This window comes from Larus michahellis, chromosome 4 (genome assembly GCF_964199755.1).
Source record: "Larus michahellis chromosome 4, bLarMic1.1, whole genome shotgun sequence".
In the NCBI taxonomy this organism is placed as follows: Eukaryota; Metazoa; Chordata; class Aves; order Charadriiformes; family Laridae; genus Larus; species Larus michahellis.
The window spans coordinates 46,239,933-46,309,802 of record NC_133899.1 but is presented as its reverse complement, the minus strand read 5'-3'; the positions used below and the strand labels follow the sequence as shown (position 1 = coordinate 46,309,802).

Sequence of the window (69,870 nt, the reverse complement as noted above, 5' to 3'; positions counted from 1 at the left end):
AGTGTTTCTTGCACCAACCCTCACTGTACTTGTAACTAACTCCACCACAAAAAAAAAACCAAAAAAAAAAAACCAAAAAAGCCATCCAAACAAAAAAAGTGGTCTGTTAGGCTTTGCATACACACTTTTCATTCATCACTGTACACTATGCTCTTCAGTCACTTCCTTGACAAATTCTGGATAATCCTAAACCTGACACAGCATGCCAGGCTGTTCCCTTCAGCATGTCTCACAGCAGCAGTGTTATCTGGTCAGGTTTAGGCTCAATGACACCGCCCAACCAGATTATCAAGATATTCTTCTTCTATCACCAGTTAGTCTATTATAAACAGGTGAGCTTCACAGTTTTAACAAGCTTTTATTTGTCCTTGTGTGGATCCTAACCATAATCTTTTTTTTTCCAGTGAGATAGGTTTTGCTTTACTGGTGGAATCTGACAACAGCAACCATAAGCATGACAAGCCTTCCAGGACCCTGAAACATGCCATACTCTCAAACCATCTTGTCCTGGGCTCTTACCCTTATGTGAAACGTCTCTGCATATTATAAACCGATTACATTCCTCAGCTGTAGTCTTCTCCCTGCAAACAACAGTTAACTAGTTTTAATGCTGAATTCTAGCATGACCACACACGCAGGAGGACAGGCAGGAAGAGATTGCCGCATTAAGGATGGAGTTGGGCTTGCATTTACATGGCGCAGAGCTGCTGGCGGTTCTGCAAAGCCCTTAACAAGGTCCTGATGGCACCAACAGGAGCACATGATAAAACCTCTTTTAGCTGGGGAGAATAAAGGGTTGAGCGGGAAGCAGTCATCCTAGAGATTTCACCATTAAGACAGAAGGTAACAGACTACACCTTCCTACCAAGTTAATTTCAGGGTAGAGACAAAGAGACTGCTTCCTCCTGTACTTCTGCTTTACTCTCCTTTTTGCTGTTGGAGCATCAGAGTCCTCAGCATGGCTTGCAATGAATTCAAGAGGAGACGAGAAGATCTCATTACCATTTTGCTGCCTATTAAAGAGTGAGACAATCTAGCTGTGCTAAAAAAAATAAATAGCTGTATGCAATTATGAGAATCGCCAGCCATCTCATTTTATGTCAGGCAAGACTATTGCCTAATAGGAAGACAATGTAATCCTGCTGTTGCCTTGCTCAGATGAGAGACGGCCTTGAGATGATTGGCCTCCACTATACGCAGGCATGAAATTGCCAACTTTACGATAGCCATTTGATCAGCAATGTGCTCCCTGCATCTTCTCATCACATAAAAGCTGGTGTAACCAGCTTCTTCACTACTCTAACAAAGTGCAAGCTCCTCACTAATGACCACTGGGATACTGAGGGAAATTTAAAAGAAAATAAGAAAGGGTTCCCAAATCCCAGACACACCTCTACTCGGAAGCCTTGGTCCCTCTTAGGACATCTTACCACTTCTGCTCACAGCTAACCAGCGAGTGCAAGGGGATTCTTTGCAACCAAGAGCCTACAACCCACAACATTCTGTATCCAGACTTTCTCACTAAGATTTGGTACTTTACTAGCCAAAGCGGGAGTTGCTGGGGACTTCAGGAAGAGCCAGCAAGCGTGAGAAAGAACATTCAACCCAGGGTGTTACAGGAGGCAGAAGACTGTTTTCAAAACATCTGTGGTGAGATTGTATAAAGCAATAGACAGACTGCCAATACTTGGAAGTACTCAAACAGCAACTCTGGCAACCTAGCAGATTGTTTTATAAACAATTGGTTTCAGACTGATCCTGAAATTAATGGGAAAGGCAGCAGAGTCGCTTAAGGATAAAGGTGCTGTGGTTTCTGTATTCCCTCCTGACTACTTGCACAACAGCAGCCACAACCAGAGCACTACTGCTCAGGCACGGGGCTTGTGTCCTCCCCCTCTCACGCTGCCAGTGAGAACCGACGTGCCAAACCTCGACAGCCAAAAAACAGCCACCTGCTGTCCTGCCTGTCCCATGGTCCCAGCTGCCTGAGAGCAGCTCTTTCAGAGAAACCCACCTTCCATGTCCCCTCCACGCTGGACCGCAGCTTGTCCCGCTGCCCTTCATGGCCAGGCCACAGTTTGGCGTTTCCTCAGCAAACCAACCTACCTGGCCGTGCCGGCTGCCTCTTCAGGGCCATAGCTGACTTGGGGTCCATTCCTGAGGCTCCTCCGGGCACATCTCCCTCACAGGCGAGATCTGCTCCTGCACCCCATTCCCACCACGTCCACGGCACCTTGCAGAACAGGCAAGCAAGGCCTTGGCTCGTCCTTTGCCACCTCGAGGAGGCAAGCGGCTCCCAGATGTACCGACTTGGCCACCAGACAACTGCGTGGTTTACAGCGGGCAACGGTCCTGAGGTGGTGGCCTCGCCATCGCCTCACACACTGCCCTGCGGCGTAAAGCAGATTTCCAGCAAGAATGCAAATTACAGCTAAGCCCCTTTCTAAGTAGTCATTCAGATTCGCAAGGGTTGCGGCTAAAGTCCTGGAAATGGATCCCTAGCACCCTGCTCGTTGCAGGAGGCCTGCCCCTCTGCTCTGGCTCTCTCTTGTCAGGGCAAACACCCTGCTGCCGCCTCCCTCTGTCCCTGACACCTCCCTCGTCTGCAGGCCATGGGCCAAGGGCTCCCCCTCCTCCCCAGGCCATCCCCTCCCGATGCTGGCCCCCAACTTCCTGAGGCTTCCAGAAGTTTCCACACTGCCCAGGCCCGCCTTCCACACTACCCCACTTCCACAGGCTCATACAGACCCGGCACTGGTGCATTTCCACTTAAAAACAAAACAAGACCAAAAAAAAAACCCACCCCAAAACCCAAACCAAACAAAACCCCAAACCCTATAAACCTGTACTGATGAAATACTGACGTATTTGCTGCTAGGATGTTGATTTTCAGAGTCACTGAAGGAGAGCCGCATTGTCAGCTTATAATACGGTCGTATCATTTACTAGTTTTACGCAGTGCTTGGAGAAGTTGTGGATGCCCCGTCCCTGGAAGTGTTCAAGGCCAGGCTGGATGGGGCTCTGAGCAGCCTGGTCTAGTGGGAGGTGTCCCTGCCCATGGCAGGGGGGTTGGAACTAGATGATTTTTAAGGTCCCTTCCAACCTAAAACATTTTATGATTCTATAAGTTACTTCTAGGGGAATTAAAAAAAAAAACAACAAACCAACACCCAAACAAGCAGCAGCAGGGAGCCATGATTTTTGTGCATTTAAATTTCCGCCATGATATGGAAATATCACCTATTTTAGGTTTGATTTCATCATGAAGTTCCCTTTCCTCCCCGCCTCCCCAGCACAGTGAACATCCAATAAACATTTGCAGTGGAAACAATATGCAGCACTCAGATGAGCAGTGACACAGGCTGCAGAGATTACCTCAGGTGGGATTTCATGTCAGGTCAGGATTTCACTTCAGGCTGGGATTTCCCAGCTATTTCCATGGTTTTAAAACCTTATCACTGCTTTCTTACAAACTCTGCACACCAGCTATTCAGCGTACAGTTTTAAAAACGTCTCCAATTAGAAGTTGCATCTGCCTGTTTAGTTAATATCCCTCAATGGGCTTCCCCCCACCCCCGCTATGATATTGTCCAATCCCTCTTTGAACATACACGTTAGTTGTGGCATTTCCCAGTGTCTCCACAGTCTCTCACTGGCCTCACAGCACACAGAGAGGCACATTAGCTTTCTACCAGTCAGCAACATAAAATCGGTGACACACCTGCTGCCACATAGGTGCTGAAGTCGAAGGTCCTGCAAAACTCTACTCTGTTCCCAGGTGACTCCATAGAGTGTATGAGTCTTGAGGAAAAGGCACCCACTGATGGCTCCAGGCAGCTTCTCTCATACACCCTCTGGAGCCCACCTCACTGCTGCTCTGCCCTGCCTAAGCCTGGCTGAGTTCTGCAGCTCTGAAGAACTGCCCACAGGGGTCTAGAGGAGCTGCTCCAGAATATGAAGTGCTCAGGTGTCAGTCTCTTTTCCCAAGTAACAAGCGATGGGACAAGAGGAAACAGCCTCAAGTTACACCAGGGAAGGTTTAGACAGGATATCAGGAAAAATTTCTTCATTGAAAGGGTTGTCAGGCATTGGAACAGGTTGCTGAGGGAAGGGGTTGAGTACCGTGCCTGGAGTATTTAAAAGATGTGTAGACATGGCATTTAAGGACGTGGTTTAGTGGTGGACTTGATGGTGTTAGGTTTATGGTTAGACTCGATCTTAAAGGTCTTTTCCAACCTAAACGATCCTATCATCCTAAGTGGTGCGTCAAAGCGGATATGGTTTGCACATTTGTTAATAACACCTTTCCTTGAAGGGGAAGTAGAAGGCACCCCCCAGTCTAATTCCACCCAGCCTAGGGGCAACAGTAGTATCTTGGATAGTTTATTCTTTTTGGTTGGTTGGGTCCCCCTCCTCTTTTTTTTTTTTTTCCCCCTTCAACCCCAAGATCTTAAGAAATGCAGATTTAAAGGCAAAAAAAAAATAATACTTCTTTCTCTCAGATCAGCCAACACTCAACTATTCACATGGAAAAAAAAAAACCAACAAAAAAATGTACCCATCTCCCCAGTCTATCCCTCAGAAGACCAATACACCCTGCTTTTAGGTGACATATTTAGAACATGGGTTTATAATTCTATTTTGTCCAATTCCAGGTCTTTTACATAGTGTTTACCATGAGGCAACCACTAAGAAAGCAGAAAAAGACCCTCCATCAGAAGTTATCCAACTATTTTCAACCCTCTTTAAGCAGAAGAGAAAAAAAAACCAAACAAAACACACTTTGTTTTATAGGAATCTACACCCTCTAGGGAAAAACTGTTTTGCCAAAAGAATTCCCAACCAGTGCTAACCAGAGTTAATTACAACATGGTATTAAAAGGATAACTTATTTTCAAATACTTAAAAGCATCATGAAACAACCTCTGCCAGAGCTAAAGGTCTGCTCTCTGCTGCGTTATTGTTCCAGGATGTCTGCAGACATCACTGCATGAGTTATACTATTCTGACATCATTTTGCAAGTTTAGTGCCCAAAGCACATGCCTGTACTATAACATGGTCTTGACAGGACCTCACATTTCCACCCTAGTAAATCCTAAATAGTTTCCAGAAGCACTATGTAGAAAATACCCAGGAAGCATGCTGGGTAAGCAGTTCAGATGATCACATGCTCTGGGATTCTTGCTGTCTCTGAAGAACTTCCATATGTCCAGTCTGTAATTCTAAGCAGGGCAAAAGGAAAAAAAGTTCATCTGGCACGCTTTCCTCTGATCTCTAGCACTGCCACAACCGGTGTTTTGGAGTTAGTTACCTTGTGCCAGGGCAGCCAGATTCAGAAAGAACTACAGACCGAGAACTTTGAGGGGAATTGGTTGGACAAGAAGAGAAAACATGGAGAAGGCTTAAGGTTATGAACAGCAGGTAATGCTGGCAAGAGTCACATGATGGACAAGGTCTGCCACTACGGTCACATAGTGAGGATCTGGGGTCCCGGGGGAGGTCTAGATCCCGATCCAGGTCTGGAGCAGCAGCATGATAGTCTCACATAGGTGTAAACCAATAGTTCCTAACTTAGGGAATACTCAGAGAACAAAGAGCAATACCAAGATAACCCCTGAGATGCTGCCATTGCTCAAAGCAACATTGTGAAGGAATGGGAGTTACTAACATCTGGAGCCTAGAGGAGGGAAGGGAAATGCTCTCTAGTTTCCTAGAGATGGAGCCTATTGTGGTTACAGAAGTAGGTTTCCATATTTCCTGCTTAACTCTAGATTGTTGTAAACAGACACGTCACCTCATGAGGCCGTTCGTTAATGAGACGTATAGGAAAGAAGACACCAGAGAGAAATTTTATTCAAGTGTGTGCAAATACCATCCTCAAGGGCTAAAGCAGGATTTTCCCTCTCAGATTCCATGCCTCTTGGAGCATCCACATACTACTGGGAGCCTGATCCTTCTCTTAAACCCCTGTTTTAAATGGGGGTAATATTTTTGCCTGGAGAACCAAGAATACCTTTTCTCCAGATACAGAGCATCCAATATTCCCCTAATCCTTCCCCACAAAAACCAAACAGCACAGACACCCCCCAGCCAATTGTATTATTAGGAGCTTAGAAGGGAGAAACCAGAAAATTCATACCTATGAGAAGTAAGAATGTACGGCTAGGGTTATACAGTCTACTTAGGAGAAGGTTATTTCCCATGTTTGGCAGCAGAGATTCTTGCCACAAGGCAAGAAATTGCACGCTCTCTAACCAGCACACCCCTGCTAGAAACTGTTTATAATGGCCAAAGCACGCTTAGCAGCTTTACTAGCAACATTTTACTAATAGCTGTGGTTCACTAATAGCTTAGTTTTTGCTAGGGACCTTTTGCCAGCTTACAAGTATTTGAAGACTTCCACATTAGTAGATTTTACATTGACAAGTTTTTAGTGTCAACCTGGCTTAAGATGTCAATCAGAAATCTTGGCTGATAACTGAGGTTTATTCTTTGTAATAAAAGGCCACGGCTAGAGCCAAGAATCTCAGAGGCTAATGGGTTAGAGCCAGACCATGAATAATTGAGGGTATGTTCTCCATTTATGGCATTGAGTGGCAGCAACTGGCTGTGAAAATACATTTGTGGGAATCCCAGGGTGCTCAGGCTTTTCAGCAGTGAGCCCCTGTGGCTGCTGTTCCTTACCTTCCCCAACCAAGTCACAGACTGTGACACCACCACTTGCTGTCCGTCCTTCAGCAGCCAGAAATCAGACCTGTTCTGAAGTCCACCAAATTCAGCCTCGATTCCTGAGCAAAGCCTGCAGGGACCAGCCACACCACCACAGGTGGGAGAGTTACAGAGAAAAGAACAGCTGCCACATGTTACATTTAGGTATGTGCCATGCAGAAACCATTACAGAAAAAAAGATGCATTGTGACCTATAGGCTTACTCATACCCACTCTTAACTAATGCAATTCCTCTTCCCTTTCCAGAAGGAAAAAACATCTCATGGGAAGAATTATAACAGCTTCTGAGTTCCTCATGATCACACAGACCGAGGAATGTCACCAGTTCATTACTAGGGGCCTTGCTTAAGGCCATGAGGAGGTCACGACTATACTCTTGCAATATTAATTATTGGCCTGGGACAGCCATATAGCAACTTATTGGTTACACACAAAATGCTTCCATGTGCTGAGCTACTGCAGAGGCTGGCCCCATGGGTTTTGCTAGACAAACATTGCAACTCCCAAGAAGTCCAAGTGCTATTCTGATTTCTAGTTTCAGCAGCAAACCTTTACCTCTGGAGATGAGCTGAGAGCCTGGCCCAAGGAGCAGCAGCAGGTTTCTTGCTCTCTGAAGGTCTGAAGACTTTCTTCCTGAAATCCTTTTTTAGATCAGGTTTACAAGCATCAAATTCCTCTTCCTCCCCCCAAGATCTAACACACAAAGGAACTGAGGATGGAGGAAAACAGGAAAAAGATGGGGACAAGGAAAGAAGCAGCAGGAGAAGCCCCTCATGTATCTTCAACTTCCAGAGCTACTTATGGCAGAAACCCAAGACGCAAGCACAACCCATATACAGCAGTGGAAGACATGCAACAAAATATCCAACTGTGCACTGCTCCAAGAAATGGAAGGGAAAATTATCCCTAAAAATGCCAGGCATGCAGCACAAATCATTTATGAGGAGAATACATTTGTAATTACAAGTTATTTTAGCTACCCTGCTGCCAGAAGTAACTAGGAGCAGAAGGAAGTGATCAGTGTCATCATCTGGTCCCCTAGGGACCAGGGGATGCTGCTGATACCGCAGCACCCGGGCTGAGTTTTCTTGGTGGAACACCTCCCTCCAGTGGCCAAAGGCAAGTGATTACCACAGAGTTCGGACAGTTGGGGACAGGCAGTAGTCCTCATAGTCCCTCCTTTCTCCTTCCAGCTCCACATCAGGCTGCAGGAGAACCGGCAGCAACCTTCCCCACCTAGCAGCCACCTGGTCAGGTTTGGCAGCTTTGCCATGAAGCGTAGCCCTTTAAATCGTGAGGCCCTGGTAAAACATTGCCTCCCAGTTAAAGCAGGGTGCTCTGGGAAACCAACCAGAAAGAGGGGAGATCCCATATGACCAAGAACCAAGCTCTCCTCAAGCCCACAGCACAGGAGAGCCTAAAGGACCAAGTTGTACTCACAGATCAGACAGATCACTGCACCCTACCTTGAGTTCAGGATCCATTTAAGCATCTCTTGCTCCGCACTTGGCTGGTCAGGGTAACTGAAGTTTTGACTTTAGACCAGTTGCCACCACTGTTTGCTGGTAGCACCCCAGCACCTTCTTCTCTGCAAACTTCACACTGTTTCTTCAAACACATATGAGTACTTTGGTCATGCTTATTACTTCCTAAAGCAACAGCTCCAGACTCCGTTAGCGCACTAACATAGGTCCTTCTAAGGACATTTCAAATGGTCAGAAACACCACCATGGAGCAGGATCTGAAGGAATTTTGAGATCCAGCTCATATCCACTGCTTAGCTAAGGGAAGGATGAAGATTCCTACAGTTGCTCTATCTACTTCTGAAGAACTTTTCAAACAGCCAAGCCCAGTGTGTGGTGGCGTAACCTACAAAAACGGCTACCTCCGTTTTCTTCCTTCTCACAGCGTTAGGGCAGGGGCTCAGAAATCCTTTTTTAAAATTGCAGCCTGGAGGCAGGAGCCTACAGAAGGGGAGTAGGAAGAGAAAAAAATGATAAAGCTAAGCTAGCAAAAGCTGCATGCACTGTGGGCATAGCAGCAAGCTTATGACTTCACACAGTGCAGACTGTACAGATTTGAAGCAACCTCTTTGAATACAGAGATCAGTTAGCTTACGAGATAGGAAATAATTCAAAGGAACTACTACTCACTCAGCTCACCGTAAGACAGACATAATTCATAAAACAAGGCAAAGTTTACCCTAGAATATAGCCTAGGAAAATTGTCGCCTCCCTCTGCTGGGCAGTACCTTCGCAGACCACATTGATCTCACACATGGGCCTCAGAACAGCTTTTGACAGGCCCTTTGCTACCTTGAACAAACAAGGTGTCTATGATCTGCATGTAAGCAGAAGGGGGTAGAGAGGAAGCAAGGAGAAACCACTGCAATGCACAAGTCATAGGCAGAGATATATATTTTTTTTTTTAGCAAAGTCTTTATTACAGAAATATTCACCCTCTAGACTTTTATATCTGTACATGCATTTCTTCCAGTAGGAAGATGTTGCTAAAAACAGACAAAAAACAAAAGAGAAACCCAGCATGGGTTCCTTTTTACTTGCTGCTCAGCTTTGGCATCTGTAACCGAACAAGAATCTTACAAATAAGAACACATTAGAGAATAGATTTTGTGCTACAAAAGCTAGCAAGCTTTACTGCTAAGAAGGGTGCCTTCTGCTCTAGCAAAGGTCAGCTTGAAGGATCTGTGCGGGAGGGGGTAGGTGTCTCAAAATAGCCAAGCCTTACCAGACCTCCATAAAAACCAGCTACCCAGTCATATCTACTCTCCCCAGTCACTGCCGTGTCCAGAGATAAGGACAGAACAGGGACCCACTGCTGGGACTCTGATCCCCTGCACGAGCCTTTCTTCCCAGAAGGAAGACTTAAGTAGGTAGTGAAGCCATCCCTTTGAACTGCTACTAGGGTTATTCCTACCAACGCCATCCCTGACAAGAGGCAGTCCTGGGACCACCTCTGTAAGGCAAAGGCTCTCTCACCAAGTACCTTGTACCAGGTCTCAGGCAAGGACCACCCACTTCTCTCCCAAACAGCTTCCTGCTGTCAGGGTGATTGCACACATGTGCAACTGCTGGAAATTTGTTGTGCCTAAGCCACCTCTTAAACTGAGGACTTGCACCCAGCTCCCTTGTCTAAGGAGTTGGGTTAGTTTTTCACATACATTTCCTACTTTCTTCTGCTCTACACCACTCCTTGCTGCTGGCCACGGGCTGAAGAGAGCAAACAGCCCAGTCATTAAGTACAGAAACCAACCAGCCTGCACAACTGCAGAACCAGCTACTTATCCGCTGCAGTGCTGTCACTGGAGACAGAGCTCAGGATGCAGCCATGGCTCCAGAGTGTGGTGGAGTCAGAAGACTGGACAACTGAAATAAAAGCAACATATCTTTGCAACCTAAACCAGGCTGTATATCTCCAATATACAGCATCAGCAATCCTGTCAGATCCCTCCATATTCATAATGAAAAAACACAGCTAACAAATTTTATGTTCATAAAGGGGGCAGGGGAAGAATTGAGTTAATTGTAACCTCTAAAAAAGTTGGCAACCCAAGAACGCAACCAGCAGAGCCAGCCTGGGGCTGAGTCCACACTATGCAGCAGTCTCTGAAGTGCCTCCAAGCTGACAGGACCCAGCGAAGCAGTGCTAGGGGGAGAAGAAAAGGTAAAGAGGCAAGTGGGAGAAACACATAAGTGTCAAATCCAGAACCCAAGGGACCCATTCCAGATGCAGCTGAGCACCACCACCACAATCTGCCAGGCCCCACTACAGGTAGGTTTGACTCCCTCCTGGTGGCTTTTCATCATGCCCAAAGGGAAGAGCTCTGCTGAAGGCAAAACACAGCTGACTCCAGGAGCAGAAGAGAGTATGAGGGTAGTGCTCGATATTTCAGATGACAGCCTAGGCTGGATGATGCATAGTAGGAGATGAATCAGGTTAACTGCAAGGGAGGAGTAGGCCTATATATAAAGCACAACTAGTTACCACCACAAGTCAGTGAAGTAGGCAAAGCTACCAAAGCACTGGAATCTCAACAGCAATCCTGGCTCATGGGACAAAGAGATGGGACTTCTGGGGGTAGGTGGAAAGATGTGTGGAAGAAGAGAACGAGGGAGGAGAGGAGTTATTGTATATTAGGCCCGGTGGGTTGAAGAACATAGATACGAATAATATTGTTTAACATGGAGCAGGCAGCAAAAGCATTGTCCCCGCAGGTTAATCAGTCTCTCATGAGATACAAGACAGTTAAGTTCTGCTTCTTGAAGTAGAAATAATCCAGAGGCAGGGTGCAAGTGGCTCAAGGGCCCTATTGCCAGAAGATCAGGCTGTATTGCAGCTCTAACAGTTCTTAGCAGAGTGGTATCAGAAATGGGATGTCACAGGAACAATGGTCAATGGTTGGACAGTCTGGGTATGAGGCAGGAATGTTCTGTTTGCTTCTTTCTCTGTGGTGCCATAGCTCTGGAGTTAGCCAACTCAAGACTTGGGCACTTTGGTGTAGTCTTCGCTGTGTATGTTCTTGCAGAGCGAAATGGACAGTATCATCCCCAGCAGCTGTAATAAGCAATGAAGAATAGGAACAAAATCAGCAATGAGACAGATAATAAGGTGGCAAGAAAGGGTGGTACAGGGAGCAGAATACAGCAGTCCCCCGTGACACCACACAGATGAACAGAGTTGGTCCCCAATGCAATAATCAGGATGACAAGAACGTTTTGCTGCGAAAAGATGTGCCTTCATCTGCAATCTATGTTATAGGCTTTTTAAGGCAAAAAGTGGGATCTCACTAGCAGGATGTTTCTTGTCTCATTCTTCCTGGTTACGCAGGCAGTGAACTGCAAAGCGTCAGACACAGCACCAGGACCACAAGTAGACAGGGCCTTGTTCAATTTCTAATCCAACCAATGAAAGCAGCAGTTCAAAGCTCCAGGCAGACACAATGAAGAGCTAGAACTGCACTGCCATTAAACCAGTTATCTACTACTTGCAAAAATAGCTTTGCCTTTAAAAGAGTCTGTGTGGTGAGAAAGTATAGGTTCATGTCAAGGGAGTGACTTACCTCTATAACAGCAACACCAGTGCAGACCCCAAGAATGACACCAAGATTGTCCTTCAACCAATTCTCTACACCATCCATGCATCCCTATGGAGAAAATGGGTCACAAGGGAAAGAAGCACATATCTAAGTATCTCAAGAGTGAAAATCTGTAACATTATCTCCTTGTGCATGCAGAGATTATCCCAGTTACATGCGATACCAAGTTTCACAGTAGCTTTAACAGAAAAGGGCAGGATCCCTGTCCCCCCTTGCCCCATTTTCCACAGGTACTTCAAGCTATACTGATGTGAAAAAAAAAAAATGTTCTGAATAATTCCCAGATAAACAAAGACAAGGTGACTTCGGTGGAAGCTTCACGGGGCCTAGACATACCCACTCACCTGCTCATGAACGGGCCAGTCAGCGTATGTTGCAGTGCTGTTGACAGGGTCATCCAGATTACAGAAACCGCTATCTACCTCAAGATCCTTGGAACTATTGGAGCAGGAGCAGGGATATTCGGTCATGCTTTTGTTGATAAGTATCTCATTTTTTTCCCAGTCCTTTGCTCCAGTCCAGCCACAGCAGGCAACCTAATAAGCAAAGAGAGATCATCATGGTCTGCACATGAAAACAAACAGGCAGTGGAGACAGAAGTACATAGGAGTTCTCCACATAACAACAACAGTCAGGCCATACCGTTTGTGTGAATTAGTTACATCAGAATATCACCCTGGTCACCTGATGACAACCTACACATAGGGCCATGCAGAAGACAGGGGCATTATCTCCTACCAAAGAATCAGTCTGCTAGCAAACCAAGAGTTAAAGGGCCACTTCTAGCAGCCTTTGAGTATAGTAGACTACAATATGCACAGGCAATCCATAAAGCTCTCGCACACCAGTCATGCTAGCATATGAATCCTTCACAAGCCTTACTGCCGGAGGACTAGATACTCAGATTTCAGCAGGCTATGCAGCTTGACATCAGTTCTACAGGGTGTAATTTTTATTAGTTTTTGCAGACTAAATACTAGCAAACCTCATCTTATCTCCAGGTGACAATGCTAAACTGAAGTAAAAGTGCAAAACAGATGTTGCTGGTGGGTCAGCTGGAGGAGGGCAGTTGTCTTGTGTGACATATTTGAGAGATACTTTTTTTTCAGTCCCTCCAGTTCATCATCATCAGATTGATTTGGTGAGGGAGATGCAAGGCAGGCAAGAGATTAATGTGCTGACAGGACATCATGGATATTCAAAGACATCTCAAAAGAATTACTACCTAGTCTTCCACTAGTGATGCCATTTCCATAGGTTCAAATGTTAAGACTTTATTTTTCTTTGAGTAGCACACGTTTTTTTGAGTGGACATGAAGCAGGAACTTTTCATCTTCTGGTTCCCAATGGCGAGGTACCACTGATCTTAGCTGTGGCCCCCAGGGGACGCCAGCAGCCACCACACGATGGCGTCAACATGCCACCGAGCCTCTGCGAGTCCCGACGAGTTTGCACTCGCCTGGCTGCAGTTGGGACTGGCTGGAAGAAGGGGTGAGAAAAATTTTCCATCCAAAGAAACATTTACATTCCTCTACGGCCACGTGATAAAACTGCCACTGCTGGAGGGGAAAGCATATCGGCAAGTCCAGCAAAGAGTAAGATCTTAAGCAAGGATCCCAGTGCTTGCACGGTGGTACAGAACAGAAAGGCTATCAAACTTGAAGTGGAAGTTTAGGGAAAATCCCCCTCTGCTCAGAAAGGAAAAGTAATGCTTCAGTCTGATGCAACAGACATGAGAGCAGAGGTACGAACAACTGAACACCCACACCAGGACCAGCAGTTGGTTTCCAAACAAGTGTTGAAGATCCAGCCTCCAGAAGGAAGTACCTCTGCCTCACAGAGGTTTGGACTTCAACTCCAAGGCTGTTCTACAGAACAGCCACCCCCTTTCAAATGCTAACTCTAACATATGAGAGTAATTAAGACTCCTAACACTCAACTTCCCCACCTCTACAAAACCTTCTTCTTTTGTTCCTACATAAAAGAAGGGCTCAAGCAGGATCCTCTATCCACAGCAGACTCAGCCTTCTCTTGAGTTTACTAGCAAGGAAATACAACTACAGTGATAAAACAGAAGTAAATCATTCTCCTTGCAAGGAGGAGAAACAACGCAGGTCAGTGTTTTGCAGACCGAAGAGGAAACAGAAGAAAAATGCTATTACTTGTACTTGCTACACATCAGTCCCATGCTGGGCATGTATTTAACCACAACAGTCAGCCATGTCTCAGGCTTGTGGTTTGGCAGTAAACATGACTCCAGAGTGCCTGAACACTGACCTAGTTGCTCAAGCGCTGACCCTAATGCTAAAACAGAAACCATAGGCGGTTGGATGGCTCCCAAGAACGCTGACACTTGTAGAAGAGCCATCACAATAAGCAAGAAACATGCACTAAGTAGTAAGGCAGGCAGTGATGCTGACTCAGCTAGCAATACGCTAGGGACTTTACTTGCTACAAAATAGTATGCACTGTGGCTTTCACACAGGTCAGTATGCTGGAGGCCCTGAATACAAAAAGAATTATTGTGGTGCCATTTGATAGGCCAGATACATTAGGCTATGCAGCCAGCATTAGCTAGTCCTAACAGCCAGCATTCAGGAATGGTTCAGGGTCTTACCTAGTAATTGCAAGCAAGAGAGCTTTGCAGACACCAAACCTCACAGGCAGCTTTGTAGATCAGCCAGATCAATGTGCTTTAGTATTGCCTCTTCCAATACCTGTTTCCCTGTCCTCAGATTAGTTTTAAGGCTATTTACTGCACTGAAAAACAGCTGCCCCCCCCCATGACACACCTGTCTTTGCACGTAGTCCCAGGTATCTTGTAAGTTCCTCTTATCATCATTCAAAGGATCATAATTTTCAATCAGACTTTCAACTATGCTGGACAACTCTTCTTTCAGCTGGCAAGGAAAAAAAGGCAGGAGTGTTAGTCAATTCCTTGTAGTCTTTTCTTTGGGGCTTAGGGTACATAACACCCCTCCCTATCACCTTCCCCCCCAGTGGAAAAACAACACGGTCTCGTCATCATTATGGGTGTGAAAAGAGTTTGCTTTACTCTAGCTCCAGTGAATGGGGTTAGAGCAAAGACAAACACTGCAGCTAGAGATTACAAGCACTGCAAAAAAAGCAGAATAGGTAGTAGCTTCTAGTTAGCCCCTTTACAAAGGATCTGAAGGAAACAGCAATAGGAGCTCAGGCTATCACGCTCCCACAATACAGGTATTTTTATGTTGCAGCAAAGAGACAGACAGAACGAGTATTAAAATAATTGGAAAATGACTGTTTAATTGGCACATAAAGTAATGTTTAAAGAGAAAAAGCAACCAAGTAGTGACAAATCCCCCAAACTGACCTTGAAATACCTTACTCTGCAGTCTTGCCTATGCTTTTGCAGAGGCAATAAATATGATCAACAGGATGAAATGCAGAATGGGTTTGCCAAGATAAAAATCCCACTATGATGACCAGGTCTCATTTCTTGCTCAGAAAACTTTTTTCCAGACAGAAGTTAACACTACAAATCAAGCCTAGCTTTCAATATTGCATGGCCTGCTGCTATGTAAGAGGGAAGTTAATTCTAGAGAAAAATGAGTTAATTCTAGGTCCTCATTTCCTCCACCAATCAGTTTCTTCTCAAGTTGCTTTAGCAGACAGGAGACTGCTACTCAGGTTCCTCAGAAGGTGAGGCTTAGAATAAATTCCTTTGCTTATTGAGTACAGCATTATGCTTGTTACAGTGTTGATGAGAAGTACACTTGATGCACAAAGAAGTTCAGACATCAGGCCTAAGCCATCATGCATCCCTTTAAGACCACAACAGAAAGCAAACTTCAACTCACAAGAAAGCAAAGTTGTGAAGTCCTGGGCAAATAAGTTTTATAACATATGGAGGACAACTGGAAATGTACCACAGAAAAATGGGATGTTTGGTGGCCACAAAACAACCAACCAACCCTATAGGCTCCAGTGGTCCAGAGTCAGAGAACAGAAACAGTCTTAGTATGCATCAGGAAAACCCTTCCAGGAGAGACTGGGAAATAGTAAAACAATTGCTCAAAGCACAAACAATTTCTCTTCAGAAGCGTTATATGCAGCTTTGGTCACTCAGAAAAAGCTAACTGCAAAAAGTAACAAGTACAGATGAAGCGATATATACAGCCTCAGTCTTGAAGGGAAGGCAGGACAGCAGCTTTGCTATGCAATGCAACAGCTAAAGCACTGGTACTTTCCAGCAAGTCCCTGCCCAGGTACAGAGAAGGGCTACAAACATGATGAGCAATAAGGACACAGAACTAAGTACGGTTATCTTGGTAAGACACAGGCCGAAAACTGCTGCCTGCCCCACGCGAGATAGAGTGAAAGATAAATGCAAGCTAAAGAACAACATAGCCTTAAGTACTCACAGGTGACGTATTTCTAACCTTGCACTGCAAGTGCAGCGCAGATTCTGATCCAGAATCTCAGTCACTGCAGTTCACCCCTACTGCTAAGGGAAGGTATGAGTCACTCTGCTCCTGTGCGCAGCTGGGTTTTTCTGACATACAGCTGGTGGAAACTTCCCTTTTTCACAAGGCATTGATCTGCCTCTCCCCAGACTCCTAAAACTGCTCCTTCTATATTAAGACAGGAAGTACTACAACTATCTAAACTCCTCATTAACAGTCTTATCACAAAGCTCAGGTGTATCAAATCATCCCTTCACACTCATTCCTTATCCAGAGATATTTAGACCTTTCATTTTGATGAGATGTGCAAGATACCACCCAGCAGACTCCTTCACCTTCTTCCTCCCACCTCCTTCTGAAGCCTTTCTGAGCTCTTCGTGAGGCTTGTATGTGAGGACAGCTGGTACTGCTGACAGACCCAGATCCCAAGAGGTTGGAGAGAAGTGGCATTAGACTTCTGGAGGGATGGGACAGAGTTACATCAGCCTGAGCACTAGGATGCTCCCATCCCACGCATTACTTTTGTCTGTGGTGCTACAGCAAAGTTCAGATCAGTGGAAATGTGGGGGTTTTTTGGTTTTTTGTGTTTTTTTGTTTTTTTTCCCCCCCCCCTTTTCATTCTACTGTCAAGCATTGCAAGTGATCATGGCAAATCCAGAACACCCACGAAGAGAAGCAGTGCTTACTGTTAGAGAGAAGTTTGTCTACATGAGCAACTCTTCTTCCTAGGAAAACTGCAGCTCAGTTCACTGGGATCAGCTATGTCAGGCCAGACAGATGGGAGCTGTGTGATCTTTCTTCTCATCATGTGTAGCTCTTCCCCTTTTAATTACTTCACTTCCCCCTTTCCTTCCCTTCAAATCAAGGCAACCTGACCTGGTTCTCACTAATGAGATTGGCCTTGGCTGCTGCCATAAGCCTTATCAGTTACTAAACCCCTGAGTTCCCACCCTCACCCCTCCCGCACACTGCTGCTCCACATGCAGAGGGAGTCAAGGAGAGCTGAGTTTGTTGTCCTACCCTGGGCCCATCTAGCCCCTTAGCTATTAGGCCAGGTGGAACCTAGTGTCACTTCTGCAAGAATCCCAGGTAGTGCCTCTGTTCTCCATCCCAGGACCCCACTGCAAGCAGAGACAGGGCCTGAACTAGATGTCCCCAATCACAGCTGCACAGGGAAGCTCTATCTCTGCTCTTCCTCTACTCTTACACAAGAACAGGCAAGAAGTCTTACAAACAGCTCTGGTTTCAAAAAACTGTAACATTTCAGTTAAATAAAAACTCAGGTGTTCTTAGGTGTTTCAGAAAGTTATTGGAGAAAGGGGGAGTGTTACACAAACAATAGCACAGCTCTGGAAGGCACACACACTGAGGCAGCTTGTTCACAGGTCTAACCAGCAGAGCAGCCCAAAGAGGAAACACAGGCACCTGCAGCTGATCACCCTTCCGCACTTGGCAGAGGAAAACTGAAAGAGCAACAAGCTAAAAAGGCATACTGAACACGTAGGCAGGCTTTCAACATCCTTGCCATCTTCACCCACTTAAGGTCTGTCAGGCCTCGGTGCTGTGTGGGGCATGATTGCTCCAAGAAATGGCTACCCTTGCTTTCTGGGCTCCCGCCGCTCCCCAGCTCTAGCTAGCCCCATGTCAGAAGGGTCAACCCCGCCACCCCACAGCAGGGGCAGTCAAAGCCTTGGCACCACCACCACAGACCACTGCCATAAAGCAGCGGGGCTGTCAGTCTCCCCTTCACACAGGCTTACTGAAGAGGGAGCTGGGGAAAAGCGAATACCAGAAGAAAGAGCATAGGTCTTTTGATTTCAGTCTTGATCACAGAATGAATCATGCAGGCTTCTTCCACCGTCAGACACTGCTGGTCATCTATCCTGTCCCTCTGTCTGAGACTCAAGCTAGATCCTTCCCCCAGCATTCCTTAGCAGCTGAAAAGAGGCTCAGAAAAACCCAGGAGGGGACTCTCACCCCCCCAGTCACTTCAGATTCTGAAACTAATGCATAGTCCACAGCCCCAGGCAAGTTGCTGCACGCAGTCACACCGGCCTGTTTGCTGCAAACAATAGCTAGCAAGTAGGGCAATTCCCGAAAGACCACTGCTCTCCTTTGCTCAAGGCATTTAGAGCCAAGCTGCAGAGTGAATTAGGCCAAGAGAGACCTTGCCCAGGCTCTCGCATGTTGAGGGGCTTGTGATCCACTAGGTGTAGGTAAGTAGCAACATTCATCTCACAAAGAAAAATGCCGTTTGCAACATATGTGACATTTTGTTGTCCCTAAAAAAACCCATCCCACCACACAGTTTCAGTCACCACCACATGTAGGGAAACGGGTGTTGCATCAACTTCCTTCCAGTAGTACTGGGCAATTCCAGTCTGAAGGGGCATTCCTCTAGCAATGCCCATGGGGAAGGCAAAGCAACAGCCTTCCTGTCAGAGACTCAGCCTTTTACAGTTACACTAACTCTATTTCAGCATACTTCCACATGTCAGGGGTGAGGAAGGATTCTGACACTGAAAAGGAACGGATATTCCAACAAAAAACCCACGAAGTGCATCTGTTCAGTAGCCATTAATCAAGAAAAGGGCAGGTAGAGAGGAGTCTACCCTCCTGCAGTGCAGAAATAAATACTTCAGTTACAAGAAATGGAGGAGCGAGCATCACCACGCTACATTCTAGATCCAAGATCCTTTCCTCCACTCTTGTTATTCCTTGTTTTATATCTAACCGAGTTCCTGAAGTCAGAAAGAAATAAATACAAAGAACACAATAGACATCTAGGGACTGGATCTCCAGCAGTTTTCAGTTTGCTTCGCTGTGCTCTGAGCTGTCCCGGGATGACGTACATCAAGTGAAGCAGAGCGACACGCATAGCGTCACTGAAGCGCAGCCACAAACCAGTGTGTGGGAGGTTCCAGCCAACAGCATCCTGAAACAGTTTTTCTTAGTGCTCTAGGCAGGTACTTCGGAGGGTCCCTGAAATAGAAGGGCTCTAGAGGAGATTTTCCATAAGTTTTGTTCACTAAGGACTGAACAGGAGCAATTGTTCAAAGCCCAGCTTCCCCTACCGTTCTGCTGGATCCATTCAAGTGGTGATCTCAGCCACACCAGCTCCAAGGGCTGTGCAGAATAATCCTCAGCACTTTTATTCTCTCCCTGGTCTGATTGAGGTTCAAACGAAGAGCTACAGCTCAAAGGCTAGAGTTTTCTACAGTAGAGTGACAGCTGGAGGAGAAATACCAACAGAGGTATGGAATTTCATGGTCCAAAAAAGCCACATTTCCCCATCACAGGGGAATGCCCATCCCCACACCTCCTTCCTCTGCATTAGTCAGAGCTGTTACATTGTGAATCAGCAGCTTGTTCTAAGCTGCAACTTTACCCAGCTGCTAGCCAACCTTTCAGTTTCTCCTTCAGCCCCAGCCAGACCAGAGAGCAAGCTACATTCACCCATTTGTCAAGGAACCCAGCCAACAGCTGCTCAAAGTCACCACAGCCACTTGTACAAAGCTCCTATCAGCTACGCCGGGCACAAGCACTGTCCCCCTGCTCCCAGACTTCACCACCAGGCCCCATCCATAATTTCTTCAACCACCTGCTTTCTATAGCCACCTAGCAGGAAGGCTGGCTTAGGAGAAGCAAGCACAGCTGTGCAGAGGTATAGATGCTTGGTTATGTGGCAAAGGACAGGGTTACCCACAACTGGGACCAGGAACCTGTATACCAGGACAGAATCCAGCAGGGACCCCACAGCTATAACCTGCTCCCACTGCATGAGTGTGGCTCCCAGTCTAGCTGTCAAACAGCTGGAAGCTAACCAGGCACTGCCCCGGCCAGGGAACCTATAGCCAGGATGGGCTGTTGCAATGCACTTAAGTAACTCAAGAGTTATTCCCAAGCCTATTGGAGCTCTAGAAGCATACACTGTGAAACTGCATTCCTGACAAAGATGTCCACTTCAAAATGTTAAACCACTTGGCTTTAAGCTCAGACTGTAGTACAGGAACTGTCAGATACTCGGGTTTGCTCTTGGGGAAAGAGGACAGCTCTTCCAAGGAGAGTTTTACACACAGATGCAGAAGGGCTGAATGGACAGAACAAGATGACACAATGAGAAAGGCCAGTCAGAAAAGCAATCACTCAGGCTGGGAACGCCTCAAGGCACTAGTGATGGCAACATGGTACTACTACATGCCCAAATAAGTAGTCTGCAGCAGGATCAAGAGGAGGTGTGATCAAAAGCCTTTCAGGAATTTCTTTTTACTGTTCCCAGTACCCAAAAATAAAGCCTATACACCAAGCAGAGCTTCATAATCCTTGAGAAAGTAGCACTACTGAAGCTGGCAGACACAGAAGCAGCTGAGCAGATACAAAGCTGCTGAGCTGGGGTAGAGAAATGGAGAATGCAGTTATGCCTGCTAACAGTATAGCCCAGTTTGGAAGAAAGACTTTCCAGGTGTCTCCCGTTTCCCCGCACCAAGACCAAGGAAAACACACAGAGTAAGAAACACTTACACGTTCTTTCTGGAAGTAGATGACCAGTCCAGCAGCAACCTGAGTTATGAGGATTACCATCAGGCAGGCGAAGTACTGGAAACAAAAGAGAACAGATGACCACTATCAGCCTTTAGAAAGGTCTGTAACATAATAGCACAAGTTTTAGTAAGATTTCATATACAGGAGAAGTTACGACATTGAACCAACACCTTTGCCTGCAGACAAGCTCTGCTATCAGCAATGGTGTCCCCAGTAAGAGGTTTAAGTACAAGCATCTACATCAGACCAGTGCACTTCAGCACTTCTCCCATCAGGTCAACGGGAAGACTTCAGGGAGAGAGTTTACAAGCACCCTCTGCATGTCAATTCCAACTGGGACTCCCTCTCCCACCTCCAGCTGCATTCCCAGTCCACTCTGACCTCAGTCAGTTGGACTGTGCATACCCCAAGCCTCTATGGCAACAAAAGTCAATTTTACAAACTTTTTTTTTTAATTATATTTAAAGTAAATTACGCTTTTTTTAAAAAAGCGCTATTTAATTTGTTTGGGGATCTAAATTTAAGATTCGCCAGCAAACTGCTTTTAAGAAAAGCTTGACATCCAAGGTTAAACAGCGGCAGCTACTACCATTCCATTAGGAGATGTTCCTGATGCCAACATATACAATGTGGCCACACTTGGTTTCCCACACATACGTGCTCTGTATAAGCAAGAGTCAAGTAGCAGGCTGAGGTGCAAGAAGCTAGTGTCACCTCATCCATCACAGCCAGAAAATTTCCTAAAGATGAACCATTTGAAGAGAGGTCCTGGCATTCAGGATGTTGCTAGTGGAGTCTCTCACAACTCTTGCACTTCCCACAGAAGCTGAACTTCACAGCACAGCAGGACACTGTCACTCCTCTTCTTCTCCCTCACTGCCCTTGATACTTGTCCTTGCACCATTGACAGCACAATGCTAACTGGGAAGATGGGGTGAGGGGGATGATGTACAGGGTCACTTGGGACACGTCTCCTCAGCAAGCAGTCCTCAACCCACTGTTTGCAGGGAGTGTCAGTGACATCCCCTCTCATTGCGCAGAGCTATTAGCTCATCATCAGTAATGTCTGAGAAACACTGCTGCAGCCTGCTGACTGCTGGAGAATTTAACGTATGCAAATTAAGAACTGGACCTAAGTTGATGTAGCAGAAGTACTGTCCCCAGAAGACCAGAGCTCCAGCTACAATCCAACAGATATTTTGCAGGAGAGGTATTAAAGGGTGGATGTAAAACATAGTGTGAATTCTCTCACCAGACCCAAGAGACATCGGATTTCATTGACTGCTCCAAGACAGCCCAGGAATCCCATCAGCATAGTGAGAGCCCCAACACCAATAAGGATGTATGCACCAGTCTTCAGGGAGGGAGATGACATCTCTGTGGGGGCCAGGAGAGGAAACAAAATTAGCTGCTGACAAAAGTGACATCTGCCATCACCATTTAGAGATTTGTCTCCATATCTGCTTATAATAGTCTATTGTATTCTACAAAGGGACTGCACAGAGGCATGTTGAACATGGGGACAGAAGGCTGCTTCTGGATGCCTTCTCATAAAGAAGACTTCCAAAGCCAACTCGCAGGTCTCCATTATCTCAGAGCCTAGAAGACTCACGGTCACTCCAAAAAAAAAAAAAATGAACCTTGTTTGAAGAAAGAAAGTTAGCTAGCTGCTTACTGGATTTTTAACTCCCTCATGAATGCACTCCGAGTGAGAGTACGATAAAGCACGTTCTGCTCCACAACTACTGCCTATTTGTTTCAATTCTCTTCGCTATCTTCAGGGAAGCTTTTTTTCCAAGTCCTAAAAACCCTCTTTGGTTTGGCTTTTCACTTTAACACACTATTCCTTGTTCCAGGCACTCTGTTTTTACTTATCCACTCGCAGTCAGCAGTGGGACACGCAAACTCCATGGAGCGTAACATGATGCAAGAGCTACAGCTAGTGTTGAGCATAGACAATGTGACAGGTTACTTGACAAGTCAGTGTTGAATGGCTTGTGGCCAGGCACTCACTGCAGGCTGTTGCAGCACCTGTGCATGACCCCCTGCAAATAGATGTTAATCCAGGATCAAAACAGGTATCATGCCCAAATTAGCTACTTTTACATAACCTCCTAGCTATCCCCTGCTATTGTGTTTGGAATGACTGTGTTCTTCAACCCTCAACAGGTTTTTCAACCAAGTTTATTTCAGACATACTGGTGCTGTCAGTCCTCTCCCTTCAATATTTAGTACCATGAGCAACAGAAGAAACAATGTCTTACATATGGGTTGGTCACAGGACTATTTCTTGCAGAATAGGATTGGATGGAACAGCATTACAGCATGAAAGTTGAAGAGATTCCGTCTAGAAATAATAACCAGAAACCTCATTTATCATGAGGTGACCTGCAAGCCATGCACTGTAGGGGAATTCTGGATGTCCAGAGATTAATGAAAATAATGTTCCTAGAGCTGAGCATTTAGTTTCCTGGACAGAAGCCCCTGGAGGCAAACCTCCTCTGAGCTCCTCCTGAAATAGCCTAAAGGACAGTAACCGAATCCAGACTAACACTCTCCCCACTAACACATACCTCCCTCCATTTCAGATACCTGGTGCAAGTCACCACCTTCCAGACTTTTTCCCTAGAACATGCTGAACAGAGGAAAAAGATCAGTTGTCCAAAAATGAACCAGAGCTGTTTGCCACACAGGTCACTTCAGCCTTGATTCATTCCCAGGCCAGACATACACCACAGAAACCAGGATGCTGCTCCTCCTTCCTCACCAGTCCTGGGACTCTTGCTGTGCAGGTTAGGTGCTGATACTGCAAAGCATTCACTGAAGTAGCAGCCTTACAGGAGTGGCCTTCCAAAGACTACACTATTCCCTCCCCCAAAATCATGCAAGCGTCCAAGTGCCCAGGCTGCAGCACCTCCACAGTGCTAGAAAGCAATTCCTTACTTAACTTCTTATTAGAAGAAAGAAAAACGTATTTCCAACTCAAAAGCCCTTTGGAGAAGTGACAGTGGCAGGGGGACAGGAGCTGTGCTTGCACTTCTCATCTGCAATACATCTTGTCTTGCAGGAGAAGGCTCTGCTGGCAGGACGACTCCTGCTCTGTTTGCTGTCACTCCATGTTTTCCCCTGCACTGGGCAGGGGGCCAAGCAAGCACAACAGGCTCCTTTGGCAGCGGCTGGAGTGCCCTGCTGCACTGGGCTCCCTCCCCGATGCCTGGGTTACTAAAGCAGAGGGAAAGAGAGGGCAAGGCATGGGAAAGGAAGGGAGGGGGCAGGGGGAAGGAGCTGATGCTGGAAATCTCCAGGAAGGAAGCTAAATCCTTAAATGCTCTGTTAGCAGAGATTCTGTGTAAAATGGGAAGAAGCAGAGCCAAGCTCAGGGACTTTATATCGTGAAAAGTGGCAGTAACACTCATCAGCCGGGGGGAACGGCTGCGGGCCCACTGGTACCAAACACACCTCAGACCGTGAGGCATATGGCAAATAGCCAGGCTCTGATAAGCTCCTTTTTGGCTGCCTATATTAGAAGTGTGTTTTTGCTCATGCCCCCACTTAACTAACCAACACCTCTTGTTGTGTTTCCTGCCCTTCTAGTACTACAGTAGCCAGCCAGACGCCACAGCACAACAAACAGAGCTAGCGGTGGCATCTGTGTATATGGCATTAGCGGGGGTGTTGCCTCCACCCAGCACCTTCCAAAGCCAGGCCAGAGTGTTCAGCAGGACTCGGGAGATCAAGCCTTTTGCAGGATCAATGTAGTTGGGAACAGCGCTATGAATGCCATTACTGTTCATTCCCTGGGTCTGCAAGCAGCGTGCAGGCAACCCTCCTGCAGCATCTGACACTGGTGACAGAGTCAGCAATTCTGGAGGTAGTGGCAATGGGGAACCAGACCCGTCAAGCAGAAAAGTTGTTTGAAGCCCCCTCTAGGAAAAAGCACAAAGGAAGCAGGGCTTGTGAAAGATGGAGCTGAGCTACTCATTTGGTGAGAGTCCACTTAGAGCCCTGCAACGCGCAGGCTCTGCTAAGCCAGCTTAGTTTTTTAGTTGTTGCAGAAAGCAGACCCTCTGTTAAGACTCAAGTCGACGCTCTTGGCTGCCTTAAAGGGGAAGGAGGCTAGCTCCTCACACGTGCAGTGACACAAAACACCTCTGATGGCCAGGCTAAGTGTCATGAAGTGTATATACTTGAGTATGCTGTAGAAGTTAGAGCACTAAATACTTCACACACCTACACCTTCCATCCCCCCTCAGATCTATATCCTCTACTGCTCAGGAAGAAACATACTGGCTACTTCCAACGTATATGAAGCTTCAATAAAACCAGGTATTTTCTTTCTTTGGCATTTAAAACAGTCAAACTGAAGTAAATCACTACAGAAAGCAGTGGGAGCATAGGGGACTTGCATAGCAAAACTACATTAAGGCACTGGGGGCCTTCAGACACAATGGTTAATAGGGAAGCTGTTGTGGAAACACAAAGCATGCAGTAAAAATAGAATTACACACTAGTCCCTACATTTAAGATAAAAATATTGGAATTGTTGGCAATTCTGACCCTGGTGTTGCAATCCACAAGACCAGCTGGAATGCTGTGTCTCCAGGATTGCTCCCTTTCACCCGGTTCCTGATAGAGTTCCATCTTGCTGTACACCATGTTACTGCTCAGGTCACAGACTGTGTATAAAAGTATTCCATAAAAGCCTTCCAGTACCTAACGGGGGCCTACAGGAAGGATGGGGAGGGACTCTTGATCAGGGAGTGGAGCGACAGTATGAGGGGTAATGGTTTTAAACTGAAAGAAGGTAGATTTAGATTAGATATTAGGAAGAAATTTTTCGCTACGAGGGTGGTGAGGCAGTGGAACGGGTTGCCCAGGGAGATTGTGGATGCCCCATCCCTGGAAGTGTTCAAGGTCAGGCTGGATGGGGCTTTGAGCAGCCTGGTCTAGTGGGAGGTGTCCCTGCCCATGGCAGGGGGGTTGGAACTAGAGGATCTTTAAGGTCCCTTCCAACCCAAACCATTCTATGATTCTATTGCCAACCCTAGACTACACCATGGTCAAGCACAGCCCCAGACTAGAGTTGATTCAGAAGGAGAAAGAAGATGAAGAAATATAATCTTACGTAGAACCGCAATGAAACTGGTTTTGTCGGCCAGAATCCATATTCCAAAACCTAAGATCACAGCACCCAGGATCTGAAAGAATAAACACACAAAGGCTTATTAGTTTAGACAAATAAGAAGAGGCTGCCACCATTCTCCATACTTCCAGAGTAAAAACAACCATTCTTTTGCTGTTCCCACCCATGTCCCCCATAGTACTCCTCCCAAAGTAAACAGGATTAGCATGACTGCAGGAAGAGTGCCTCGGCCAACTGCACAGGAGCCCCAGGTTCTGCTTGGCAGTCCTTCACACAGTATTTTAGTAGTACACAATGTTGTATAGGAGGGCCCTTTAAAGTGGCCTGAGGAAGAGACACCCTGCTGCTAGAACCTTGTTGTCAGAAGCAAAAGGTAAGTGCACTGCTTCTGTGAAGAACCACGGAAGGACAAACACATCTAGCACATGATTTTAAAGATATTTTTGAATAGAGAAATCCCTGACCCTATGGGACCAGGCTGGGAGCCAGCTGCCAAAGGATTAGATATCTGGCAGCTGGAACCTTCCCAGGAAGGAAATCTTCAGCTTGTCAGGCTCTGTTATAACATTATGGCTTCAACACACAAATGCAAAAAAAAAAAAAACCTAGCAGCATTCACTTTGCATGTGGGTTCCCTTGAGTGAAACGCTTTTCCCCTTCCAAAGCCAAGCTTGGGCATTTTGGCTTGGCCACTACTCTATGCCAGAACACCCCAGTCCCTCAAGCCAACATATCTTACCACCAAGAGAGCATCAGGCATTATGAAATATCAGACATGGTCTCTGCCTTGCTCACCACAGAGTCTTATCTAGGGCAAGGATTAGTAGAGTGATATGTCCCTGTGAGGGCTCAGCTGAATCCAGACATTGAACTGAGAAGGCAAGAGACATACAGTCTTCCCATCTCAGTTTGAAGGAGGGGGGAAAGGGGGAAAAAAGAAGAAAAAACCAAACAAAACACAGCATGCCCTGTTTTAGCTTCCAGGTGTCACCATGTTTTATACTAGACTGTGAGGTGTTTGCATGTAAATGACCCCAGCTCCCAAATAAGGATGACAGCACCATTATATCCACAATAAAGTAACTATGCTGAGAAGCCTGTAAGTCTGCAGGTTTGATAACAAGCTGAAACTTGTGCCATTCAGTGAACTAGAAGTGGCAAAGGCTGGAAACTACTTGTTGTGCGGAGATCTAAAACAGACTTTGAAGAAACAAGGAAGAAGGAATGCAAGCCAGATGCTTCCAGAGGACATGAACTGCAAGCAGCAGTTCTTACACCAGTGTATTTCAAGATAGGATGAAGTGAAATACTTAATCAACCAACAGGGGTGAAGAGATATTGCAATTCTGTGCTTCATTAGAGAATGTTCTGGTATTTGGGAGACAAGGAAAATGCCAAACCACCACCTGAAGCAAGTTGGCAGAGAGGATTGTGTGGACAGACACTGGCTCCCCATTTTGAAAGTTTACAGTATGCTCCAGCTCCTCATACAAAGAAGCTTTTCTGAGCAAAGATAAAGCAACAGTCTAAAATAAGCTGCTTGCAAGCTTTCCTGGCTTGGCAGAGGGCGCAACATGTAGTTAGCTCAGGGGATAGGATTAGAAAGTCACCAAGCAAGTTCCCATCTAGGAAGATGGATGAAGACGACTGACGCAGCTGCAGAAAGCACGTAGATGCTGCATCCCAGAAGAAAAAGATAAAAAAAGAAAAAAAGACAAAATGGCAGTAACAAGAATTCCCCCTTGCCTTATGTCCCAACATGCTTCACCGCAGCACCCAATCTGCTGATCAAACTAGTAAGGCCCCTTGAACATGCAACAGCTGTGGCCCCTAAAAAATTCCTCTCAAACTTGGTATTGCCAAGAACTGCTGAATTTGCAGTTTGAGGCAGTCTCACATTTAAACTACAGTCTTAATAAAATATTTGTCTTAACGAAGATGCAAACCGGGCTGTATGAGACATCTCTCTTGGCTCACTGACCCTGAAATGTCACCTAAGTTTTGCTGTTGCTGACAAAACACAGAAGGGCTGCTGAGCTGAGTTCCTGGGAAGTTGTTTGTTATGAGGTGCTCAGACTATCCAAGGTCTGTTTTCACTCTGATCTTTGCTCTAGTCCACAACTCATGTGTTTGCCAGGAGCTGCTGTGGAAAACACTAAAAGGAAAAGGCAGAGAGAAAATAAGCCACAGGGAGAAAACAGTGTCCTATTATCAACAGTTAATTTACCTCCTAGCAGGATAGTAAATCTGCTCAGCATCTTCAGGAGTTTGCGTAGCAGAGCGAGGCTGCTTCTGTCACTGGCTTGGCTTCAGACTCTCCAGAGAAGAAATCATGTCTGCCTTCCATAGTTTAATTCCTCTACTCCACTACTTTAAACTCCTGAAGTGGGAGTGGAGATTTCGCCCCTTATTTCAGCAAGATCTCCTTCCATACCCAAGCCAGAAGGATGTAGCTCCCTCAAGGCAGGGCCAGCAGGTTCCCACATCAGAGCCCATTGAAGAGGGGCATGGAAGAAATACACTGTGATGGAGCTGACTCAGCTTTCTGGAAAGAGCGGCTGGGGGTCTCCAGCTGTCCTCCCCAGCGCTGCCTTCCTCCACACTTACATCACACAAGGTAACGTTGAGCCCAGCACGGGGGGCCAACAGAAAGGCTGTTCATTTCCAGACGTTGTTTTAGGTAGTAGCCTTCTGCTCCATTTACAGAAGGGTTAGAAGTGGGACAGACAGTTACATATTCTAAACAAATGGTTTCCAGAAACTGTTGAACTTGTCTCACAGAACTGTCTTCCCTTTAAGGGGAAGCACCTGCTGTGGCCCATGTCTGCTACCCCAGAAGGTAGAGATGTGTTAAGTTTTGATTAGAGAAACTAAGCTTATACTCTAACCTTATGGTTCTTTTATCTTTTGTAGCAAGTAGGCAAGCAGTCCAAATAACCTTCTTCCCTTTAATCAAAGCAGGTCAAACCCTTCCCTGAAGTAAGGCTCCAAGACTGCAAAATACCACCAAGTCCCTGAACTACTTCAGCTATAGCAGGGGACCTTCTAACAGACCTCGAGCTGTAGAGGAGTGCTATTTCAATGACTAACTAACTTCTAAAAGAGTCTCTAACGTGTCTCTAAAGGCTTAATTCATCACCTCCAAGCAAGGCTGGAAAACACACTCCAGACAGTGAGGGCTGGCCTGCACAAGGTGCAATCACAGAGACTCAGCTCAGGGTGCAGAGCAGGTACAGAGCTCCGTCACCAGCATTGTCACATGAATGTGCAAGCACTTTCCTCAACAAAACTCAGCAGCTCTGGGAAAGCAGCATGAGCTATGCAAAACCTGTCCATGCTCACAGCAACTCAACAGAAGCAGTTTCTCTGCTAGATTAATACTGATCTACCACACTGTATAAGCTCAAGAATACCTCCCCCATTTACACCTTGAACAACCATAACGGAAAAAGCTTCTCATGTCAACTGCTTCCTATGACAGTGAGAAAGTAATGGATACCACCTTCCTCAACACCTGGCATGTGCAAAAAGCCTGCCATCGGTCAAGACAGAAGCATGCTCAAAATCCATACTCTAGAGAAGTAGCAAGCTCCCCACCAGAACACAGCCGCATCAAAGGGGAAGACAGCCCATGCTGCACGGCGGGCTTAGCAAAGGAGCTCATTAAAGCAGCTTCTCCCTTCGGTCAGCACATACCTCCTCACACCCCTCCTTAAAACTGTTAGTCTCCAGGCCCAGCTCAGTGCATCAGACCAGCTTTCCCCCAGAGGGAGAGGGGCTGGCTGCTACACCAGAGGGGCTGGTTTGGAACAGGGTGTGCACAGGACAAAGAACAGCTGCTTCCCATCACTTGCAACCCAGACAGGAGTGCTCAAGCCTCCCCAAGACCCACGGAGGGATTCAGTGCCTGCCATCCTCCCAGTCTTGCAAAACATAGGAAAACGCTTTTCACTGCAGACGTAGGTCGGCCTGACGAAGCAGTTCAACTCTGCCTCCCAACAGCACCGCTATGCCCGCAGGCTGCCTGGGACCATGCCTGGCTCAGCAGAGAGGGGAGAGGAGGGCAACATGGAATCGCGATGCCACAATAACCATTGATAGCATCCAGCAAAACTAGCGACAGCGTTGTAAGGCACCGTAGTATTTCAGGCTGTCATCTTTCCTCCCAGGCTTCAAGAAAGTTCTCTTTCTTGAAGAGAACTTTCTCTATAGAGAGATTAGCTGATGAACTCGGACCTGGGCTTAGAGAATAAAGGAAAACGACACAGTGCCCAGGTACTGGGCTTCATTCAGCAAGACTCAAACCCTGACTTCGCAAATGCAGCTCTGCTTCCCAGGGTAGACTGGTTAAGTTATATGCTGCTTTAAAAGTCCAACTCTTCAAGAGAGCAGATAGCCTGGATGCTGGTATGTCTTCAGAGGAGTCCTACAGTAGTGGAAGGACAAGCCTGGACTCAGCTGGATTTTTTCCTACCCTTAAAGCAGACCAAATCATACTCAGAGATCTAGTGGCACTTGAAAAACCTCTCCTCTCCCCTCCCTTCCAAGAGTCTTCCCCATGGATGCTTTGAGCACCCCTGACTTTCAGCCCTTAGACCAGAGCTAACTACTTTTAGGATGGAAGCAAAACACAGAAAGGGCCAGCAGAGTACGCCAAGGGAAAACAGATCCAGATGTGCCTCAAGTTCAAGCTCATGTGCCAGCAGCACAGCAATGCAGGAAGCAAGAGTGAAGCTATGTGCAGGGACAGAGACCAGAAAGCAGTGCTCACCTTATCATGCTCCATTTCCCTCCCTGCCCTCCCAGCCTGACCTTCCTTTCCCTTACACGCTGCACAAAGGATAACAATATCAGACAGACTATTTTCTTGCTAATAGGTGGACAGATGAAACCTGATGCTTCCTCACTACACCATCCCACTGCAGGAGGGCAGCACCAACAGTACCATCACCGTCCACATGACACACAATATTTATGCTTCACAAAAGGATGCATGCAAGAATGTGTATGGCCCTCCCAGACCCACTCTGATCCAAAAGGAGCTCATCTTTTGCCAAGCCTCACACTTGAAAATAACTGCATCCAGTGGGCTGCCTCATTTCCCCAGGTAAGCCTGCCCCAGTCTCCCCAACCTCCCAACTCCATTTCAAATAGGGGACTTGGACTAATTCGTCTTGTTAAAAATCAAAACCAGCCGTTGGGACTCGAACAAAATTAAAGTTGTTCTTTGAAGCTTGCCTGGCCTATTTAGGAGGGCATTGCCACTACTTGGCAGGTTTTGTAGCTTTGCAGCTCAGGGGCAGCTCAGCTGCTGCTCCAGATGTGGCAGAGAAGGTAGTTATAACTACCCTCCTCCCAGAAAGGAGCCATAACTCCTGTTTTCCCTTCCCACTGCTAGAAGGGAGCTGCGTGAATTGGAGACAGCCAGTGGGTACTGGGAGCGGAGCTGCTCGACATACCTGGGAGCTGCACAGCAGCTCTGATGTCCCTCAGCTCCAGGGATTCCCTCCCTCCTTCCAAAACTCTGGCCATTTTATTTAATGAACACACTGGGCGAACATCCAGAAAAAACACCTTTCCAGCTAATTTTAGTCCAGTTCTTCCTTTCTACTCTGCAGATGCCCACGATACTTACAAGGAACAGGAGATTGAAGAGGAAGAGGAAGTACTTAGTGACTTTTAGGCAGCCAGACCCCATCTTCTTTCACTTACGGGACCTAAGGGGAAAGCAGACAGACAACCAGTTATGTTAGTGACAGGTCCTCCAGGCAGTTTCAGAGCAACACCCTCACCGTGTGCAGAGCTCTGAATCATCTGGTGGGTCTCAGAGCAGACACACAGAAAGCACGTGTTCCATAGACTACCTGAGTTTCCTTTTCAGGAGAGCAAGACAAGACACCACCACCACTACAAATACAAACAGCCACTGTTGCCAAGAGCTCCTGGAGAGTGACAGAGGGCTATCACAGTTACAAGAGGGATTTAATCACAAATACACTGCTAATTCCATCACTATTTATACGGACTTTGCATTAATAGCATCAACCGAAACACCAACTCTAGCTACCGCTCCCGATAGAGAAAAGGGATGCACTTATCTGAAGAAGGAGCTCACAAGGCCAGCTCCCTCCCCCAGAAAATCTCATCTCCTTGTGGCCCCTAAGCAGCTGAAGGAACACTGAAGAGATGCTTTGGCAACGCATGAGGACCAGCAAGTCTGCTCCACAGTTACATACTACCAATTCTGCTGCAAGATCAAGACGGGCAAGACTTCAACAAGTCCCAGTTTCCAAAGCCAACCTCACATATTCTAGGCAGTGTGGGAGCACTGGTAAGACAAGATGCCGGTTTTAGTTTGTTGGTACCAGCCACACAAATTACACGCATCCATGGAGTGGCCAGCAAACAATACAGAGAAGGCAAGAGACAAACTCCAGGGCAGATCTTCACCACAGAGAGAAGGCCTTATACTGTATCTGAAGTTAATACTGCTCAATTATCATGCTGGAAGCCTATGTAAACCCGCAGGAGAAGAGGTGACAAGGTTGCTCTCAACATTGCAAATTAGACAGCTTATCAACAATGGATCCTCATCAGGTCTTTAGGTACAGGACCTGAGGAGTAAGTAGATCTGTATGACTGCAAGCTACTGCAATTCTCACTTGTCTGACAGCAAAGAGCTCAGAAGTCAGAAAGAAGAACTACAAACCACCCCCACTACTAGAGTAAGCCTCCTCCAGGGAAAACAGCACAGCTGAGTAACACATGAGGACGGGTGAGGGAACGTCTCAGGTCAGCTTTCCTGCTTCTTCTTCCTCCCCCACACTCAGTTATGTTTCCTCATAGGCAACAGAGGACTTTTAAGTTCCTTAAAATTTGCTCTAGCAAGCTCCTTGCTCAAAACAGGCCATGCTGCCTTAAAAAGCAACACCCGGAGGAAGAGCAATACCAGGCTGGGGTCACCAGTCTGGTCTGGGAAGAGCAAGCCCTACCAGTTCTGGTTCCCTGCTGCCAGCCTGGGTGTACCGAGGGTCACTGGAGCCCAGTATGTTCTTTTGTTTCAATCAAAGGCTTTTGCTTAATCCTATTAAATATTTAGGTTAACTCTGAGAGCTAAACTGGTAACGCGGGCCTTGTTATAACTTGCTAGTCTTCCCACCAAGCAATGGTTCGCCCTCCAATTCTCAGGAGAGAGCACGAGCCTGAACTTCGTGGCTGAAGACAACACTACTGCTCTAACTTAAAGGGATGCCACAGCTAGAGCCTGTGCTAAGCCCATCGCTGCACAGCACATAGCAACATGCTATTGAGATGGGAAAGCAGCACAGATATACAGTCTTGGCCAGCTATGCTACAGGTCGATCTTAAAAATCCCATCTATCTAGCAGTCATTGCACCTAAGGAGCTCTTACTGCACTGTCAGGTTAGCATCATCTCAAGTTGCATTTTATTCAGTTAACTCCTCAGGTCAGAGTCCATAAAGCCAGCAGTACCCAAAAGTAAGTCCTTCAAATTAGCCAGGGAAAGCTGCTGCAATAGTTTCTGGTCCATACTTACAACAAATATCAAACACACAGCATTCCCATTTCCAGTCCCCCCAGGTGCAGCCATCAGCTATGAGCTGGTTCTGTTCCAGCAGAGATGCACTATACAACAGCTGCATCACTACCAACCTATGAAAAGTGAGCGAAGGCTCTGTTAGCAGATTTTTACCCTTGGTTAACGACAGCAAGTTTACTCAACAAGCCTTCCTCGTGTTAGAGCAACTCTCCTACCACAAATGCCAGCTTGCTGTCAAAGAACAGCTGTAACCCAAGAACTTCTGTGCCCCGTAACAGGATCTCAGAAAAGGGGTGAGTATTTGAGCAGGGACTGCACAAATACCACTTGCTTCAAGCTGCATGCTCCCTTCCTTTCCTCTGCAGGAGATATATTCTCTCAGGCTGTTAATCCTGGCAGGCACCAACACTTAAGACTGCACTTGGACAGGATAACTAAGACATAAGTTTTCCCATCCAGCTGGCTTGCTCACTGGCTTCACCATGAGCACATCTCCTCTTAATAGCATCGCAAACTGGAGCCTTGCAGTCTAACCAGAACATCGAGGCAGCCAGGTCCCTAGATGATGATGAATGTCCGTTGTGGGGGATACGAGTGTTTTTCTACTCTTCAACCTAGCCAAGAACTAAGCTAGATACTAACCTTCTGCACAAGGCACTGGACTTCTTACCTTAGGATGTCCGGTCCCAGGTGCAGTCCTCCTTATTTTCAAACCAGAGGGACAACTCCCAGTACTTGCTGATTTGCTTCCTAACACTAAATAGCCATGTGCTGCCTACATCCAACTCTGTCCATGCTACTTTGATTAGTCAGGAAAACAGAGATTTGCAGAGCTGTTAGTACATTTACAATAGTTATCTAAGATAATTAAGTAGTCAAACAAGTTCAGAAGAGCTGTTGTGGAAAAAGACATACTTGAGGTGATAAAAGATTGCTTTCAGGGCTCTTCTACTCCTAGCTATTTGTTAAAGGCATACCATCTTCCGTGCTTACTAAAAAAAACAAAACCCCAAAATCCAACTGTGCATTACAGCATTATGCACTGTTCTCCTCTTGCCACAGGGAGATATACCACTTTTGTAGCTCCTAGCAATAAAATAATTAAAAGTACAGTTCTCAAGCCAAAAAAGAACCAAGTTTTTAGGATTTTGCTTTGAGCTTTTAAGATACTTCGGGGCTTCACATACTCAAACATTAGAGATTTTCCAATTCCTACACTATCCTTAAGAAATTAAACTTACTTTTGTTCACTACATTAATGAAACTCCTCAAAACCCTACCTTCTGAAATTGAACAACACAGTCACAAAACTAGCAACACCGCCATACAGTAGAAGTAGCAGCTCAACAAAATTTGAGATGGGTCAGGTTTGGAAGCCGACGAGCTTAAGTTATAATAACTGGGCGTATGTCACTCGGCAGTGAAGGGCTGGCTTAAGCACCGAATCTTGCCAGCCAATGCTGCCTGCGGACTGTGGCACTCAGAGCTGACCATTTGCCTTTTGAGATTGGTCAACTTTTGAGCCTTAACATTCTGCAGCAGCGCATGCAAAGGTTTAATGCATGAAGTCTGCAACTTTTAAATTCCACTGGTTGTCTACAATTGTTTGTTTCCTCCTTTTCCTCTCCACCCTAACTGCTTTGACCATTTGGATTTTCCTCCCCAAGCAGCCCCACCCAGACTCTTCAACAATCCTGCCCATATGCCTCCAAGTTTTCCCCGTTGTTCTCCAGATTGATGACAGCTCTGCAGAGGATTTCATAAGAGACTGCACTGTCAACTTGCAGAGTGGCATTTCTCCTAGCCTCTCATTTCCCATCCTGTAAAGATATGCGGGATTATTTATGCACATCTATCAGTTTGCTGCTTTGAGACACTACTGCCATAAAAGCCTGGTTGCCAACATGGCCTGGTCAGCGTCTACGTAGTTGATCCTGGGTCTTTCTTAGCATCAGCCCCAGGACCTGAACGGAGAACTAACTCCAGGAAGGCATCAGTTGATCCAGGACCCTGGGGTTCCCCATGCAGGAGGAATGGGATGACTCCACACAGGCTAAACCGGCTTCACGGGATGGCTTCCTGCCCCCTCCACCACCTCCAGCTTTCAGGCCTGTCATTCTCCCAGCAACAGCGATGACAGCAAGACTGGTATGTGGAGCACAAAATCCAGGACACGTGTGTCTGAGGAGAGGCAGACAGAGGCCTGCTTTGTTAGCGACAGCAGAGGAGTCCCATCACGGCTCGGAGATTAACTTATTTTTGTCACAGGAACCTGTGATACTCCCAGCCCCCCTCCTGCAAAAGGTGACTGCGGCGAAGGACAGGCGATATGGGGAAGAGCTGAACACCTCTGCCTGCCCGCCCCACCAGGCGGGCGAGGGAACGCTCATGCACGGCCTTTACAACCGCATCAGTCAGGGGGCAGAGAGGCTAAGTTAATTTTTAATTGCAATCCTGCTCTCTCAAATTAGATCCTGGACTGCCTCCACCTAGCAAGCACTGCATGTTTGGTGCTTGTTGAAGTTTATGATATTTGGCTCAGGCTGGCACGGTACGTGCCTGTGCCGTGCGGCTCTGGCAGTGAGAGCTCAGCCTTCCCCTGCAGCACCGCCCGTGCTCCTGCACTGCAGGTTTCTTCCCAGTGAGCTCTAGCAGCTGAAGCACCTCAGCTGCCAAGTTACCGCACCACGCAAATAAGGGGCTCATTTACGAGCGTGGTGAAAGAGAAAGAGACAAGCAGGAACAACCTCAACACAAACCAGAGCAGATCAGTTGTGGAAATCACCGTCTCAGTACATTTACAGGCAAGTGCAAAGTTCCTGCAAACTCTCAAGGAGAGCACTGTGCTCCCGAGAGCAATGAGCTCTGAAGGTCAGCCCCAGCGCCCCAACTCAAGTAAAAGAGGGTTCACATCTGAATGCATCTACACAGAACAGCAGATGCTGTCCCCAGACCCTCTTCCTTAAGGAAAGGAAATAATCAGTTACAAAGAAGCTACAGGTGGTTTGGTTTTTTTTTGTATGTACTTTGGCCAGTTGCTCCCCACTACTTACCCCTCCAGCTCTGACCACAGGGAGTGTAAAACAAAGGCAGACCCCATAGGATCATAGAATGGTTTAGGTTGTAAGGTACCTTAAAGACCATCTCATTCCAACCCCCCTGCCATGGGCAGGGACACCTCCCTCTAAACCAAGTTGCTCAGGATGTGCTGCTACTAGCTTTTACCAGGCTACAAGGAGGTCAAACCAGCACCAGAACTGGTTTTCTAGTTGCTATTCCCCTTGCCCACACAAACACCGTGAATGCCCTGTAAGGCTGGCATGCTGGCTCATTTCTGCTACCCCTCCTGCCTGCCAAAGGAGAAGCTTCCAGCTCGACAGATGCAGAGATGCAGCAGCCAGTGCTGTTGAACTAAGGTTTTGCAGCATATCCTGAGGCTCCTGATCCTTCACATCTTGCATCTGATGTGGCAGGTGGGATCTCCGGATGAAAGTTCAGCTCCTCCAGTGAAGCAACCTCCAAAGCAGCCTCAGCTGATCATGCGTTCTGACACAGCAGGTAAGCACCACCCTCCCCACGCCTACCCAAGCCTTACACATTGCAACAGGTTGTTTCCCTCAAGATACTATTACCAGGCTGGGTTTTGAAAATCTCTAAAGCTCTCCCTGATCTAGTCTCACCTCCCTGCCTTCTTTTTGCACCACAAGAGTGTCCAAGATTAGCTGGGCCCATTTGCAGGCAGATCGACCAAGAAGCCCTGGAGAAGGAGGAGCTCCCACTGAGGTACTCAGGTGGCAGAACTGGCTCACTCCGATGACAACAATTAGCACCTGTCCCTAGGAGGAGGTCAGCAAGCCAGTGGTTCCACAAAGATGTTTATCTGCATGCTAATTTGCATGAGGTTAAGGCCATTTTGAAGGCTAGTGCAGTTACTTTTTGCAGCATTATCCCAATCCAGAAACCAGAACAGGTGTATATACCAAGCTAGAGACCCACAGAAGCCAGCCGGGCATCAGAGGTTGCTCACTAAATGGTCACTTCCCATTCCAGCTCCAAGCCAGACACCTGCATGCAGGAGAGGCTGGGGAACGGGCAGCCCAGAAAGCCATGATCTTCAGCGGCAGGAGGAAACAGCCTATTTTTTGGAGGATTTTGAGCCCTTGTACTCAAAGCTCAGCTGCCAGGAATGCTTCCCCATCCACAAGCCCTTGGCAATCAGAAGGTCTCCTGATCATCTGTGATGAGACGGGACTGCTTCACACACCAGTCCCGGTTAATGAACAATGGCAGAGTTACTAAGTCTCCTGTTAACCAGGTACAGCACTGCCCTCAGGGCAGAGACTGCAAGTCACAGCTGCATTAACATACAAAGAATATCCTAAGGAGTTCATCTTGTTGACGTTAATATTCAAAGGCCTTGGACTTTCAGTACACCTAGGAAGTACACCTTGTCTCTGGCAAGCAAATAACTGCAGAGCCAATGAAAGACTCAGGTCTGAATTCACTGAACTTTTCTTTAAGCTCCACTGAGATAATACCAGCTGTGTACTGACCTTGAAAACATAAACAAGATCATGTTTGTCCTGGAGATTTTCCAAATGGTCTCTCTTCAAAAGTTACAATGGAGGGATCTGAGGGAGAAGCTGGATCCTAAATATTAAGGCTGCTAATTAGGGTTACCCTCTCACAGGCCGCACTTGCAGATGCGGAGATTATTTTTATTTATGTGTGCGTGCATCACTGATTCAAGTACAGTTTCTTTCTGAAGGAAAGTGTCAGGGCAAGGTAGAAAACTGCATTTCTGCATAATACAAACTTTGGAAACAGAAGGGAAGAAAAGAAGGTATGTGGAACAGTCTAAATCTTATTCCATCTACTCTACAGACATATTCTTCTTAACTAGAAGCAATCCCCTTCAAGCTAGAGGAGATGGTTTGAGGGCTAAGCCCGAAGTCAGATATAGCAGCACAGCTACATCAGCCCGCTAACTGCAGCATGATACTTAGTTGTCAACAAACTTTGATCTCACCACTTAGGAGTACAGATATGTACAGTGATACCCAAAGATGAGCATCTGCAAGACGTTTGCAAGCCAGAGGCTCGGGTGTGCATGCAGTCCCTGCACACTTGCTGTCCCCGGAGTAAGGGGAGCAGACCAAAGCAAGGCAACAGTTGGCTGCAAATACTGCAGAAAGACCAAATTTCTCAGGAAACTGGATGAGTGCCTGAGAAAACTCATCAATTCACACTGCAAAAGTAGATTTGTTCCTGGGGCACCTGATAAGACATTCGGTTTTCCCATTTGACTTCTGTAGTTAGTATACTGTTGTGCGAATAATCCGACAAGCGACAGTGTCATCCAGTGAGACCCTAGATTAGAAAGCGCTCATAGGACTGTCTAGGATGGCAGAGGTTTTTCAGCATGTTTAACCACAGCAAGCACATGTTGTGCATTTTGTAAAAAGGAAATGCGTACTTTAGAAATGTACTTCTGATGCCTGAGAGGAAGTGATAATTATAAACTACTATCATACTCTTAAAAAGAGGCCAACTCACAGTTCGGTATCAGAGATCAGTGCAGGTTTTAGAAGCCCCCCGTCATCATCTCTCTATATTTGCAAGGAGCACAATCAGATTTTAAGAATATCTGGACTTCACACTTCAGTTTGAGCGCCAACGTTTAAGTAGGTCTTCAGTCCCTACAACTGGCAAATTGAGAAAGTTCTTTGCTATTTTCAGTCTATATAGTCATGCTTGCACAGCATGACAGTATTTGCAGGACAGTATTTCTCCGATTTAAGCAAATCTTTCCATTCAGCAAGACCAGAGACACAAGTCTGCCAAGAAAACCGGAAAAAAAAAAAACCAACCCAGAAAACTCACAACCTTGTCCCAAAAGTCATTTGGTTCTCGTCTCCCCCTAAAAAAAAAGAAAAACAACTTACGAGAAATAGCAGACAGAAGAAAAAGCCAGAAGTACAGTTTAGCGGACTTTTTCTCTTTTTGATTACCACGTACAAGAATGTTATTTGTGCAACAAATGCTGCAGACAGGGTCCAGAAAGAGGTCTCCACACTGACTAAAACCAGCACAAGGTGCAGTAAAAATGCATAGTTTTCGCAAAACTGGTTGGGCAACTCTGTCACTTGACTACATTGGCTCTTTAATGGCTCCAAAAACAAGACCAGCTCAGCTTTGTTTTCTGCACTCACGCTGTAAACTTAACCTCTGAAACGGTTCCTGCTTGCAAGCGGTGCCTGTGTGTCAAAGGCAGTTCCCCATGCTGGCTTGCCCCACACCACCCCATGGAGGAACAAAGCCCCCGGAGCAGGACCCGCACCTCAAACTGCAGCAGGGTGGCAGGCACAGACGAGCAGCACTCTGCTTGTGCCGGGGTAAGCTTCTCCCCGGCGGGCAGAGGATGCTACTAAGCATTTACCGTTGCCATCAGACTCATCAGCCTGGAAATCCCCGGTGCAAGTACATGCACAGGACAGGCTCCCAAGCCTCCCTTCTCATGCAAGCAATGCCTTGGAGGTCAACAAATCTCCTCAGAGGAATTGCACAATATCCCTCCCAACGCCACTTGGCTTGGAGATACCCTCCTGAAACCCAGCAGCCTTCCCTCCCTACCAAAGCACCCAAAGGCTACCACAGTCCAGGCAGAAAAAAAAAAGCAAGCTTGCATTAAGGCTTTCACCCTATCTTGTGAGACAACACCAGAGATTGCCAGACTGAGGTAGGAGCCAGGTAGTATAACTGATTTTTATCTCTTCCTCCTCCACCTCCCATAAGATGCAAGAGGTCAAGGTCAAGGACTTTCTACTGTAAAGTTCCCTTTCAAAACAAACTGGTTTTCAGTTACTTCCATTTTCTCAGATGCTACGGCAGATAACTAATGGGTGTTTATATTCAGCACACCCATGCCAAACCTGCTTCTGAGAAGTCACAGCATCTGCCTGAACTGGGAAATGAGATTTCCTATTCTTTTTATTTCTTTCCAGGAATTAGCAAGGATGTAGTAAAGGTGCAGAGGCAGTAGTTTTACTTCAAGGGCAGGAAGCTTTCCCCAGCTTATCAACTTGAGCAGCAATTAAACAAACACCCTCTCTCTTCACTTCCCCTCTGCCCGTGGAGCCTTGGGACCGCACACTGCTTCTCCACAGGCAGACGGATGGGGCTTAGCAGAGCCCGGGCACTGGTTCCCAGCATGGGAAAGAAGCTGAGCCCAACTCGGCTTATCCATGGCCATTCCCAGCAATAGCAGGCTCCCCAGTAGTTCACTCCATAGCTGAAGCCAGACACTGCTAGAAGCCAAGAGCTAGAGATAGCCTACCCAGAAGAGCGTACGAGGACACGCACTCCCTCATGCTTCTCAGGCTAAGCCTCTGGAGGAGCTCAGACACCCTGCCAAGCTAGCCAAGTGCTCACCAGAGCACTGAAGTCCCACGTGGCTGGGCAACCAGCCCACTGGAGAATGGAAGTGTCTTCTGGCACCAGGATTCTCCCCGAGACCTCTGCCCCTGGGGTCCATCCACATGATCTCAAGCGGCAGAAAGGAAGAAAAACATCCAAAATAAATCCACCACAAGGCAAACAGAGAAGAGACCTCTGGCTTGTTATTCCGAATGATTATGAAGCTTTAGAATTAAGTCAGCTTTCTCAAACCACAGAAGAGACAGGCTATTAGTCTACTTTAATCATATCACATGCTTTGTATCACTCCTTTGCTGACAGCAAGGTATTCAAGAAGTGGCAGTTTTAACCCTTTAGCCCCATAGATCAAGCAGAGCTGGACACCACCATGACCAGAAAGTCACAGAAGTCCTACCCGCACAGAAAAGTGCCTCAGCACACAAAGGGATGCATCTTTTGGCCTATTCACAAAAGCAGTCCCTTTATTATTTGTGATCTCAGTAATCTTGTTTTTGCCAAATACACCATTTGCTAATTGCAGCACCCTCACAATTCACCAGCTGCCTGTATGCCTGTGGCTACTGAATCACTCCTGTTCCCCTGTTAGTGTGCTGGCACTATGATATGTGATTCTAGAGCAGAAGGCCACAGATCATTAGCTGTAATAATCATTCCTCTTCAACCAGGTCTGCCCTACTATAACCATGGCCCCTCCACTCTACAACCTGAAGGACCCTGTTGCAGGGCTGCTAGTGCCCTGAGTCAGAAGAACAGGACTCCCACAAGATTCTCACAAAAAGTATCTCACGGCCTCTCCCAGACACGCACATAAAGGAGGACAAGAGAAGCAACTCAGCAAACCCATTTGCTACAAATATACAGGGACAGCTAAGTCAGGGGTCTCCAATGGTACGGAACCATTCACACAACAGCAGTGCCACAGTCACCAAAGGTCACTGCTCAGACCCAGCCTCTGCACCTGCTGCCATCTGCCTTAGGAACAGCTTGATTTCCCATCACAGAATGGTTCAGGTTGGAAGGGACCTTAAAGATCCTCTAGCTCCAACCCCCTGCCATGGGCAGGGACACCTCCCACTAGACCAGGCTGCTCAAAGCCCCATCCAGCCTGGCCTTGAACTCCTCCAGGGATGGGGCATCCACAACCTCCCTGGGCAACCCGTTCCAGTGCCTCACCACCCTCACAGTAAAGAATTTCTTCCTGATATCCAATCTAAATCTACGCTCCTTCAGTTTGAGGCCGTTATACCCCATGTCCTATCATAACACTCTCTGATAAAGAGTCCCTCCCCATCCTTCCTGTAGGCCCCCTTTAGGTACCGGAAGGCTGCTATAAGGTCTCCTTGGAGCCTTCTCTTCCCCCAGGGTCACACGAGACCCTGTGCCCCACCAGAGCCTGGCCTGCCTGCTGGCGAGATGAGCGCTGTCACAGACAGTCTGAGCACAAACATTTCATAACATCTTGAGTTTCACGCCACAGATCCACTTGACACTACCAGTGGGCATGAATGAAAAGAGAAAGCCAGAACTATAAAAAGCTTCAGAGGAAGGGACTCTGTCTCAAGCTGCCTCTTTCCAAAATGATGATTCAGAGAGGGCAAGGGGGCAAGAAACGCCCTAATGTACAAGACTTCAAGGCACAGATGTTTTACGTCATTTGCTTCTACTCAAAAATATCCACCTGCAACCGCATTTTCCCCCTCCAATATCAATGTGAGTAACACAAATGGTTTCACATTTGTAACCAGCAGCACCTGTCCACAACAGCCAAACCCCTTGCTGGTCTGATCACTCTGGGGATGCAGCTCAGAAGCAATTTCATGCTTTATTGCCAAAGAGTCAGTCCCAGCAGGGGCTGCTGTACAGTCTCTGAGATATACAACATAGCATTGTCTATCACTTTTTCCATTCCACCTTTGCAGAGCAGTCTCCTCACTCCAAGCCCTTCCTACAGGACAAAGGAAGTGGAAAAAGAAGGCTGCATTGTACGGCAAAGGGCAGCACTGTGAGGAGGAAGAGCAACACAGCACAGGCTGTTGCAGAAACTGCAGTGAAGCTGCTTTGTTCCCAGCTGAAGCATTTTAGGAAGTGAAATGCCACAATAAGAAATCTCAGCAGACAAAGCTGGAAGACAAAGGGGGCCTCTAGGAAACACTTAGCCAGCTGGAAGAGATGCTCAAAAGCTTTTTGGTTTCCCTTCTAGGAAGGGAGGTCCTGGAGGCCAAGGCAGACTGCGATACATGCAGGTGTTTTGCTGCCCTGCTGACTGCTGCATTACCAGGCAGGTAATCCCAGTGAATTTAACTGGAGTAACTTAATTGGAGCAATGTGAGAACATTACTCAATTATAGACCTGCCACCTGCAGTTTAGATCACCTCTCCACCAAACACCATCCAAAAAACTGAAAACAATCAATCCAGCCTTCCATGCACCACATGCGTAGGTTACGGACAGGGCTGCTTCAAGCCAAGAGGAACAGACATATGGGATAAGTTCCCTAGGAATTTGGCAGTTAAAATAGACAGCAAAACTTTGAAAAGCTGGGTCTGTTTTGGGAAAAGGAGGGGCCTCCTTGGAGCCTACAGATCTACACACAGCCGTCTGGAAAATGGGTTCAGCTGAACCAAAACCAAGGGAGGCTGGGTGGGCTTTGTTACTTTCTTGAAAGGGTCTCCTTTTTTAAATTTAGAGCACAGATATTTCGGGAGACTATTTGATGGAGCAATGCTAGAAGAATGAGATGGAAAAATGAACAGTTCAGAGGTATTTATTTTAAAAAGAAGGAACTTTTATCCAGAATAACTGATTTACAAATATCAGATAAGCCTCAATGCAGACATAAATGCTCCCAATTCGGGGTGGGGGGGAGGGCGGGGGAAGAGTGGCAGGGGCAGAGAAGCAGAACTGTTTCATCTTTAATCAGTAAATCATGATTAAGGCTAAGATTAGTTTTTAATAGGGCTGCAGACACATTTTTTTTTTTTTTACTTGCCTCTATCCCACCACATTGTGCTCTTTACCCACATCAGTTCTACAATTTTTAATCAAATATATTAATGACAAACAAAATATATTTAACCAAATATATTAATGACATCAAGTTACAACAGGGGGTCTCACGCATGCTACCTAGGCAGGCAAGGGCTGCGACACATGGCTCCCTCTGCTCCCAGGACACGTACCCACACCTGGCTAGTGCAGCAGCTTGAAACCCAGCCCAGCAAAGCCCCACAGCCCGCTCCTCCTCCGAGACTCTGTGCAGAGGAGCAGCCATCAGACAGTACCGCAGTAGCGCGGCCGCTGACCCAGCTCTGCTCACACACTGCTGTGCAGGCTGTTTGACAGCAAACACCCAGTGGCAAAGGCTGTCTCCCTTCTGGGCAAACAAGGAGCAACTGTTTAGGTTCCCACGGGACAACACCGGGTGCATGGCCGTCTACTTGTATACACACTGGTAGGTCTTACTTGTAGCTGACAGCTGAGCTAGGAAGAGGTTTCCCATCTGCCTGAAGCTACGTAAAGCAGGAGCTTACTCTTTTACTACAGGATCAAGCTTAAACCGCCACCACAACAGCCTCCGAAGCTGCAACACGATGGATTGGAAATGAATGCGGAAATACCCAGGCTCTGAGACCACCAGCAGGACTACAGCATCAAATCAAAGGAGCCTTTGAGGTCTTTGACTTGGTCATTAAAGCAGCTTGCTGTTCCTTGAAATAGCCCTCTCTTGAAATAGCCTCTTCTGCCGAGGTAGCTGCCAGTTTGATGCTGCTTTTAACATTAAGAAATTCCCACACAGTTTCAGCAATAGCATTTTGGTCAGCTCGGTTTCATCCCAGGAAGCTGTGAGTCGCACCACCTCCCCCAGGGAGCAGGAGCGAGAGGAAACTCTGACCTGTAGGGTCCCCTCACGTCATGCAGGAGAGGTGCCAGCGGCCGTGGGCATCACCACCCACCCTTCGGAAGCCAGCACAACCACCCCCATTTCAGCTGCACTCAGACAAGGTGTTATCAACCCTTGGAGGATCTGCTGTGAGGGACCTGCTAAGCCCTGTGCAGGGAGAGCACCCACAGGGTTCCACTCCCCCTCACCACCAGCCTCTGGGGACCTCCATTGTATACCCACAGCCTCCCCCCCACTCCTATGCAGTGTCCCCAGGGAGGTGCAGCAGACCCCTTGGGAGCAGAAAGAGAAGGGCTGTGCCTTTACCTTGTTTCACATGACCCACCAGGGCTTCTCCACACAGCTGTGGTCTAGCACTGTCATGCTCAGCAGCTGCTGAGCACAAGTCTTCTCTAATTAAAAGAGCATCCTTTGGTAATAGGCAGATTTACTGCACAACTCAGAGGGCTCTTTAGTTATTCCATGTGCAGTGTCTCTGCAAACCTGCATTAGAAAGGGACCTGAATGCAAAGAAGAGCTCAGCAGCTTCTTAGACTGTTGGGAAAGTACATCCAGGCAGCTGGGTTTTGCCTGGTTGGGGTTTTTCTTGGTTCCCCCCCCCCCCCCCAAAGAGACTTCAGAGATAAGCATAATTAGAACTGCTGCCTGCCTTTTAAGTTCCACCTTCTTTAAGCATCCAGCACAGATGCTGCAAAATAGTTCCCATCTTTGCTTGGTCAGAGCAAAATTCAAGGCAACAGCAGGGGAGAAAGAGTCTTACTAATCTGCAGGTCAGCTGTCTCCTCACTCCAAGTCCAGCACAGCATTCTGCATCCCCACTTCTGTATGGGAGCCTCCATGATCACAAGACACAGAAGACAGGGAGCAAGAGGACAAGAGACTGAGTTTACTCAGTAAAACACACTGGGAAGTTGAGGGCGTTCCAGGGAATCTACTCAAGACTGACTCATCACCAGCAGCTTCATAGAATCTTAGAATGTATTAGGTTGGAAGGGACCTTTAAAGGTCATCTAGTCCAACCCCCCTGCAGTCAGCAGGGACATCTTCACTAGATCAGGTTGCTCAGAGCCTCATCAAGCCTGGCCTTGAACGTCTCCAGGGATGGGGCCTCCACCACCTCTCTGGGCAGCCTGTTCCAGTGTCTCACCACTCTCATTGTAAAGAATTTCTTCCTAATGTCTAATCTAAACCTACCCTGCTCTAGTTTAAAACCATTGCCCCTCGTCCTATCAAGGGGCAACCCACACGTGTGTCATCCACAATGACACACAAGTCAGACACATGACTGACTCCACAGCAGTCAAGAGGACACTTGGATTGTGCCACACCACCAGCATGAAACAAGCCCCACAACCAATGCACAATTACGATGGCAGATTCTGTCCTGCCAGCACACCAGCCAGAATGGCAACCTTTTATGCAAAGGGTACTCTACAAATTATTTGATTACAAGCAGAAAGGAGAGGAGCAGAGTAGTCTGCACGGTGCCCTTCATAAGCAGGCATATTAGCTCTGGGGACCAAAGTCCAAAGAAACACTCAATAGTGACACCACTGAATACGGAATCTCTCTTCAATTTGTCCAAGTAGTGTTAAATAAGCCATTTGCAGGACCCACAAGAAATCAGGAAAAAAAAAATAGGTAGGAAGGGAATAAGACATTCCCAACACAGATATTTTTGCCTCTAAGGCTAGAGCAGGTAGAAACTGAAATGCCAGAAAAGGTACAGAAACTTCCCTGGGAAGGTCTAACTAGAGCACTGAGCCATTTTGTGCAATAATAGAGCTCCTCTAGTTAATTCAGACTTCACAACTGATTCCCAACCAATCATCTATCACAGGAGACGTGCTGGCTCTGGGAATTTAGGATTTACATATTCTTATATTACGGGATGATGGCAGCAGACCTTGCAGTCCTAGCCACGTGCTAAGATGTCACTTCCACACCTGCCTCATGTGCCACTCCACACCTCCCAATCAATACAGATTGGGTTGAGATCCCACAGTCCTCCAATGCAGAAGACACCTAAAGGCAATTCACTGGAACCTGAGCCAGTCTGGTACATCAGCCCAAGCAAAACCAGAGTCCTGGAGGGGATTGCTTTTAAAACTAGACAGACGATTTGCTGCCTGAAGCCTCTCCTGTAGAGGCAGAAGCTGAAGGCATCGAGCTCCCGTGTGGCCCCCTGGCCCCATCCTGGTGAGGGCACAGAAACCTCACAGATCACAGAGGCAGTGGCCAAAGGAAGGTGCTGGAAGAGGACACAGCCACATCCAGTGACCATAACCCCTTCTCCAGGGCAACGTTGGGAAAGAGCCGCCTTTGTTCCCAACAGGTAAAACTACTTTACAGCGAGTCCAAGCGCCGCTACACAAATGCCTGTAAGCTCGCTCCTCTCCCTCCCCTTTCCCAAACTGCCTCTATGGCCACTGATGGGGGGCAGCAGCAGAAGGGACCAAAGGCAGTCCCCGACTGCAGCCGTGGGAGGGTCAGCTCGGCTCAAGGTGCACGGCTGCAGTTCTTCCCTCCCTATGCTTGTGTATGAGAGACCTCCCTCTGACTGAAGCAGAACTATTTTTGCCTACAAGGGGAACTCTCCATTATATAACCTCAAATCTCCGGGCTGCTGCATATCTTAACGTATATAGCTCGTCCCAGCTCAGCAGTTCTCCAGTGCACATGGACATGGGATTACCATCATATCGGAAGAGATCAGCGATCTGCTTACAGCCCAGCAGCAGTCTTGCAGTAAAGGGTAAGGCGCTTTTGTGGTGCACCTGTTTGCTCAAGGCTGTGCAGCAAAGAAACTGAACCAGCAGCATCCTTAACAGATGCAACCAGTCCTTTGCCTGTGTGCAAGGCTCCAGGTGGCAGAGGAGATCTGGCCCTTCCCAGCTCCTGAGCTCCTTAAGGACAAACAGGCCACCTACCTCAGCAGCAAGTTTCAGAAATTAAGTACACGCACCGCACTTTGATTTGTCTTGCTTTTAAACGGTGGTGTCCCAGTTCTGAAGCTTCACCAAGGAGACAGAAGAAGTAGAGCAGTCATCCAGACAGCCCATGCATGTGCCTCTTCCCACAGAGAAAGACTAAGCTGAAGGCAGGGTCCTTCCCTTTCTCCCCTGTATTTACTTTGGATGAGCCCTGAAGCACCCAGCTTTTCAGCCAGCAGTCTCCAATCCCTGTCCCCATCCCAACAGGCTACTGTTTTATTCCCTTTTCCTGCTGTCATCTACCAGGCAGTCCCTTTCACAGAGCTGCCCACAGTAACGCCTCATCTTTCTTCCAGAAAATGAGCTCGCTCCGAATCTGTCAACGCACGCAAGCAATGATTTAAGCAATCTCCAGCAGGCAGTTCCTTGTGCTTCATTTATCGCCCTGACTAGGTTCAAGTCAGCCATTAACTGCTTCAGTGTTTCTGAGCCCCGAAAGCCCAGAGAGCTTTCAGCAAACAGGCTCTGCCACAGCCAACCAGCCATCAAGGAACTGCTGGCACTGGCCGTGCCTCCCGTATTATTCCTTTTACCATGCCAAGAAAGAGTCTGTAATTTTTAGCCTTTCTTCCATTTCATTCCCTCTTCAAGAATACAAACAAGCCAAGACAAGAGGGAGATGGTTAGGTAACGGTTGCAGCTCATTGCACAGCTCCTAAAGGGAAGGTGGCTCATGCAGCCATCCCTTCATGCACGTGTCGTTAATCATTTGCCCATGGAAAGCTCCAATCCCACATTCTTCCAACAGAAGTGTTAGTGCAAGAACACGGTTTATTTCTTATCGCATCAAAGCTGACAACTATGGAGGGCCATGGCTACTGGGGCCAACTGACCCTTTGCTGTACGTAAGGATTCCAGATCCCAGGATATCACGATCCATGTTCGGAGACAAACGAAGGTAGGGAAGGAGAAGAAGGGGATGCTCTTATTTTATGGAGGTGAAGCTAAGGCACTCTATGGTGAGGGCCTGTGGCAGTAAGAAGTTGATTTTGATGCACACAAGTTTTTCCAAAGAGGAAAGTGAGGAAGAAGTGCAAGAACTGAGGCTCCAATCATCCCTTGTTGTACAGACCCACTGGAAGCATCGCTACCTCCTCCGGCCTTCCAAGCCACTCAGCCATACCCTGAGCCCTGCTAGACCCACACCAGCACCTCCTGCACACCATCAAACAGAAACAAGACCAGGAAGAAAGTGACTGCCATGCCACAGGCACCATTAAAGTGGAGCAATAATTACTACTTCAGATAGCATGGGGCACGGTCCACCTCCCAGCATCACCCTGGCTTTCCCATAACAGATCTTGTGGCATTGGTGCCCAAGGTCCTTGTGGCAGTACCTTTTGCCTCTGCTGCGTGTTTCCTGCTGTAACAGTGCCAGCGGGCACCAAGAACCACGGCCATGGTTTGAGTTGTAAAGCATCTTGGGGCATGTAGCTACCAGAGGTCTGCAAAAGCCCCACCTGCACCTCTCTGATTTAAACATCCACTGGATGAATGCCTGCAGTTCTGGATGGTCCCCTGCTGCCTTACAGCTGTGACATAAGGACCCAGAGATACAGGAGAGGAATAAAAACCTTTTCTCAGCTACAGTCAGATGAAGAATTTCATAAAAACCGCTCCAGACATGGAGTCTGAAGCAGAGAGCGGCTTGGGGCAGGAAACCTCCATGGGGCTGTGGAAAGGCCTCGTTAGAGCATCTCCTGCACCAGCTTAGGGTTGTAGGTCACACTACACCTGCCTGTCCCCCGAGAACTAAAATAGAGACAATAACAGGAATGAAGAGAGTCCAGATGAGCCACGTTATTAAAGCCACTAAATCCTCTTAAGGGAGGAGCTTCCATGCAGCAGGACAGAGATTGCCCGCAGGGAAATCTTTCTCCAGGCACTGAGCTTGCGTCTTGCTCTATTTCTGTCGTATGCAGGTAAGAAGCTAAGCGAATGCTGCAAGACTTCACCCAGCCACCTCTGCCCTGCAGCACAGGGACAAGGATGTCATCCTGGCTGTCCCCAGAGCCCTTGGCAAGGACAGAGAACCCCAGGCCAAGAAGGGTTCAGGTCCAGAGAGGCTCCATTGAGACAAGCTATTTTGGAAGCAAGATCCTTCTAGGAAAGAGGTGTTAAACAAAAGGACGTTAGGAGTGAGGATAGGCTACTCACTCCCCTGAGCCACTCCAAATCCACACATTGGCTTGCAGAGCAGTTGGCAAAGGTCCATTTCATCTATGTGGCAGCCCAACATGAGGAAGTGCCCATGGATATATATTTGATTTTTTTAAAGAAGCACAGCTGTAGGTGTGGGAGTTGTTGCTCCAGCCAAAGGACCGGAAAGAAGCGTGAATGTTAAAAACCACCCCACTGTAGCAACCACAAAGAGGTCCTGCAATGGGACACTGGAAGGACTGCCACCACCCATGCAGTGCCACTGCTAAACAGGTCACTGACCACACACCACCAGTGCCCTTCTCCCCCACTAACACTTTCTTCCCACTTAGTGCTCGTCAAGTATTGTGTAAGATATGAGTAATTTGTCATTTTAACAACTTGTTTGTCACACGCTTATCTTGACACCAGCCTACAGCAGCACACTACCGAGATTGCTCCTCTCACTAGACACCTCCCCCTAGATTTTCAGGGCCACATTTCTGCACTTGGACGCTGTGGTCCACCAAAAAGATCCTAGCCACACAATTCTGCTCGATGGTACTCATGCAACAAGCAAGCTTCACAGCAGCAGGCTCACCCCTCGGGCTTTGAAGAGGATTTTTTTCTCAAGCCCAAAGTGCCTGAGAAAGTTAAAAAAAAAACAACCAAGCAAAAACTAAAAAGAAGTCTCCCATGGACAGGATTATCACTGATGGCAGATTTCGAGACAGCACTCTCCAGCTGTACACCCTCACTTGCAGAGAAGCACACAGGTGTTTTCGGAAGCTACACATCAAGAGGCCTCACTAGTGCTGGGATGGGTTATGTCCCTGCAAACCTCTACCGCCAGCAGCAGCACAAAGCAGATCTTGGAGATCCATGAGCTGCTCTTCTCGCCAGCCGTCACCTCCTAGAGCACTGCAGTAGGACACTCTGTCCCTCCCTTGCACAGCTAGTAAAGTTTCAAGCTCTCATCTCATGCACAAGATGGAAACGCTAGAGCTGGTCCAAGACATAGGAACAGTTCATCCTGAGCTAGTTTTACAATTTATTGCAGCCAGCATTTAGATTCCAGGATGGTTGGAGGTTCCCCCCCCCGCGTTTTTTGTTGGGTTTTTTTTTTTTTTTTTTTTTTTTTTTGAGTGCTCCATTTTATGTTAAAGTACACACAGCAGAGCTTTTATGCTCTGGGGCAGAAACAGCGTGCCTGGGTTGTAACCAGCCCTCATCCCCATATCAACAGATTTGTTAACAGCCACACCGCAAGACAATTCACAGCCAACATCTACCTAGCTGTTGAAATGCAAGGACGACTCTAAACTCTTCACTGGGATCTTAAAAAGGGGGGGAGCGGGGGGTGAAGGGACACATCAGGCTGGGCCAGTACCCGATTTCTGTAGCTGTAACAGGGGCAGGATTGCTACAGAGGCATCTAATCCACGTCCGACAAGTCAATCCCGGCAGAGTCCCGCTGCAGACGGCGGCACTGCCCGGATCGCAGCGGAGGCACGTTCAGCCTCACCGAAACCGCTCTGCAGCAACCGCAACCGCGCCCGGCCTGCGGGGCTGCTCCCGCCCGGCAGCGGGTGCCCCGCACCTGATGGCCACTTGTTTCAGGCCACACGAGAGGACCAAAACTCGCACATACACACACCCGTTTCAGCGTGAAGGGGCGCACACAGGGGCCGGCGTGTGAGCTGCGAGCAACCGGGACTCGCCGCCGGAGGGGCTCCCCGCGGCCCTCGCACTGACCACCCGCCCGGGGGCTCCCCGGAGAGCCGGGGGTGGGGGGGGGATGTCCGTCCGCCCGCCGCCCCCCGAAAAGGGCTGCGCTGCCGCCCTCGGCCGCCAGCGCCCCGCGGAAAGCCCCCGCTGCTGAGATCCCCGCCGGGACCGGTCCCGGTCCCCCGCCCCGCCGGGACCCCCACCCGAGGGGAGCGGCGCCGCCGGGCCTGGCAAAGGGAGCCCCGGCCCTCGCCCGCTACCCCCGGGCCGGGCCGCCCCGCTCCCCGGCCCCACCGCGCCTACCTGCTGGTCGGGCTCGGCTTGGCGGACCGCTCCCTCCTCCGTCGATGTGTCCCTGGTTCTGCTCCGGGCCCCGCGGGGCGGAGCCGGCGGCTGCGCTGAGCCGGCCCCGGGGCGGGCCGCCCCCGCCCGGCCCCCGCGGGGGAGGCCGCCGAGAGCCGGCGCCTGGCCCGGCCGTGCCCGGGGCTTGCGGGTCGCCCTCCCCCGGGGTGGGGGGGGACCGCCCTGCTCACCGCCTGCTCCGGGGCAGCCTCTGGCTCGCCTGCCACATCCCCTTTGTACTCACTGCCCTTTATACAAATAACACACCGGGGCAATCCCGAGCACAAACACAGGCTGGGCGGAGAATGGATTGAGAGCAGCCCTGAGGAGAAGGACTGGTAGGCGAGAAGCTCAACAACGAGCCGGCAATGTGCGCTTGCAGCCCAGAAAGTCAACCGAATCCTGGGCTGCATCAGAAGCATGGCCAGCAGGTCGAGGGAGGTGATTCTGCCCCTCTGCTCTGCTCTGGTGAGACCCCACCTGGAGTACTGCCTCCAGCTCTGCAACCCCCAACATAAGAAGGACATGGACCTGTTGGAGTGGGTCCAGAGTAGGGCCACAAAGATGATCAGAGGGCTGGAGCACCTCTCCTGTGAAGACAGGCTGAGGGAATTGGGGTTGTTCAGCCTGGAAGCCTTCCAGAACTTAAAGGGGGCCTATAGGAAAGATGGGGAGGGACTATTTATCAGGGAGTGTAGCGATAGGACGAGGGCTAATGGTTTTAAATTGAAAGAAGGTAGATTTAGAGAAGGTAGATTTAGATTAGATATTAGGAAAAAAAATTTCACTATGAGGGTGGTGAGGCACTGGAACAAGTTGCCCAGAGAAGTTGTAGATGCCCTGTCCCTGGAAGTGTTGAAGGCCAGGCTGGATGGGGCTTTGAGCAGCCTGGTCTAGTGGGAGGTGTCCCTGCCCATGGCAGGGGGCGTTGGAACTAGATGATCTTTAAGGTCCTTTCCAACCCAAGCCACTCTATGATTCAGTGATTTTCCACTCTCCACTGGAGCTGAGCTCCTCCCGGCTCCTTTCATGTGTTAGGCCTTGGCTGCTACCTCATCGTCTCCAGCTGTGATCAGTTCATCTTGCTCCACTTACGCAGGTAGCCCAGGTACTGCTCTAGGGTCTTTTTCCATGACTCACTGTATTTGCCGTTTCACCCACCTGACATGAAGGTCTCCCTTTGTGGCCTGTCAAGTAGGTACATATGCACCTTAACATTTAAGGCCGCTCACAGCTTGTCTGCTCCTGGGAGATGCTCGCTGGCTCTCTGCCAAGTGAAAGCAAGCCTGATGACCCACTCAAAGATTTTTCCAATGGGCAATTTTGCTGCCCTAGTGAACTCCATAAACATCAGCAGGGCTGCCTGCATTGTTCCCCATACAAACCTCATTAAGCCCTCATTTGCCCCAGTGATTACAGCAATGTGAGGACAGTGAGGTGCTAGCATGCTGCGGCTGCTGTTTGCTCTGCTGACCGGTGTCATTGCATTGTTTCCCTGGGCTTCCCCATTTTGTGTAGTGTATCTGCTTTCTGCAGCAGGCAGCAGGCTCACAGCACCAGCTCTTTGTTCTTGGCGTGTGGCATAACCAACCCAATGGGATCCTGCCTCTTCTCTCCCGGCAGAACAGATGTAAAAATAATAGTGATAAGGCAATCTAATAGCAACAATAATGTGACCCTTTTAAAATCCTCATTCAAAGATACCAAAACCAAATCAGGCAAGCCAACCCTAAAATGGGATTGGGAAGGTCAGGAGGTCCCTCGCATTTCTGAAGAGCAACATTCCTCACTTTGATGCTTTCTGCTGTCCTGGCAAGAAGAGGAACAGCAAGGTCATGCAGCTCAAGGCCCCAGTCTTCGTTCTTGGGGGCAGCAAAAACCAGTTTGGCCTTCCTACTGAGACAGGTGTACAATGGCCACTTCACTCTGTCCTTACAAGATGCCTCTCAATCCTCTTTCTGTGTCCGCAGGGTGATTCCTCACTATGCTGCCAGACTTCGAAGAAAAGATTTTTAAAGGTCCTTTTCTATGCTGTGCTTTATTTGTTGCATGCACTTGGTTTTAATTCTTGCATTCAGAGCCCCATCCAGTTCAAACTTTTCCCTGCAGCTCCTATTCTCTTCCTCTGGTACCCTGGTACACATCCTTCTCCCCTTTGGCAGCAGTGGTGCTCAGCAGCTTTCCCACTAGCCTGTGTATTGTCCTGCAGACATCTCACATTGTTGGCAGGGTGAGCATGTGGCCGTGTGACGGGCAAACGCAGGCCACGCAACAACTCCTCCTTCGTGCATCTTGGATAGCGTAAGACAGGAGGGGCGGTGGGAGAGGGCTGCACCCAGAGAGCAGATGCCGCTCACCGGGCGCCACACACCTCACACGCAGCACCCTGGGCTGTGTGCCCTCCTCCGTGCCACCAGTAGGTAACTGCAGGCTCCTCAGCTGCAGCTGGCCTGTGGGCTCGGCTAGGGAGGGCTGGTTGAAATGCAGGTGCTGAAGCAGAACAGGGATGATAAGTGGAAGTGAAATGACTCACTCTGAACAGGGGCTTTTGTAGGTGTGGTCTCGCCACCCCTATTTCTGCAGCTATCCACAGCAACACCAGGCTATTCACGGCCTGCAAACTGTCTAATAAACCTAACTTTGCTCAGGTTCCTCTCTCTTACCAAAACAGTCGTAAGGTCAATTGTTAGTGTCTAAGATGAGGACAAAGTTTTCATCAGAATTATTTGGGGCAGTATCTGAAAACTCATTTCCAACCAGTCTTGGGGACTACGTGTCTCTCTGAAAATCAGTAGCACTCCAGCATCTCAAGAAGAATTAACCTTCAGTATAAACACTCCTATTCTCAAGCAGAATATTGAAAGTACTTTTTCTTTCCCCCTTTTCCCTCTGTAATAGGCTTTGTCTTTAATTTGAACATCTGGTCAGGCTTATGCCCAAAGTCTGTAAGCTTATCTATAAAGACGCAAGGCTCTGTGGGGTGGGTGAAGCACTGTCTGTCTGTTCTGATAGTCAGTTGTCTTCGGCTGTGCACTGACAGAGTACCCAAGCCGACAGGTACTGAGCATGTAGCTTGTTTCTGATTCATACAAGAAGTGTCCTACTTTGAGGAAGGAAGCCTGGGCTCAAAATATTCCCCCTGAGGATTAGTGCAACGGCTGTTTCTTAACGAAAATGGGTTTAAAATAAAAAATGATTACAAGGTGCGGTGCAAATGGATATTGTATGTGCCAGCAGCTCCCATGCCTGAATGAATTTGTGTCAATGGCTTTGAGAATGGGATACATGTTGGCAAGGGCAGTGTGGAGGTATATATGCATCAGTGATTGCATGTATAACTGGTTATGCTCCAGTGCCGCTCGGATATGAACCGGTGGGTCTGTAGAAAAGCATTAGGTCTATACCACTGCATTTGCTGAGAACAGGGAAAAGGTTTTAAAAGAGAGCTTGCAAAGAGCCTGAATTTTATTAGAAAGTCTGAAGTGAATCATGCTCTTCTCAGGGCTTGCAACAGGGAGTTGGCAACAGAGGAGAAACAGATCTGCAGAGATGTTGCAGCTGAGCTGCGCGCAGATGGTAAACTAAAAGCCCAAGTATAAACAGCATCTTTTACAACGCACACAGTAGGCTGGATTCTCAGCTAGTGATTAGACAAAAGTGCTTGTAAGAAAACATGCAGGCTGGAGAAACCCACCATTATGTGGTGTGTAAGGCCGAAGAACAAATACTATTTCAAAGGCAGCCAGAGACCAGCCAACAAGTCATTCAGCCAAGAAATCTGTTTTTGCCTTGGGCCATCTTCATTTCAAACCCAACAATCATTCCTTGTCAAATGAATACTTCCTTTTTAGATGGAATTAATCTCTTTACCCAATCGAGTCATGGCGGATTCTGTGGATAAACACGGGAAGTCTGCACACGAGCCCGAGTCCCTGGGATGCAGCCTCGTAGAGCTCCTGATTCATTTGTACACAAGGTCTGTCTCCTTCAGGCACAAGGGAATACTAATGCCCAGCAGAGAGCTGCTGGGCTGCGCCTTCACGGCCGTTCGCTACAGCCCCCTCGTTCTCTGTTGGTAAAACCATGCCTGGCAGGGTAGGAGCCATTCCGGAAGAGTGGGGTCCAAGCACGCAAATTCCCACTGTTTTATGTATAGGCAGTGGTTTGCACCTCTCTGTGAAGCAGGGACGGAAGGGGTCCGGGTTCTTCTGCCGCAAGCTGCAGAGTGGAAAGGACCAAACTGCTTTTCTCTAGTCTCGGAGGACCTCTGAGGAGAAGGGGTCTGAGGTTCAGCTGGCACAGCTTGCTGCCCAGCGTTACATATATCAGACGCAGGAAATTAGTCCTTGGCATCAGGGAGAACAGAGAAAGAGGAAGACACATGTGGATTTATAAGGTTTGCATATTTCCTTCCCTTAAAATATCTTTGAATTGGCCATTACTGTGACTCTAAGAGGGGAAGGATTTCTGTGCTGACAGAGCCAAAACATTGACTCCACTCCAAAACATTGAGGAGTTTAAGTCATACAGCGATGACTGCTGTAATTATCAATACAAAATGCCTAACTTTGAAAAAAAAATACTCTTTCAAAATTGCTTTGATAAAGAGGAAGGGCTTCAAGAATAAAGCAAAGAATTGCTGTATTTTTTCTGTTTAATTTCCAAGCTAAAAAAAACCCCAAAACAAACCCAAAAAACCCTCAAAACACGTGATCAAACAACTTACAGCTCACAGTTAGTGTCTGCTTAATAACACAGTATAAAATAGAATGCAAAGCATGATTTAAAACTGCAGATTTTGACAAGTCTGATTTGACAGAAGTGCTTTCATGACAGTGTAAGCGGAATCGCCTTTTATTTGCCAAAAGCTGTGATTTACTAGCAGATTAATCACATCCAAAGAATAATGGTTAGAGTGAACAGCAATGAAAGTGCAGTGGTTGCTGGGGCCTGTGGTACAAGGGGAGACTTAACTTAAATTAGGGACAAAAAATGTTTATGAAAAGGTATGTTTTTAAAGTGGTCTGCTTTTTTTCAGGACTAATTATTTTTACGAATTCTGAGTCTTACGACTTCGAAAGGAACAAGTCAACTTTAGTAAACTGAATTAATTTCCCTGATGACCAGTTGCCCTCCCGTGGTTGAAGTGAGAAATGCAGGCAATTGAAATTCTCCAGCAGAAGTTACGCTTGGACAAGCCAAAGGGAAACTGTTCTGCCAGAGGCACCGCGTAACTGGGCAGCAGATTCCTCTGTAGCTTGGTTATTTTGCGCCCTGGTAGGGGTCCCTCACAGCTGACTATTACAGAGGCGACTGCACTCCAAAAGTCGGTATTTTGCAAGAAAAGATTGCTCCCTCCTCAACAGGTGCCGGAAAATCCAGCACGCAGGGATGTGTCTTCCTAGACATTAATGTTGGCACTTCTGAACTCTAAGCTTTTGTGATCTGTTGAGCATTAGCAAGTATGGGAGCATGTACCCTCATGAGTTGGGTGTCTATCTGATCTTTGGGATGGGAAATTTGCTGCAACAAATCTTCAAGATTTACCATCCTGTGTTTTCCAGAATTTCTCCCTTTTTTAAAATCCTCATATAAAAAAAAAAAATCTCAAAAGGTCTTCTGCAGAGTCCAAGGAGCAGGTCACAGACATCTCCGGATTGAGAGGAGACTATGACTGTTGCCATGGCCTTCCTCATTTGAGGTAGATAAGACAGAAAATGCCAAATGAGTTTCAAAAAAGCATCCCAGGCACTAAGGAGCTCTTGCTTGTGCTGCTGAGACCTGTTCAGTACCTTGGCTTGCCTGGACTATCAACATCAATAGTGTCACTTTGTGGAACTTGGTGGAGCTAGGACCTAACCCAATTTTACAATTCTCTTCGTACCTTTTGCAGTCATCTTTGAGAACCAGAAACTAATTCCAAAGAGGCAGCATTCAGGCTCAGTCTTTTTAAACATGTGTAGATATGGATGAAAAGCTGAAGAACTTGACCTTACTCCTGAAGCTTCCATACTAGACACCAAAATCTAGAAGCATTCTGCTTCTTCCAGTGCGCTCTCTCTCTCCTTGGAGATAAAGGCATCTTGTTTGTGCCTTTTGCAGGAGACACCTTACCTGGAACCACAACCTCCCATACAGAGGGCAACAAGAATATCCACCGTTCCTCCAGGAACCAAGTAGGGGCTTGTTTCTAAAGGCAGCCTACAATAGGTTCCACTTACGACCTTCTTTTGATTTAGTAATTAGAGATTTAAGTGATCTTCTAGATTTTTGTCCAGCTCTGCACTGGCAGGTTATTAAATGCCAAAACATCATGGGATCCCTCCTCTCCCACAAGATTTGAGCTTTTTTGCATAATCTTCCCATAACCGTGTTTCTGAGGTTAGGCTGCCTGGATAAGTATATGTACTTTTCTGCATAGTAGGAAGAAGGAGCCAGAGCGCTGATAAGAAGACTGCTTTCCTCCTAAGATCATAAATGGAATGCAAAGTTGCATGGATCTGCCCTTGTCTTTCAAAAAGGAAGAACAGAATTGGCTACAGAGAAATGTGGGCACATCTGAGCAGATCTCCAATGTGATTAACTCCTGGCATCCATGTTGACCTGGACTGGCTCTGTCTGCAATACGAGGCTAAATAAGTGTTTTTAAACACTCATGTGTTTCTTGACAATTCTTTTAACTGTCTGTTACCTTGGATTGAGAGGAATGAGCATTACCCAGCAATGGGGAAAGCTTACCTGCTGATCTGCCTTGTGAGCGTGCCGGGACAGATGCTGTTGCTTAGGCAGTATTAATTCCACAGCCCACAGTCCCGGAGACTGGTAAGAAGTCACCCCTTTCAGTCCAGTTAATAGAAACACTTTAGAAAAATGCAAGGAAGGAGAACCCAGTTCAAGGTCTGCCAAAGTAAACGAAAGCCCTCAGGAGCTGGCACTGGCAGGCTGGATATTTTCTCAGGGAAACGTGTGCAACACTGGCACGATTTACGTTGAGGAGCGAGGCGAGTGGAACAAACAATCCTATGACACTAATACTTCTTACATAAGCTCAGATCCACAAAAGTGTTAGAGGCTTAATCCCCTTCAATTTCATTTATGAAGGCATCCAAGTACCTCCTTGCTACGTAGGGCCGATTTTAAATCTTGCTTTGAGAGAAGTCTCTTTTCCACCTTTGCCTCCCTGCTCTTTCTCACCCCGATGCATGTTTCAATGCCCGCATGGGCAGTGAGGTGCTCAAATGCGCCTCTGCATCACCTATTTATGCACGTAAAGCTGCAGTGAACAGCATATAAGAATTAAATCCTTAAGGTCTGCTGATGACTTGCAACAGGTCATATGCCTTTCTTCCACTTGGTGTCTCTCTTTAGTCTCAAATCTGGGGATGGATCTCCAGTAGCGCTCTCCTAGGGACGATTATTTGATATTTGCATCATAGAAATACCTGAAAGCTTCAGTGGGGCACCACAACTTCATAGTGATTAGCAACGTAGAGAGCTCACAAAATTTGAGACTCCCTTTGCCTCCCCTCCTAGCTGTACAGCTTTGCTGTATGCTCCCTATCAGTTTTAAATGTGTTTAGGAAATTCAAACATTTAATTTTGCTTGCTGCCTTTTTTTTTTTTTCATGAAAGTAACATACTTGTTGTCCAAGTTGACCTAATTTGTGTTACAGAGAGCTAGGGCTGGTTTGACTCACCCTCTAACAAGTGCTAGAGGAGTTTACAGGCACACAAGTGAAACACAAAGTGGTACTTTACTGAAATCACAAATTAGCGTCTTTTAAAGGGATAATTTCAAAATAACATCAAATAAAAGAGCAGTCTTTGCCCTTGTGCACAAACAGAGAAGACGGGGGAGAATTTAAAAAACCTGACAAAATAATTCTAATCCTTCTTCATATTGTAGTGGAATTATACTTTTTTGGGGGGGGGGCGGGGAGGAGACGTGATTTAAACCTTTTGCAACACAACTTCTTTATGGTACATAAGACTGACTTGATAGGGAAATCCGTAAGCTTGGCTCCCTTTTTGGTTTCTGTATAGCACAAGCCAGTTTTTCAATGACAAAAGATACACTGAAACTCTCTGAAAGACTTCACATATTTGCTGCTATGCATGGAAAACACTGTGGCTTACAGCATAAATGCCTTAATGTGCTTGATTCACTCCTGTTTCTGGGCCTTTTCTGTTTTGCCAGTTCCTCTGAGATTAAATCTCTGAGAGAAAGTGGTCCAAATCTAATGTGTTTGGCAGTCCCCTCAAATAAAAGCTCCTTTCTCCAAAGACCTCTTGGTGTCTTGCCTAATTCTGATCTGGAGACCCAGAGACTAGACTCTCAGCTAGTATAAATGAGGGAAGCATACCACATAACAGCAGCTGAGGATCTGGAAAATAGTATCTACCAATAACTTCTTACTTCATGTGGGTTCTACCCAAATAATTCACTAGCCCTCCTGTGGGAGAACAAAGCGCTGTATATTTCCTTTTACGAGCTGTTTTGCACATAAATGCTCTTTGCAGTCCTAGTACATCTCCACTGAAACCAGTGAGAGCAAGTTTGCAAAATCTGTGTGCAGCTTATTTTTAAATCCTTTCAAAATCACAGAGGAATGTTCATCAGATTGCAGATCCCCAACGCTAAATAGCTGCCAAGTATGCCAGCGTTTTCTTAGAGCAGATGCGGAGATAACATTTCATCCTTTTGCTGTGCCTGCCTGGGATGAGCAGAACATCCTGGACTTGCATGGTTGTGGGATACCGACTTTGGACGAGGATGGACGTGCCATCTAGCGGCTGCTTGTCCTGATTGCTTGGACAATCTTATCCCAAATTCTGAACAGGGTCCTCATTTCTCTCTGGAAAGTGGAAAACTAAGCAACGCAGACTCTTATCTGAAAATCTTAAGTTGTCCATCTGTTCTGTTTGGCACCAAGCTGGAATATCTCTATATCAGGAGCCCTATGGTCCGCAGGATCAGCCACAACCGGTGTTTCTACTAGTCGATTGATTGAGGGTTTGTCCAGTGTCACTTGCACCGGCCCAAGAAAAGGGGCTTCTGCTACTTGCCGTGGGTGAAGCTTTCCCTCTTCCCAAACTTACCTTCCTCTCCCACTTGCGAGACTTTCCCCCCCATGCTTCACTCCTACCCCTTTGGGATGCCCTCAGCAGCTCCTTTCAGTCCCTGGTGCAGGGGTGCCGCAGGGGTGGCAGCGCTGCAGAGGAGGCTCCAGAGCAGCTATAAACAGCTCTTTAACTCTCCTCCTCATGCCAAAAACTGACTAAGGCTGCTATGAAAGGGATGTTAGATGTGGGAAAGCAATTTGCAACCCTCAGGATCCTGCTTGCCACCAGCAGAGTTTCCCCAGCGAGAAGAAGGCAGAGAAGCATACTCCACGCTGTCTCTAGACACCCTCCACCGAGCCGGCACTGAGCGATCCCATACATCAGGCCAATATCAAATGCAACCACAGAGGAGGCTTTCCCTTATCTTTCAGGACAATTACCAAGCTATACATCACTTGAGCAGTCTGGGAACTATGGGAGATTGTGGTTTCTGGTAAAACGGGAAAATCTTTTCATGGTTAGCACTGGCAATGAAATTTGTATCCCACCTCCATCTGGGCTGAGCCACGGGTGATTGTTCTCTGAGAGATGAGCTTCTCTCAATGTCAAAGGGCAAATAAATAAATAACTATGTGTGAATGTGCTTTTCAAGGAAAAATCACACTTTTTTCCCTTCTTCCCTCCTGCCCCTCATTTTGCCTTGGAGAAGTTACAGGTTTCCTCAGGTCCTCTGAGAGGTTGAAAACTGTCCAAAATGTGCTTCAGGAAAGTGATCGCTCAAAGTGAATCAGTTTCCAGGGTCTGCTCACCATCTGTGCGCCTTTAGGAGATTGTCACACTTTCGGCTGGCTTCATCCATCTCTCTAATTCCTTGGTTACAGTCAAAACAGTTTTAAAAGGGTTCGGTTCCCACAGTGGGAAAGTAACTGGGACGCCGTCTGCTAGCATCACTTCACCCAAGAGCAGCTGATGCCTCATGGAAAACTTTGAAAAGCAAATTTCTCTTCTGAGTCAGTTCTGCTGATGTAGCTTCCATTCAGAGAATTTCTTTGCTCCCTTCTGCTTCTGTATTTGTAAGGACGTTTGTATGAGAAGGGGACCCGGCTTTCCTGGAAGGATGCACTACTTCTGGTGAAGTCACAAGCATCTGTGGCATTGGTTCACCCACCCTGAACAATTTGGACTGGTTGATTTTTTAGGCAGAAGGAGTCTGATATGATGAGCCATGGCTTTCTGGTCTGGCATGTTTTGAATTATTATTCCGCCTCTGTTACATTTTTTACAGAAGTGCCCCAAGGCACTGACAGACTCTGTTTAGCAATAAAGAAATAATCGTCTCCGCAGAAGCTAATGGGAATGCCAACAAAGATGCTATGTGGTTGAGTCATCGTCATGTTGCAATAGTGCTGCCCAGCTAGCCACCCTACGAGATTTAACAGGCCCAGACTTTTCAACTGGGATAATTCATCTCTTGCAGTCTCTCTCAATAAGCTTCAGTAACTAGAAGGGTGAAAAAAGAGCCCCTTTCATTGCAGAAGACAACTGATGGTCTCACCACCTAAGGTGCTGACTGTCCCAATATGTATCTTCATTAAATGTGGCAGTCAGTGAGGAGGCTTGGGAAAAAACAGTCCTTTCATTGTCTGAGAGCTCGGAGAACGATCCCATAGCACCCAGCCATCTGTTGCAGACAGCTCAGACTGTTGGCCAATAGCTGGATTTCTAGTGGCAGCCAAAAGAGCCCTGGTAATTCCAGCTCAACTGCCACTGTTTCACAAAGTCTCTCACATAGTTCGGTCTGTGTTGGAGACCGGATGGATGATGCTTGAGGCCTGATTTTGAACACTTGTGTCACGTTGCTGGAAATCTCTGCATTTCTTTGGGGGTCAGCATGCTGGTCTTGGGCACTGAGGCAGTTTTGGCATTCTACCACAGATACCATAGGGTATGGATTCATCCATCCCACAAACCTGACCCAGCCATTGGGTGGGATTAGAGATACAGAGAGAAAGGCAGAGTACTCTGTTGTGGGTAAATGTCTTTTGCTTCTCTGAGGTGCTCTAGAAAGCTTCAGAGGACCAAAGGCTGCTGGTGTCCCTGGTCATCCTTGAAGGAATAAAAATGAATGCTGCTCTGCTGTCTTGTTTGTTTTCTTTCATAGAGCTTATGGATCTGCCAGGGTAGAGAGGGACTTAGAAATTGATAAATGTTATGGTTTTAGGTTCTGTTGTCAGTCAACAGAAAGCTAGAGACTGGAAAGCCCAAAAGAGCCAGCAGAGATTCAGAAAATCTCTGGAAGTAAAGTGGAGAGTTTTGGTCACTTGGAAGATTTGGACAAGGGAAGCATGTGGGGGATGCAGCAGCTGTTTGGCTTCCCAGAACTGCTTTCCTCTGAACATGGGGCCATTAAGAGCTACTCTTATTCAGGACTTCAGTTCTGGCTACTTTTTCACATTCAGCACAATATGAAATGTCAAGACTACAGTTTTGAGTCCCAGAGCCCAAGCATGGGAATCTGGGCTTGATGTAAACTATGGGCCTTTACATGTTACCACGAACCAAACTAAGACACTTTGGCCATGCATCAACCATCCAGGTGCCACTGAAGGTACGGAGCTGGCTTGTATTGCTGTGTCCTGATTAGTGAAACACAGAAAACATTGGCCCGCGTGAAATCAAAGTTTGCCTATGACCATCAGTATCGGGATGTATGGTCAGCCTCTGAACAGGTGTCAGAGAGACCCGAGGAAGGGAATATACTGAAAGAGTTTCAAGGTGCTAAAATGCACCAGAAACCAAGGAACCCAACATCATAAAGAGTCAGGAAAAGGCAGATCCCAAAGATGTAACAGGATACACAATGCAAAGGGGGAAGGATGCGCAGCTGGCCAGAGGAGCTCATGACGGAAGGACAAATGGGTCTGCTGATAGCTAGACTTTTCCAACTCAAGATCTCAAGATAGAAACTGTGAGGAAGAGGAAAGAGAATGAAGTAAAATGAAAGATGCCAACTGAGTGCTCGAAAATGGGTGATGAAATTGCAAGTCAGAGATTTCTAAAGAAATTCCATTTGCAGAAAGGAATCAAGTTCATTGCTGCTGTTGAGAATAAAATTTACCTGTCCCAGTATTTAGATGTGTCTATTCTTTGAATGCACAGTGGCACGTGTACCCACTGAGCGTTCCCAGAGCAATGAGCTAAATTCTGTTCTCTTTTCCACCAGCAGAAAAAATGACTTAATTGACAGAAATCACTGACTGCTAGGATCCCAGGTTCTCTAAAGGATCTGGGCATCTGCCTCCTATTTATGAACTTTTAATTAACATTAATGGGAAGTATGTGTCTAAAGAGGAGCTAGAAATCCGGAAAATCCTAGGGGATCAAGGCCTGGATTAGAAACAGAGAGGAAGCAGGGGTCAAAGTTCTGTTTACTATGAATGAACAATTCCATCGTGTTACTTGGCTACTCTCTAGAGGGATACTTGCATCCACTGTGCTGACAAGCAGGACCAGCTCTTAGCTGCTTCCATGTTGTGAGCAGAAATGGGTGTCTCCATGGCTTTTCTTGCCCTTTCTCATCTTTACACCTCTCACTGCAACATGAAAACTGTTTGACTTTGCTCCATTGGACCATCTGTCTGTGCTAGATCCATCCTAGCAGGGCAGAATTGCTGCTGTCTCATGTCAAGTTTAACGAGGATCTCTGCATCCTGCTCAGGAGTCAATTGTCCAGATTAACTGGGGCTCTCCTCACTCACCTCTCCTGTGGCATCATTTATAGATCGGCTTTTTAGATGTGAGATCCAAAAGCAGCTACCAAGCTGTGTCCAGATCTCAAACCCTTACGTCACCTATTAGTAACTGAGGCCACTACCCAGAGTGTTGGACACAGCCGAAAGGAGAGGCAGCATGATGTGTCCTGTGGTTGAACACACCACCATGCTCAAGACAGATTGACTCCTTTCTAAGCAGCAGCAGCAGCAGACACCTGGCCCTTTCTGCTCTAAGGGTGACTCCATGACTGGGAGCAGGGAAGGGGCTGCTTTCCCACGGCCTCAGGGGACAGTCTGCTTCATCCTGGCAGTGTAGAGGTCCCAGTGGACATTTATAGCACGGCTCCCCACAAGGGATTTATGGCTTGGCTCTACACTGTGGCAAGCTGCTAAATACTCAGTATGGTACAGAGTGGTTGGAGGAGAGGCACAAAGCCAGAGCTCCATAAGCAACACGCAGGAGGTCCTGCTGACTTATGATGTGTGTGGCAAAGTGATGGCTGAGGAGGCTGCTACCATAAATGTGGGTATCACATGTGCTGCTCTAGCAGATGCAGCATCATGTAAACATTAATGCTAGGGCTCTTAAAATGGTATTCTGTAGGCATAGGGTAGTTTCCTGTGCCAAAGAGGCCATCTCTCTTCTCCATTACCAGAATAAATGAGTATATCCCTCCATTCCTATTTCACTTTGTCCTGATGTGCACTAAGATAAAACCAAAAAAAAGTGAAGAAGGAGGTAGTAAAGACGAAAAATATGGGTTTGCACTTCCAGCATTCAAGCGGTTTGGACATCGCAGCCTCACTTGGACCTTGAAGCAGACTGTGGACCCTAGCTGAAGGCCAGCCACTTTTGGTATGTTTGCAAATGGCTAATGGCCCATTGAGAATGTCAGTGTGTGGCATTAACCACCTACACACCTTCCTAAATTCCCTCTGCTGGCCTGGGGATTGGTGTGCCGCAGCAACATGAACCCAAAGCCTAGCAGGGCTTGGGTGTGCCTCTAGGCTTTCCAGCACCTCATTTCAATGTGAGCTGAGGGGCTCCGGTGACGGAGGTGAAGGCGCTGGTTAAGATCCCATTGAGAGCTCTGTGTTACTGGAGGTCATCACTGCTGATGGCTCTTGCCTGTGTGAGAGGAGCGGCTTGGTTTTCATCCAAGCCTTAGACTCAACAGTGCTGAACCCCTCTGCTTCTACGGCCACACAGCCCCTCGCTGGCAGGCTCGGTGGAGAGGACAGTGCTGAAATATGGCGCAAAGACTGATGACACAGTGTCTTTTGTGGAGATAAAGGGAGGCTGATCCCTTTCATCACTGCTTAAGCAATTGTTTCAGATGTCTTTGCCTTGCTTTTGTTCTGGTCAGGGTGGAAGCTGGGGGCCCTGGCAGCTGCAGGACAACCTTTGCCAGAAGGTACAGCTGCCTGCGGGGGCGCAAGCGGTTCCCGCTCCTTGTTTCCTGGAGGGTAACCCAACACCAGGGTGTCTCCATCTGCCTTGGCCATATTAGAAACACCTGGTGCACGGGGATGTCCCCACTCCTGTCCATTGGGGTGTCTTGTGAAAAGAAGGGCTCTTCAGAAAGGTTTCTCCTTCTGGCTTAAGAGCAAAATGCAACACAAACCAGCGACGCTCACTCCCATCAAACCCCCGCTGTGGTCTTTCTCCTAAGCGGAGGCCCAGCCCCACTGTTCCCCTGCATGCAGTATGGCAGCCAGGAGCGTGGCTGCAGAACATCAAAGTTAATTAGCATCCAAAAGCAAATAAATCAATCAATACATTCCCAGCCCCCTTAGAAAATCTCATTATTGGGAACCGACCCAGGCAGGGACTCCCAGGAAGAACTACAGAGAAAGAGATTCTCCAAAGCTGTAATTTTTAAGGTTGTACCACTTGGAGAATAATTATAACCAGCAAAACAATGTTCACATCTCACATTAATATAAAGTAATGACTGCATGCCTGTAGCCAGCTAACCACAGAACTGAGAAGAGACTGTCAACTCTTCTGTCCTGTCATAATACAAAGCATCTTGGAAATGCTAACAGCCACAGCATGCCAGCCTCTTGTCATCCCTCCTTCTTAAAGACACAGACCGAGGGCTGCTTTGGCCTCCAAATGCCGCTTGTGCAGGAGATGTCGTCACTGATGAGTTTCCTTTCTGTCTAAACTAAAAATGAAAACTAATATGTTTATAATTTTCAGTGAAGCACAATTTCAAGATCGTTTCAGACATTTGAAAATGCTTTTGTTTCGTGAAAATACTGCATCCAGTTTTGGAAGTATGTCAAATTTCAAAATTCCATTTTGACTTCCTTCCTTTTTCCATTGTATTTGCTATCCTTTTTACCCGAGTTCCAAGCGTGTCTCTAGGATGTGTTTATGGTGATGTGCAATGAAATAGTGGAAACAAGTAGAACGTACAAATAAATGAAATGAAATAAGATAACACAAAAGAAATCAGGACAATGTTTTTGAAACTCCAGCACAATTCCTAGAGCTGGAAAAAATTCCAATAGGAAGTATTTTTCTGTGGGAATTTTCACCAAAATTGATGCAATTTCAGCACTTTCCTCCAAAGTTATTGGAAAGTCTTTCAAACATCCAACCAAAAATCTTCTGAGATGAGCCTCAACAGAAGGGTCTTCACAGAAATTTAGATCAAGGTCGGACCTTAACTTGAAAGACATTTGGGTCTAGTGCAGCCAGACCATAAGATCCTCGAGCCGGAGACTGTGATTTTAATTCTGTGTCAGTGCTTAGCCCTGAGCCATGAAAGAGACAACGAGGCACACAGTAAGTTCTGGTATAATCACTTTATATAGTGAATATAGTGAGGTTTTCTCTGGCAAAGCTGCAGCCAGTGCCCCTCACTTATGCCAATGCCCATGGCTTTGTGCTGGTGGTTTGGAGAGGAGGCGTCCCGGAGCAGGGCAGCCCCGGGGAGGGTTGTGCTGCCCTGGCCCCTTACTCTGTGCCGGTTGCCCAGGCTGTCCCATGGGGGTAAAGCCAGTGACTGAGGTCTCACCCAGAACGAGAAGATCTTGATGCTGAGTTGAAAAATAATTCAAGAAGTACATTAAGAATTACGCTTTTTTCCCTGGCAGTCCTGATCTCAGTAAGAAGAAGGGGCCAAATATAATTCCAACCTGGTCCTCAACATCGTATCCATGTTTATGACTCTTTAGTCTGATATTTGCAAAAAAGAACAGCTTGCAGAGCTAAATAATAAAGGATTGCGAGTTAAAATCAGAAATCAGGGAGTGTGAAATCATCTCCCTTTAGACTGAGATGAAAAAGTGAATAAAATATGTCAGGAGCATTCTGGAGATCGGGATCCAGAGAGGACAATTTATTGCTGGTAACATATGAAAGGGATTGTTATAAGATCATCTGCCATCAGATGGAGACTTCTCCAAGTCAGTTTGAGCATGAGCATGGGTATGGTTTGGAGGCACTCCCTACTTTTGGTAGTGGAGGAGTTTCAAGTTACCATCTTTATCTGTCAGATTAATTAGCTGTCTTTAGCCAAAGTGGTCAGGAGGTCACACTATTTTGTCAGCAAATTCTTTGGACACCTGCACTGCCTTGGCTTGTTTTGACCCTCTGGAGATCTTCCAGAGGTGGTGTTGTCTGCTTATGCTTTGGTGCCCAGCTTATCATACAGGGTTTTAGAAGGTTTTCTTTTGTTGTCCCTCTTGTCTGTTGTCCTTTTAAGGCTATCAGGAGGATTAGTAAGACAGTTGCTTAGTGGTTGTTGATGGCTGTTGATACTTTAACCAAACAACAAAAGAAAGGAAAAGTCAAAGGGATGTTGAGAGCAGAGGCAAGATCCATGAAGTCAGCAGAGCCCGCAAGGATTCGCGAAAGATTAGAGCACCTTCACTGTAGTTTTAATGGACTGGAGTAAATCCAGCGGCAAAATTATATCAACAGCCGGGGTGCCAGGTTTTGCAAACAATGTTCTGCAAGACTGCCAAATCAGCAACGATGGGCACAGAAGAAACTGAATTCATCCTCGGCCAAGAGTGTGGCATGGGAGCCAGATATGGAGGGAAGACGAGCCTCTTCTAAGATTACTTGAAAACCTGAAAGTGTTCTTTCTTCCCCGGGAGATTAAACGCTGACTGGATACCTGCTTTACCTAGAATCATAGAATCATAGAATGCATTGGGTTGGAAGGGACCTTTAAAGGTCATCTAGTCTGACCCCCCTGCAGTAAGCAGGGACATCTTCAACTAGATCAGGTTGCTCAGAGCCTCATCAAGCCTGGCCTTGAATGTCTCCAGGGATGGGGCCTCCACCACCTCTCTGGGCAACCTGTTCCAGTATCTTACGTCCTGGTAAGGAGGGGCTGGGAGCTCCTTGTGTGCCTCTTGCTGTCTAGGGACATGAGCCCTGGCCTGAGGGGAGGCCAGCCAGCATCTTGAACTGCGTGGATGGGAGTGTCCCACTTGGCAGCCACTGAGGACATTCTTTGGCTCATCTGCAGAGCTTAACACCAGAGGCATTCATGAGGTACCGGGGCGGAGAGAGTGCGGGACGAGGCAACATCTCCACCTCACTTCAGTCCCTCTGCACCCTCCAAACAGCCCAAATTTGCCTCATGACCCTGTGCAAAGCTGTCACCACCTGGCACAGGGAGACAACAGCCCACTCCTGTGCTGCTCTGCTGACATCCCCTGAGAGACCGAGGGGAGGGACCCGAAGGCGAAAAAGTGGCCTGAGAAATTGTACTCTCACTCTGTGTCGCTGGGAGGCCACCCCCAGAGGTCTGTCAGCAGCTGACATATTTAGGATAATCTGTATGCTTCTGCAATCTAGTCCAGGGTCGAAAAGCAAAATACAGAAGTGTCATCAGCTCCCGGCTGGAGCCTCACCTTCTTTGCTGAGGATGATCGCAGTGAAGTGGGGACTCTTGCCCTAATTAGCAGGGTGAAGCAGACAGTAGCTTTG

At 47.3% G+C, this 69,870-nt stretch overlaps 1 protein-coding gene across 1 annotated transcript; it reads right to left on the bottom strand.

Annotated features, from left to right (window-relative positions):
* Positions 1 to 9,148: 9,148 nt before the first annotated feature.
* CD82 (CD82 molecule) lies at positions 9,149 to 52,179 on the bottom strand. The gene is made up of 9 exons (XM_074584327.1): positions 52,039 to 52,179; positions 31,612 to 31,693; positions 25,959 to 26,031; positions 22,086 to 22,210; positions 20,813 to 20,887; positions 14,639 to 14,746; positions 12,191 to 12,382; positions 11,811 to 11,894; positions 9,149 to 11,305 (listed from the first exon to the last, which is right to left on the bottom strand). The coding sequence occupies exons 2-9, from the start codon at positions 31,672 to 31,674 to the stop codon at positions 11,228 to 11,230; spliced, it is 798 nt and encodes a 265-aa protein (XP_074440428.1). The 5' UTR covers positions 31,675 to 31,693; positions 52,039 to 52,179; the 3' UTR covers positions 9,149 to 11,227.
* Between the last annotated feature and the right edge of the window lie 17,691 nt (positions 52,180 to 69,870).

Excerpts from the sequence above, each read along its gene's own strand:
- CD82 (XM_074584327.1), bottom strand. The coding sequence starts at position 31,674 with ATGGGGTCTGGCTGCCTAAAAGTCACTAAGTACTTCCTCTTCCTCTTC. Across the intron at positions 14,747-20,812 it reads TCTACTTCCAGAAAGAACGT|CTGAAAGAAGAGTTGTCCAG; the intron begins GTAAGTGTTTCT and ends TTTCCTTGCCAG. Across the intron at positions 12,383-14,638 it reads GGGACTACGTGCAAAGACAG|GTTGCCTGCTGTGGCTGGAC; the intron begins GTGTGTCATGGG and ends TTTGCTTATTAG.